Below are 72,089 nucleotides of genomic sequence, written 5' to 3'. Positions count from 1 at the left end.
AAGCTCTACAGTATTTCTTCACTAATAGGTGCAAAGTACATGATGCAAGAGCTTAAACATGATCTATATGAGCACAACAATTGCCAAGTATCAAATTATTCAAGACATTATACCATTTACCACATGTAGCATTTTCTGTTTCCAACCATATAACAATTAACGAAGCAGTTTCAACCTTCGCCATGAACATTAAGAATAAAGCTAAGAACATATGTGTTCATATGCAACAGCGGAGCGTGTCTCTCTCCCACACAATTAATGCTAGGATCCAATTTTATTCAAACAAAACAAAAACAAAAACATAAAGATGCTCCAAGTAAAGCACATAAGATGTGACGGAATAAAAATATAGTTTCACTAGAGGTGACCTGATAATGTTGTCGATAAAGAAGGGGATGCCTTGGGCATCCCCAAGCTTAGATGCTTGAGTCTTCTTGAAATATGCAGGGATGAACCACTTGGGCATCCCCAAGCTTAGAGCTTTCACTCTCCTTGATCCTATTGTATCATCCTCCTCTCTTGATCCTTGAAAACTTCCTCCACACCAAACTCAAAACAAACTCATTAGAGGGTTAGTGCATAATCAAAAATTCACATGGTCAGAGGTGACATAATCATTCTTAACACTTCTGGACATTTGTTAGACAAAACTAGGGTTTGGGGAACAGTGCTCGATACCCAATAGGGTTCGGCTGTTATGCTTTTATATATCATACAGGTATAGGTACAGGAGTTTGTATACAATACGTATAGCCTACAATACATAGTCTAACACCCTCCCTCAATCTTAACTATGTCCTGAAACACTCAAGAGGTTAAGATTGCGCCGACATCCCTCAAAAGAAGGTAAGGGCAAGGGCTTAGTAAAAATTTCAGCCAGCTGATCCTTGGAAGAGATGAACTTAATCTGAAGAAGCTTCTTTGCAACACGTTCCCTCACAAAGTGATAATCCACTTCAATATGTTTTGTCCGAGCATGAAACATTGGGTTTGCTAAAAGATATGTAGCACCAATGTTATCACACCAAAGGACCGGCGGCTGGGCTTGAGAGATCTTCAACTCTCTAAGTAGGGACTGGATCCAGATGATCTCAGCTGTAGCATTGGCAATTGCTTTGTACTCAACTTCAGTACTACTCCGAGACACTGTAGCTTGTTTACGAGCTTGCCATGCTATCAAGTTAGGACCAAAGAACACTGCATGTCCCCCCGTGGATCGGCGATCATCAGGACAACCAGCCCAATCTGCATCAGAAAAGGCAGAGAGCAAACCAGAAGTCGCTGGTTGTAGATGCAGACCATAAGAAGCAGTGTGACAGACATAGCGCAGAATTCTCTTAACAGCTGACCAATGTGGACCGCGTGGCGCATGGAGATACTGGCACACTCGATTGACAGCAAAAGAGAAGTCTGGTCGAGTAATAAGCAAATACTGGAGACCACCAACAACACTGCGGTACTCAGTGGCATCATCAGAAGAAAGAAGCTCTCCATCAAAAGCTGACAGTTTGTCTGTAGCAGACACAGGAGTAGGAGTAGACTTGCACTGTAGCATACCCGCACGGCGCAAGAGATCATGGGAATACTTCTGTTGAGTGAGAGTTAAACCACTGTCAGAATGAGCAACCTCAAGGCCAAGGAAATAATGCAGTTTTCCCAGATCCTTGACAGCAAAGTCAGCTCCCAAACTAATAACCAGCCTGTCAGCCGCAACAACTGAAGAACTAACAAGAATGATATCATCGACATAGACCAGAATATACATGGTCACCTGAGGTCGCTGAAGGATAAACAGAGATGTGTCGGTAGTAGAGGACACAAAACCATGCGCACGAAGAGCAGCACCAAGTCTAGCATGCCATGCACGAGGAGTCTGCTTCAGACCATAGAGTGCTTTGACAAGACGACAAAGATGATGTGGCTGAGCAGGATCAACGAAACCTGGTGGCTGACGCATATATACCTCCTCTTCCAGAACGCCATGAAGGAAAGCATTCAGAACATCCAACTGACGAAGCGACCAACCTCTAGTAACAGCCAATGACAAGAGAAGACGAATAGTAGTGGGCTTCACAACCGGACTGAACGTATCTTCATAGTCAAGACCATAACGTTGTTTGAAGCCTTTAGCAACCAAGCGCGCCTTGTACCTCTCAATCGAACCATCAGCATGCTTTTTGACCTTGAACACCCATTTGGAGTCAATGATATTGACACCAGCTGGTGGTGTCACCAAACGCCATGTATTATTTTTCTTGAGTGCCTGGATCTCCTGTTCCATGGCTGCACGCCAGTGAGGGATATCCAAAGCAGCCTGGAAGTGTCGCGGTTCAGCAGTCGGATCAGCCTGGAGATGAGCAGCACACGCCGCAAGCCAGGCCACAGTACCATCGGTGAGTTCTTTGGGACGAAAGATTCCACTCTTACTGCGAGTATGAGGACGCAACAGAGCTGGTACAGGTGTCGGAGGAGCCTGCGACACAGGAGAAGCTGTGCCAGGTGGTGTGGCGGACGGTGACACAGCCATGGGCGAAGCAGCCACGGGCGAAGCAGGTACAGGCAGCGGCGTAGCTTTAGGTGGAGCGACGGGCGCTGGGCCTGGAGTGGACGAGTCAGGCGAAGACGGCCCATGCGAGGCAGTGCAGGGAGCGGGCGACACGCTGGGCGCCAGGGGCACGCGCGCGTCCATGCCAGGCGAGGCCGGCACCTCAGATCGTCGTGCATGGGGCATGCACGGCCGATCGACGTCGACGACGAGCGGATCAGCAGCAGTAGGCGAGGTGAGCGGAGCCATATCCGGAACTCCTGGCTCCGGCAAGTCATCAAGAAGCTCAAGGCGAGCACCTCGTCCAGTCCCTGCACCATGGTTAGGCAACAATGCAGGAGAATATGCAGCATCCACAAATTGAGCAGGCAAAACAGGAAAGGAGTGTAAGGAAGTAGTAGTGGTGTCAAGAGGCAGTGGTAGTGAGGAGAATGGGAAAACAGTCTCATCAAAGACGACATCACGTGATATGTAAACACGATTAGACGGAATGTGGAGACACTTATACCCCTTGTGGAGCGGACTATACCCAAGAAACACACACTTTTTGGATCGATATTCAAGTTTATGGTGATTGTACGGACGAAGGTGAGGCCAACAAGCACAACCAAAAACCTTGAAGAAAGAGTAGTCAGGAGTTTCATGGAGTAGGATTTCTAGTGGAGTCTTCATATGAAGGAGTCATGTTGGAAGCCTGTTTATAAGAAAGCACGCGGTGACAAAGGCATCACTCCAGAACCGAAAGGGTACAGAGGCATGAGCAAGCAATGTAAGCCCAGTTTCAACAATGTGACGATGCTTGCGTTCAGCAGCACCGTTTTGCTGATGTGTGTGAGGACAAGACACATGATGTGATATTCCAAGTTTCTGAAAGAAGGTACTAAGATTCCGATACTCACCACCCCAATCAGATTGAACATGAATAATTTTGTGATTCAGCAAACGCTCAACATGTGCTTGAAATTGCATGAAGACATGAAACACATCAGATTTGTGCTTAATCAAGTAAATCCAGGTAAAGCGACTAAAAGCATCAATGAAACTGACATAATAGTTGTGACCACTAACAGAAGTTTGGGCAGGCCCCCAGACATCTGAATACACAAGTTCAAGAGGAGCTTTGACAACACGACTCGAAACAGGAAAAGGTAACTGATGACTCTTGCCTTGCTGACAGTCATCACACACTAAGAACTCCTTATTACTCGATTCTACGGGCAGCTCATAGCGATGGAGCACATGGCGCACAAATGGCGTTGCCGGGTGACCCAAACGAGAGTGCCATTGAGATGACGAAACTCGGACACCACTGAAGGCTTGAGAGGTGGATGGCACATCAAGAGCATATAGACCATGACGAACTCGCCCCCTAAGAAGAACGTCCCGCGTTGCCCGATCCTTAACAAAAAAAATGAAAAGGGTGAAACTCACAAAACACATTATTGTCGCGAGTAAATTTAGGAACGGAGAGCAAACTACGGGTGACAGATGGAACACGTAGAATATCAAGGAGATGGAGCTTTTTAGAGGTGTGTGAAAGAAGAGATGCCTGTCCAACATGCGAGATGTGCATACCTGACCCATTGGCGGTGCGAACCTGATCCGGACCAGAATATGGCTGATGTGAGGCAAGCTTATCAAGTTGACTTGTCAGATGGTCGGTGGCGCCTGTGTCCATATACCAGGCGGGATCAACTGAATAAGAGGGAGTATACCCCAAGTCCTGCGACGCTAGAGCAGCCTGTTTCTCGTTGCCTTTCCCATTGTTGCCGATGCCGATAAAATCACGCTTGAAGCGGCGGTGGCAGCGAGACGCCAAATGACCTTCGAGACCACAAAGCTGACACTCAACCCCACCACCACAGGCTTGACAAGAGAGCCGCTTGCGCCCAGTGATAGGAGGAGCAGGGGCGGACAGGCGGGCTTGTTGGTTGGACGGTGGTGGTGGTGCAGGTTTAGAACCACGAGGACCACCACGATGAGCCGCATTGGCCGAGGATCCATCAGAGTAAGATCCCACGGATCGACGAGTAGAGAGACGCTGCTCCGTGTTCAAAAGACGAGCATAGAGATCACGGGCAGGAAGTGGTGTTTCTCGCCCGCTGATATTTTCCACCAGAGAGTCATAGTCCTCATCAAGGCCATTGACAATGAATGTCTGAAACTCCTCAGGGCGGAGCGGCTGTCCAATGGAAGAGAGCGTGTTAGCCAATGCTTTAACCTTGTTGAAGAAGGCCGTGACAGAGAGGTCATGCTTCTTTATCTCGCCAAGCTGAGTACGGATAGCCGAAGAACGCGCCAGGGACTGCGAGGAGAAGCTAGACTCGATGGTGGCCCAAGCATCCCGCGATGTAGCGGCAAAGATGACCATGCCGGCCACAGAGGGGGTGAGCGAAGACTGAATAGCACCCAAAATTGCTTGGTCTTGAGCAACCCATCGTCGATGAGCCGGATTAGGCACCATAGTTTCACCACCGGAGGCCGAAAGCATCGGAACCATGGCCGGCAGACACAGCGGCGTACCATCAACATATCCTTCCAAATAGTGACTACGCATCAAAGGTAACACCTGAGCACGCCACAGCAAGTAATTGTCCGCAGATAGTTTCACCGTCACCAGATGGGCAAAGTGGAACGGTCCTTGATCAGCAGGTGGTGCGGCCGGCACTACTTCATAAGGTGGAGGAGCACCGTATGGCATCGGCACCTCGCTAGGAGGCGGGCCACGGTACTGTTGCAGTTGATGATAGCCATAGTTTGCCGGCGAGATCACACCATGGGACGCTGTAGGACGAGAAGTCGTCGCACCATAGGCCTCGTAGGAAGCGCCAGGATACGCACCATATGACGCTGCCGAAGCTGCAGTGTAGGGCGCTGCATGAGGCGCGACGTAGGGCACTGCCGTGGGCGCGACGTAGGGCGCGGAGCGGGGCGCGACGTAGGGCGCCGGATACGGCCCACCGCGATAGGGCTCCTGAGCAGGAGAGCTGTCGTAGGGCGGAGGCCGGCCAGTGGCCGCAGTCGAGGAAGATGGCACCTCCCCTGGGTTGGACCTGCAGATGGCGCAGGTGCAGGGTTGGTGGCCGCGGGAGCAGCAGGGGATCGGGCGGCAGGGTAGGCCCAAGCCAGAGGCGCGGACGCCATGAAGGGCGATGCCGTCGCGAGGGATGAGGACGGCGGCACAGCAGGAGAGGCCGACGCGGCGGCAGCAAAGGAGGCGGAAGCAGGGCGGCGCGGATCGAACGCGTCGTCTGATACCATGTTAGACAAAACTAGGGTTTGGGGAACAGTGCTCGATACCCAATAGGGTTCGGCTGTTATGCTTTTATATATCATACAGGTATAGGTACAGGAGTTTGCATACAATACGTATAGCCTACAATACATAGTCTAACAACATTGCTCAAAGCTACTGAAAGTTAATGGAACAAACAAATCCATCAAACATAGCAAAACAGGCAATGCGAAATAAAAGGCAGAATCTGTCAAAACAGAACAGTCTGTAAAGACGAATTTTTTTGGGGCACTAAACTTGCTCAGATGAAAATGCTCAAATTGAATGAAAGTTGCGTACATATCTGAGGATCACTCACATAAATTGGCAGATTTTTCTGAGTTACCTACAGAGAATACTACTCAAATTCGTGACAGCAAGAAATCTGTTTCTGTGCAGTAATCCAAATCTAGTATGAACCTTACTATCAAAGACTTTACTTGGCACAAAAATGCAATAAAATGAAGATAAGGAGAGGTTGCTACAGTAGTAACAACTTCCAAGACTCAAATATAAAATAAAAGTGCAGAAGTAAAATAATGGGTTGTCTCCCATAAGCGCTTTTCTTTAACGCCTTTCAGCTAGGCGCAAAAAGTGTGAATCAAGTATTATCAAAAGATGAAGCATTAATATCATTACCAGGGGCGTTGGGAGTTTCCTCAACAATGCATTGTATCTGGTCTATGTAAGTTTCTCCTCTTTGTATGCTTTTAGGCTTACTATTCTCATCAAACAAATTTTCAGGAACAAGCCAAGCATAGTTATTTTCTAGAGCTTCATGCATTCCTAGGAGCTTACTAGGTATCGGTACTTTAATCTCCCCACCATCATTAACATTATTAGTGTACCTTATTCTATCCATGTCCATCTTTTCAAGTGTTCTTTTAAAATCAGTGAACAAACCAAGCCTCTTATGCTTAATAAAAACTTTTCTAGCTTCTTTAGCTATATCTTCAAATTCTCTAACAAGGATTTTTAAAATAAAATCTCTCTTTTCTCCCATCTCCATATCAGAAAGTGTAAGAAACATATGTTGTATTATGGGATTGAGATTAACAAATCTAGTTTCCAACATGTGTACTAAACAGGCAGAAGCACTTTCATAAGTAGGAGCAACTTTTAATAATGGTATATCTTCAAAATCTTCATCCATGCTAACATGGGTGAAAAATTCTTCTATATTATCTCTTCCAATGATAGACCCTTGTCCTACCGGTACATCTTTAAGAGTGAACTTAGGAGGAAACATGATGAAATAAGTAAAGTAATGCAAGTAACTAATTTTTGTGTGTTTTTAATATGGAGAACGCAAACAAGATAGTAAATAAAGTAAAGCAAGTAACTATTTTTTTTGTATTTTTGATATAATGAAGCAAACAAAGCAGTAAATAAAAATAAAGTAAAGCAAGACAAAAACAAAGTAAAGAGATTGGAAGTGGGAGACTCCCCTTGCAGCGTGTCTTGATCTCCCCGGCAACGGCGCCAGAAAAAACGTTGCTTGTGACGGTACAACACGCGTCCGTTGGGAACCCCAAGAGGAAGGTGTGATGCGTACAGCGGCGAGTTTTCCCTCAGTAAGAAACCAAGGTTATCGAACCAGTAGGAGTCAAGAAGCACGTTGAAGGTTGTTGGTGGCGGAGTGTAGTGCGGCGCAACACCAGGGATTCCGGCGCCAACGTGGAACCTGCACAACACAACCAAAGTACTTTGCCCCAACTTAACAGTGAGGTTGTCAATCTCACCGGCTTGCTGTAACAAAGGATTAGATGTATAGTGTGGAAGATGATGTTTGCGAAGAACAGTAAGAACAAGTATTGTAGTAGATTATATTCGATGTAAAAGAATGGACCAGGGTCCACAGTTCACTAGTGGTGTCTCTCCGATAAGAAATAGCATGTTGGGTGAACAAATTACAGTTGGGCAATTGAAAAATAAAGAGGGCATGACAATGCACATACATATCATGATGAGTAGTGTGAAATTCAATTGGGCATTACGACAAGGTACATAGACCGCCATCCAGCATGCATCTATGCCTAAAAAGTCCACCTTCGGGTTAGCATCCGCACTGTCATCGTGGCGAACGAGCAGATGCCATGGGATGGCTTAAGTTGGGGCCGAATGGGCGCAAGAGGATTCGGGGGAGGGTTTGTGATTAGATGGGATGAACTTCCGGATGCTTTCCTCAAGAACTCAGCCAAAGGCAAGGGTACAAGAAGAAACACACAAGGAAGAACTCTGCTCTAGATCACGATCTTCATTGATCTCAACATGAGTACAGGTTTCTGGATACAAGGTTCACCTAGAGACTGATCATCTCCTAACGTGCCCGCAAAGGGCTATGCCCCCTCTCCTTATATAGGGGAGAGGGTGGCTTACAGGGCAAGAAACCCTAATGGCATCTTTGACTGGACAAACTACTTTACAAATCTACTTTAATCATAGATGACGCCGGGGTCTTCTTTAATCAGGGGCGCTGACGTCCTCCGGCTTCTTTCAGCGTCCTCCCTCTCTTTGGCGCTAGGGCTTCGATTAAAGCCACTTTGCTTAGCTCATCCTTGTCCTCTAGCTCTGAAGAGAATCTTTGACCAGTCCTGCCGACACGCTCTTCTTTCCGGTAGCCCGGTGTCTTCTTTACCCGGTTCCAGTATACCCTGATACGTATCCAACGTATCTATAATTTCTGATGTTCAATGCTTGTTTTATGATAATACCTACATGTTTTGCTCACACTTTATAATGTTTTTATGCGTTTTCCGGAACTAACCTATTAACAAGATGCCGAAGTACCAGTTCCTGTTTTCTGCTGTTTTTGGTTCCAGAAAGGCTGTTCGGGCAATATTCTCGGAATTCGACGAAACGAAGACCAAACATCATAATTCACCGAGACGGACCAGGACACCGAAGGGGAGTCAGAGGGGAGGCCTGGGGCCCCCACACCATAGGGCCGCGCGGGTAGGCCCCTGGCCGCGCCAGCCTATGGGGAGGGCGCCCTGGTGCCCCTCCTGCGCCGCCTCTTCGCCTATATACGCTCTTTCGACCTAAAAACGCGATACGAATTGACGAAACTCCAGAAAGACTCCAGGGGCGCCGCCGCCATCGCGAAACTCCAATTCGGGGGCCAGAAGTCTCTGTTCCGGCACCCTGCCGGGACGGGGAAGTGCCCCCGGAAGCCATCTCCATCGACACCACCGCCTCCATCATGCTCCGTGAGTAGTTCCCCCATGGACTACGGGTTCTAGCAGTAGCTAGTTGGTACTCTCTATCTCATGTACTTCAATACAATGATCTCATGAGCTGCCTTACATGATTGAGATCCATCTGATGTAATCGGTGTTGTGTTTGTTGGGATCCGATGGATGATACATTATGATTAGTCTATCTATAAAGTTTGTGAAGTTATTGTTGCTGCAATCTTGTTATGCTTAATGCTTGTCACTAGGGCCCGAGTGGCATGATCTTAGATTTAAGCTCTATAATTATTGCTTAGATTGTATCTACAAGTTGTATGCACATGTCTATATCCGGAACCAAAGACCCCAAAGTGACAGAAATTGGGACAACTGGAGGGGAAGGCGTAGGTATGAGGATCACATGTTTTCACAAAGTGTTAATGCTTTGCTCCGGTGCTCTATTAAAAGGAGTACCTTAATAGCCAGTAGATTCCCTTGAGGCCCGGCTGCCACCGGCTGGTAGGACAAAAGATGTTGTACAAGTTTCTCATTGCGAGCACGTATGACTATATATGGAAAACATGCCTACATGATTAATGAATTGATGTTCTTTCTTAATGCTTTATCAATCCTATCAATTGCCCAACTGTAATTTGTTCACCCAACATTTGTCACTTATTGGAGAGTTACCACTAGTGTAGATCGCTGGGAACCCCGGTCCATCTCTCATCATTATATACTCGTTCTATATGTCATTGGAAGTAGTATCAACTATTTTCTGGTGCCATTGCCTACGTATTCTTTATTCTTATTTCTTTGTATTCTTGTTACTATTGCTCTCATATTACTGCTACTTTCACATCACCCCTGTTACTAATGCTTTTCCAGGTGCAGCTGAATTGACAACTCAGTTGTTAAGGCTTATAAGTATTCTTTACCTCCCCTTGTGTCGAATCAATAAATTTGGGTTTTACTTCCCTCGAAGACTGCTGCGATCCCCTATACTTGTGGGTCATCAAGACTGTTTTCTGGCGCCGTTGTCGGGGAGGCATAGCTCTACTCATAAGTTCACCTGGGGAGTACACTCTACCTCTCTCTGTGTTTTTATTTTATTTTATTTTGTTTTGCTTAGTTTACTTTTGTCTATTTTATTTGTTCTTAGTTTATTTCTGTCTAGTATTATTTTTCTTAGTTTACTTTTGCTTAGTTTCTTTTTGTCTTGTTTTATTTTATACCCAAAAATCCATAAAAATTTGAAAAACCTAAAAATTAAAAACTGCTGTTATGGAAGAACGCATAACCATGTTGGAGCTTATAGAATTATATAATAATTATAGAAAATCAAGAGCGGGTGAAGTGATGAGTGCTATGATAGAAAAATTGAATACAATTGCTAAAATCTTGCTTAAACGCCATGATATAAACTGTTGCTCTCAACAGGATACTAAACATCTTAAATTTCAATGTGGCTTTAGTGAAGAAGTTTTAATTAAGAACTATAATTGGAATAACTATATTCATCTTGGGTTCGAAGAAGTAGAACAATTTGTCTTATTTATGGGAGCTTCTGAGATAGAATCCTTCATGGTTAAAAATTATGAAACTTGTGTTGTTTGTAAGGACCTTAAAGATTATGTCTCTTCTATCCTTAATTTTTGCGTAGAAAGTTACAGCGATAATCCTTATATCATTGATTATAAAGAGAGACTCATTAATGCACAAGAATGCACTCACAATTTGCAGGAACCTGTGGAAGAAGAAATTGATGAACCTGAAAGCTCATTGGATGAAAAAGAGGAGGAAATTGATGAACCTGAAAGCTCATTGGATGAAAAAGAAGAGGAGAGTGATGAACAAAAGGAGGAAGAATGGATTAGCTACCCATGCCAACCTTCTAATGAGAGTAACTCTTTATCTCTTACACTATTTGATTGTCCTCCATGCTTACCGAAAGAGGTTGAATGTTATGTTCCTATGGATTCTCTTGAAATATTACCTATAAGTAAAACTTGTGAGAATAATTATGCTACTGTTATTTATGATAATCCATGCTACTTTGATAAATCTTATGATAATGCTTTGTTTGTGCCTGATGTCGAAATGCATGGTACTAAAATTTTTTGCTTAGCAAATGTTTATGATAAAGCTCTAGATGATGGTCCTATGTTACTTGATAATATTAATTGTACTACTAATGAAAATGGGATTGGAGAGTTCTTGACTTTATGTATGAGTCCCATATCTCTTGAGATTGATCGATCACCTTGTTATATTATTGATAAAAGTGGGTTTGAAAGTTTTAATCCCACTATTTTTGAGCTTGATAAAAATTATGTGTCTACGGATCATGAAAAGAATGCTTTATGTGATAGTTATATTGTTGAGTTTTTTCATGAAGCTACTGAAAATTATTATGAGAGAGGAAAATATGGTTGTAGAAATTTGCATGGTACTAAAACACCTCTCTACACGCTGAAAATTTTGAAGTTACTCTTGTTTTATCTTCCTATGCTTGTCAATTTGTTCTTCATGAATTTATTTGTGCACAAGATTCCTATGCATAGGAAGTGGGTTAGACTTAAATGTGTTTTGAATTTGCTTCTTGATGTCCTCTTTTGCTTCAACTCTTATTTCTTGCGAGTGCATCATTAAAACTGCTGAGCCCATCTTAATGGCTATAAAGAAAGCACTTCTTGGGAGATAACCCATGTGTTTATTTTGATACTGTTTTGTTGTGTTTTGGAAGTTGTTACTACTGTAGCAACCTCTCCTTATCTTTATTTTATTGCAATGTTGTGCCAAGTGAAGCCTCTAATCGAAGGTTGATACTAGATTTGGATTTCTGCGCAGAAACAGATTTCTATCTGTCACGAATCTGGGCTGTTTTCTCTGTAGGTAACTCAGAAAAATCTGCCAATTTACGTGCGTGTTCCACAGATATGTACGCAACTTTCATTAGTTTTGAGTTTTCTGATTTGAGCAACGGAAGTACCTCTTTAAAATTCGTCTTTACTGGCTGTTCTGTTTTGGCAGATTCTGTCTCTGTTTTTTGCATTGTCTCTTGTGGACTTTAAGCAAGGCTTTCTAGATGTGGAGAGCTGTAGCTAATGTTTTATTGAGTTCTTGCAATGTGTCACTACAGGACCAAGGTGGATTCAAATTTTTTGAGTACTAACCCCTCTAATGAAGTTTATGAGAAGTTTGGTGTGAAGGAAGTTTTCAAGGGTCAAGAGAGGAGGATGATATATGATCGAGAAGAGTGAAAAGTCTAAGCTTGGGGATGCCCCCGTGGTTCATACCTGCATATTTCAAGGAGACTCAAGCGTCTAAGCTTGGGGATGCCCAAGGCATCCCCTTCTTCATCAACTTATCAGGTTTCTTCTATTGAAACTATATTTTTATTCGGTCACATCTTATGTGCTTTACTTGGAGCGTCTGTGTGCTTTTATTTTTATTTTTGTTTGAATAAGATCGGATCCTAGCAATCCTTGTTTGGGAGAGAGACACGCTCCGCTTTTTCATATGAACACTTGTTCTTCGTTTTACTTTTAATGTTCAATGATAAAAGTTGGAAGCTACAATACTTATGGTTATATCATTGGAAATAGAAAATGCCTCATAATGTCTTGAATAATTTGACACTTGGCAATTGTTTTGAGCTCTCAAGTAGACCATGTAGTTTGAACCTATTAGTGGAGAACTACCGTAGAGCTTGTTGAAATTGGTTTGCATGATTGGTCTCTCTTAAGGTCTAGATATTTTCTGGTAAAAGTGTTTGAGCAACAAGGAAGACAGTGTAGAGTATTATAATGCTTGCAATATGTTTTTATGTAAGTTTTGCTGTACCGGTTCATACTTGTGTTTGCTTCAAACAACCTTGCTAGCCTAAGCCTTGTACTGAGAGGAAATGCTTCTCGTGCATCCAAAACCTTGAGCCAAAACCTATGCCATTTGTATCCACCATACCTACCTACTACATGGTATTTCTCCGCCATTCCAAAGTAAATTGCTTGAGTGCTACCTTTAAACAATTCAAAATGCTTCTCAATTTGTGTCAATGTTTTATAGCTCATGAGGAAGTATGTGGTGTTTATCTTTCAATCTTGTTGGGCAACTTTCACCAATGGACTAGTGGCTTCATCCGCTTATCCAATAATCTTGCAAAAAGAGCTGGCAACGGGGTTCCCAGCCCCAATTAATCAAACTTCATTAATAATTCTCTTCACATGATTTGCTCTGATTCATCAGTAGCAACTTAATTTTGCAAATAGACACTCCTCCATGGTATGTGAATGTTGGAAGGCACCCGAGGATACGGTTAGCCATGGCTTGAGAAAGCAAAGGTGGGGAGGAGTGTCATCTCTAAATAAAACTAAAATAGACACTCCTTCATGGTATGTGATTGTTGGAAGGCACCCGAGGATTCGGTTAGCCATGGTTTGTGAAAGCAAAGGTTGGAAGGAGTGTCATCCAAAAATAAAAATAAACTAAAACTAAAGTACATGTGAGAGATAAACATGGGAGCCGCTCTTCGAAAGTCTGTCTGGCAAGGGGGTTAGAGTGCCCACTACCATTCGTTGACAACAACAAACACCTCTCAAAACTTTACTTTTATGCTCTCTATATGATTTCAAAACTTGAAAAGCTCTAGCACATGATTTAATCCCTGCTTCCCTCTGCGAAGGGCCTTTCTTTTACTTTATGTTGAGTCAGTTTACCTACTTCCTTCCATCTTAAGAAGCACACTTGTGTTAACTGTGCATTGATTCTTACATATTTGCTTATTTGCATTCATCATATCACTTTATGTTGACAATTATCCATGAGATATGCATGTTGAAAGTTGAAAGCAACTGCTGAAACTTATATCTTCCTTTGTGTTGCTTCGATGCCTTTACTTTGAATTTATTGCTTTATGAGTTAACTCTTATGCAAGACTTTTGATGCTTGTCTTGAAAGTACTATTCATGAAAAGTTTTGCTATATGTTATCTATTTGTTAGCAACTATAGATCATTGCCTTGAGTCACTTCATTCATCTCATATGCTTTACAATAGTATGATCAAGGTTATGTAAGTAGCATGTCACTACAGAAATTATTCTTTTTATCGTTTACCTACTCGAGGACGAGTAGGAAGTAAGCTTGGGGGTGCTGATACGTCTCCAACGTATCTATAATTTCTGATGTTCCATGCTTGTTTTATGATAATACCTACATGTTTTGCTCACACTTTATAATGTTTTATGCGTTTTCCGGAACTAACCTATTAACAAGATGCCGAAGTACCAGTTCCTGTTTTCTGCTGTTTTTGGTTCCAGAAAGGCTGTTCGGGCAATATTCTCGGAATTCGACGAAACGAAGACCAAACATCATAATTCACCGAGACGGACCAGGACACCGAAGGGGAGTCAGAGGGGAGGCCTGGGGACCCCACACCATAGGGCCGTGCGGGCAGGCCCCTGGCCGCGCCGGCCTATGGGGAGGGCGCCCTGGTGCCCCTCCTGCGCCGCCTCTTCGTCTATATAAGCCCTTTCGACCTAAAAACGCGATACGAATTGACAAAACTCCAGAAAGACTCCAGGGGCGCCGCCGCCATCGCGAAACTCCAATTCGGGGGACAGAAGTCTCTGTTCCGGCACCCTGCCGGGACGGGGAAGTGCCCCCAGAAGCCATCTCCATCGACACCACCGCCTCCATCATGCTCCGTGAGTAGTTCCCCCATGGACTACGGGTTCTAGCAGTAGCTAGTTGGTACTCTCTATCTCATGTACTTCAATACAATGATCTCATGAGCTGCCTTACATGATTGAGATCCATCTGATGTAATCGGTGTTGTGTTTGTTGGGATCCGATGGATGATACATTATGATTAGTCTATCTATAAAGTTTGTGAAGTTATTGTTGCTGCAATCTTGTTATGCTTAATGCTTGTCACTAGGGCCCGAGTGGCATGATCTTAGATTTAAGCTCTATAATTATTGCTTAGATTGTATCTACAAGTTGTATGCACATGTCTATATCCGGAACCAAAGACCCCAAAGTGACAGAAATTGGGACAACTGGAGGGGAAGGCGTAGGTATGAGGATCACATGTTTTCACCAAGTGTTAATGTTTTGCTCCGGTGCTCTATTAAAAGGAGTACCTTAATAGCCAGTAGATTCCCTTGAGGCCCGGCTGAGGATCACATGTTTTCACCAAGTGTTAATGTTTTGCTCCGGTGCTCTATTAAAAGGAGTACCTTAATAGCCAGTAGATTCCCTTGAGGCCCGGCTGCCACCGGCTGGTAGGACAAAACATGTTGTACAAGTTTCTCATTGCGAGCACGTATGACTATATATGGAAAACATGCCTACATGATTAATGAATTGATGTTCTTTCTTAATGCTTTATCAATCCTATCAATTGCCCAACTGTAATTTGTTCACCCAACATTTGTCACTTATTGGAGAGTTACCACTAGTGTAGATCGCTGGGAACCCCGGTCCATCTCTCATCATTATATACTTGTTCTATATGTCATTGGAAGTAGTATCAACTATTTTCTGGTGCCATTGCCTACGTATTCTGTTATTCTTTATTTCTTTGTATTCTTGTTACTATTGCTCTCATATTACTGCTACTTTCACATCACCCCTGTTACTAGTGCTTTTCCAGGTGCAGCTGAATTGACAACTCAGTTGTTAAGGCTTATAAGTATTCTTTACCTCCCCTTGTGTCGAATCAATAAATTTGGGTTTTACTTCCCTCGAAGACTGCTGCGATCCCCTATACTTGTGGGTCATCATACCCCTCTTGGGGATACCGGCTTAGCTTTACTTAGCCAAACTCTTATCTTTGTGCTCCGGTATAAACATTAAACCGGTATCTTGATGGCTCAAACCATCCGGTTTGGCATGCCTTTGGCATACCGGGGGTCATCCCCCCAACATTAGTCCCCGAAGCTGGTATAGTCTGGCGGATTCTATCCAATAGACCATGCCAGGTTCTCATATCTTAGGATACCGGTTTAATCTTTCCGGCGCTCAGCTTGGATCCGGCATCTTTGCCCGGACTTACTCTTTCTTTCTCTGCAAAGTATTCTCCGGTATCTTGTCCTCCGGCATCTTAGTCATTAAATACCTCATCGGCGAAGTCGAGAATTTCTCGGGCCCCGCGCCTGTCTGTGACATGCGCACTGTGACTGACGCGTCAGTGTCAGGGGTCACTTCCCTTCGGCTTCCGCGCGCGTATTAATTGCTTCACAGCGGATCCTAGCCACCGTTCTGGATCTGTGTGCACCTCCCTGTGGCTTTCTGTTTTTACGCGTGTATCGCTGCGCCACGCGGCAGCCCGTGGAGCGAACCGTCGCGGCCCGCGGAGCGAACCACCGCGGCCCGGCGGTTTTCGGCCCACCTCTCTCTCTTCCTTTATAAGGCGAAACCGCCCCTTCTTCTTCCTCTTCTCGCATTCACCACTTCCTCGCGCACAGTGCCCTTCGCTCTCTGCGCCTCCGCCGCTTCGTTCGCCGCTCGAACCTCTTTGCTTGGCGAACCCTTGCTGCTGCTTCGCCGGACTTCGCCGAACTTAGTCGCGCGAAGAATCTCTGCGGTGCTCCTCTCGCGGCCGCGGCATTGGTGCTTCCTGAAGCTCTTCTCCACCTCGCCGTCGACGGACCTCCTCGTCAACCGCAAGCTCGCTACTCCACCGGTGAACAACTTCCTCTGCGACTCCGCCGCCTCAGGTTAGGCTCAATCTGCCTTTACCCCTCTTTTGCTTGCTTTCTAGATCTTGGGTTGGTAGTGTATTTACTTCTCCTTTTCTTTTGCTTTTTCTCTTACTCGTAGATCTTCGCGCGGGGGTAAATCGTGGGATTCGTGTTTTTCCGCGGCTAATCTCATGTCTAGTGAGGAGTCTTCCTCTGCCTCTTCCTCTGCCTCTTCTTCCAGTAGCCAACATACCCAGTCTTCTGACGGTTTAACCGCCGATCTCGTCCAGATGGACGTCGATGCCGGTAGCGACCAAGAAGCCGGTAGCTCTAGCCAAGCTTCCGGCGTAGATCCCGCCGGTGTCACACGCGGGGCCTGGATGGGCTCCAATGTTAGCCAGTATGAGATTGACTGGCTTTACCGGTCCAGGAGGATTCCGGAGGGAGTATCCTGCCGGCTCCCTGGCGAGGAGATTCAACCGGTGCTTGAACCCGGTGAACGCGTTGTTTTTCTCGCTCACTTTGAGCGCGGCTTCGGCCTTCCTGCCTCTCCTTTCTTCCGGAGTTTCCTTGATTTTTACCAGCTTCAACCTCATCATCTTCCCGGCAATTCCATTCTTTACCTTTCTTGCTATGCCACCTTTATGGAGGCTTACATCGGCGTTCGTCCCACTCGCGAGACGTTCGCCCGTTTCTTTGCTCTTCGGATCAATTCCGTTCAGGGCAAGGAAATTCCTAAACCCAAACCCCCCATGCAGTGCGGGTCTTGTATCATCGGCTCCCGCCAAGGGAGCCCTTTCTTCAAGTTTTCCGGTCTCGAGTCATGCCGGTTATGGCAAGGGACCTTCTTCTATGTGAAGAACACCGGCGCCGCAGATCTCATCGATCTGCCTCCTTTTAATCCGGCGCCGCCCAGAAAGATCAACTGGAGCTACAACCCGAAGACAGATCATATCGAAACCAACCGGGTGGTACGCTTCATGGAGCAGCTGATGAAGGGGACTAACATATGCTCCGACGATATTATCCGCGCCTTCATCTCGCGCCGGGTGCTTCCTCTTAAGCGCCAGCAGCACAAGATGAGCGAGATGTATGGTCCCGGTGATCCCACCAAGATCACCGGCCTTCCTCTCAGCAAGAAGGACATCGTCCGCAAGGCTAGGCAGATCTACCAGACTGCCATGCCGGATGATTGGGAATGGGGCCTCCGGCCTCTTAGTTCCACTAACCCCCCGACCCAAGAAGTAAGAAATTACGCCACTCGGGTCGGTTTACCGATAACTTTTATACTGCTGTTAACCTTCTTTTCTTTTGTTTTCAGGCCAAGGACCGCTTCCCCCGCATTGACTCAGATCGGCGAGGTCCTTGCCGGAAGCGTGGTCTGGACAAGTTCAACCCAGACCCCTACATCCATTGGCAAGATCTGAAGATGGGCCGGACGCCAGCCTCGCACCTCGGCAAATCTCCACCGGAACCATCCGGTTCATCTGACGACCTGACCTTGCTTGAGGTAGCTCTTCTTTTTGTTTTCTCATATTCTCCTGATATTCTTCCCCTGTAAATGTTACCTCAGCTAGCTCCAACCCGCAGATCCACGAGCACGCGCCGCCTCTGCAGGCCGAGGCCGGCCATGAGTTTGTGGAGAAGCTCATGGCCCAGGGCCAGAAGAACAAGGCTCCGGCCTCAGACGCCGGCTCGAGTCAGGCCCCTGCATCCAAGCGCTTCTGGACTGAACCCCTTGCGGGGAAGGTCGCAGGTGTGAGGCGCTACAAGCGCAAGGAGATGCCGACCTCCTCTGGGTAAGCTCTTGTTTCCCTGCTTGTTTCGTTTTTACCAAGTTCTTTTGCCGGTCGCTTTTTTCCAACCTTTTCTTTTTATTTTGTTCAGCCCTGCGCTCAAGCTTGGCCCAAGGCCTGAGGGCTCTGCTGGATACGCAAGTACCTCAACCCCTCCTCCTCACTCAAGCCCGGCACCATCTGGTGCCGGCAACATTTCTGCCTCCCCTCTGGGAGGCACTACAAGTGCGGGGCGCGCGGCCCCTACACCGCCAGATCACCGCGCGGAGGAGGACCTTGTCTCCCCTCCCGAGAACCAAGACACCGGCGCCAGCAACATCGGCGCCGCAGAAGAAGCTGCCGGGCGGGCGGAACCTCTGGTTCCTCCCGTCCTAGAAAAGAAGAAGAGGAAGAAGACCAAGACGTCTTCCGCCTCCAGAGCCGCGCCGGAAACTTCCGTGCCGGCAAGCTCCAACCCGGGTGACGCGCCTGACGCTCCCCCTTCTCCGAAGACCGCTCCAGCGCCACCGCCGGAAGCTCCTCGCACCGAGCCAGCCGGTGCCACTCCAACGCCGCCGCCGCCCAAGACCTTGACGCTCGTCAAGGGGAAGGCAACGGCGTCCAGCGCCCCCTCCGGCGGCCAGCAGCCCTTGGTGCTGCACGTCGCCCGCGCCGCTAGCGCTGCCGGCGAGAAGGCCACCGGCCTGCTTGGCCGGATCACCGAGTTCCAGCGCGAAGGCTGGGAGCTGGGGCACTTGCTGCCCTACGCGGAGAAGTGGAACGCCGCGGACATGTCCAAGGCGACCCGCGGCCTGGGCAAGGACCGGCTACCGGCGCCTGACCCTGTTGGTGAGCGGTGCTCAGAAGAGCACTTTATGCGGCTGCGTCGGGCTGTCAAGGAGCTGGACAGCGCGTGGTTCGATGCCACGAAAAACATGATGGTCAGTTTCACCAACTTCTCTCTTTTTCAACTCTTGCCGGTTTCTCTTCTTCCGGACCTTTTCTATCTTCTCTTTAACTTTTAATCCTATGCCGATTTCTCTTCTTGCTGAATCTTGTCTATCTTCCCAGTCCCCGAGTTTCGTGTTGAGAGCGTAGCTTTCAGCGCGAAACTTAGGTAAAAACGCGCGAAACCGGCATAGCCAGTCCCCGAGTTTCGGGTTAAGATCTTTGCTCTTAGCGCGAAACTTAACTAGAAACGCGTGAAACCGGCATAGCCAGTCCCCGAGTTTCGGGTTAAGATCTTTGCTCTTAGCGCGAAACTTAACTAGAAACGCGCGAAACCGGCATAGCCAGTCCCCGAGTTTCGGGTTAAGAACTTTGCTCTTAGCGCGAAACTTAGCTAGAAATGCGCGAAACCGGCATAGCCAGTCCCCGAGTTTCGGGTTAAGAACTTTGCTCTTAGCGCGAAACTTAGCTAACACCTTTTTTCTTGAACAGACCACGGCTGACGCTCGGAAGATCCTCTTTGAGGAGCTTCTTTGGGAGCACCGGGACCTCACTGAGGCACATAGCAAGTGCCAAGGTAACTTACTGCTCCTCCGGCATCTCCTTACCGAAAGGTTTTCTTCCTCTTAGTACTTATGATTTTCTGTTTCAACAGCCATCCCGGAAGCTTCTATTGAGGCCCTCAGAACGCAGCTTGCCGCCACCCAAGGTACAGCTTCCTGTTTTCCGGTTGGCTTGCTCCTTCTTCACTTTACCAGTTCAACTTTTGCTAACATTTTCTTTCCGGGTTCCAGAGGAGAAGGACCAGCTCATCTGGCAGCATCAGGAGGATCTGAGCGCCCAGAGAGCCAGCTACAAGGAGCTCAAGGATCAGCTTATCTAGCTTGGTCTTGATCATGCCAAGGCGCTGAAGGCCGCTGAATCCGCTGCGGAGGCCAAGCTGCATGAGGCGCTGGAGGATGCTGGCAATGCCAATGTGGTGTTGCAGGCTGAGCTGGAGGAGGCCGCTAAGGCGCGGAAAGCTGCTGAGGACAAGGCCGCGCGGCTGGAGGCGGAGCAGAAGGAGTACGACCTTCTGGTCACGCAGACTGATGCGCTTGCGCTTCGTAAGTTTCTTCCTTTTTCTTTTCCGGTTTCTGCTTATAAGCTTATCTCTTCCGGTAGCATTTGCTTAACTTCTTTCCTTCACCTTATAGGGCTCTTCCCGGACTCCCAGGCGTTTGCCGTGAAGAGGGTTGGAGAGCACCGGGTTGCCCAGGCATATGAGAATCTGGGTGCGCCTTGGGACCCCTATGACCATTTGGTTGCGCTGAACGCGCGGGTTTCCCATATGCGCGCCATAGACCGGAACCTCTCCGACATCCCTGATGTGGCCACCCAGCTCTTCCGGACTCTCTGGCCTGGAGAAGTGGTGCCAGACACCTTCTCCCTCATCAGCGACCGCCTGAAGGGTGCCGGTAGAAGGATCCGGGAGTGGCAGTGCTCTGCCGCCCGTGCCGGAGCAGACTCCGCGCTTCGCGTTGCCTGCTCCTGGTACCCGGAGCTGGACCTGGACGCCCTCATCGGAGTGCGCGAAGGAGCTGAAACCGATCTGGACTCGGTCCTCACCGCTAAGCGGCAGGATCGGGCGTACCACATCGCGGAGTACGCTGATATGCGCACCTTCATCCCCCCTCCTCCAGACGTCAAGGACTATCTGAGCGACGAGGAGGAAGGTGAAGCTGATGAGGAGGCCGGAGCTGATGATGAGCCTCTGGACGGGCCCGGCGCCGACGACGCTCCTCCCGAAGCCCCTGCTGCTTAAGCATTTGCTGCTATCTGTTTGCCTGTGACATGCTTGTTCGCCCTGTTTGACTTAAAACATTGCTGGTTAAATTCTACCCCGGTATGCCGGGGTTCGTGATGTAAAACTTAATCTCCCTTTTGGTTGTGGTACAACAGTTTATGCCGGTATGTTATACCGGTAGTTAATTAACTTATGTTTGCCTTAGCATATTTGCTTGTTGATTTGCTTTTTCTTGCACTGCAAAGATTCCGAAATTGCTTCCGCATTCAATTCAATGCACATTTGGCTCTTTTGCTTTGGCTCTGCCTGCCTTCTCTGGGCGTTCTTTGGCGTATGAGCACAAAGTTCTTTTACCAAACAAGCACTTTCTTGAACTTAGAAATAACTCGAGATTTTTGCAAAAAACCGGTTTAACCGGGGTTAGTTAAACTTTCCCGGATTGTTCGTTCCCACTCTCTCTTTTCGCAGTTTGCGTGCTTAATTGCTACCGGTTTATCTTGCTTGCCATGAAGCCGGGTTGCGGACAGCAGCAGAGTCGAAGACTCCGGTAGGTTTAGCACGCTACTAAACCGGAAACAAAAAATGTTCGCTAAGCAACCGGTCGAACTGAAAAAATAAACATACTGCATGCAACTTTTAGGGTAGTCCCCGAGATTCATTTGAGGTTCCGATATCTTTTATTCATAGCATATAAGGTACAAAAAGGAACTTCTTACACCACAACTTCAAGAGTAGAAGGGACGCAACAGAGCTACGTTCCATGGATGCTTGCTCTCCTCTCCGGACCTGTCCACCTTTCCTTTTTTCCATTCCTGTGCATCGATTAAGTAATAGGCATCATTGTGGAGAGCCTTGCTCACCACGAAGGGACCTTCCCATGGAGGTGAAAGCTTATGCCGGCCTTCAGTGCGGTGCACTAGGCGTAGCACCAGATCTCCTTCCCGGAATACTCTCGGGTTAACCTTCCGACTATGATAGCGTCTGAGGTTTTGCTGGTAAATGGCTGTTCTTGCCAATGCCAATTCTCTTGCTTCTTCTAGCAAGTCCACATCGTTTTCTCTGGCCTCTTTGACCTCTTGCTCGGTATAGAGCTGCACTCTTGGTGAGTCATGGATCATGTCGGTTGGTATGACCGCTTCTGCTCCGTAAACCATGAAGAATGGAGTGTATCCGGTGGACCGGTTTGGAGTTGTTCTTATACTCCACAGCACTGATGGTAGCTCATCGAGCCAACACCCCGGTGACTTTTCCACCGCTTCAATGAGTCTTGGCTTGATACCGGAAAGTACCAACGCGTTCATTCTTTCCACCTGGCCATTGCCTTGTGGGTGTGCTACCGAGCACAGATCCAACCGGATGTTGTTATCCTCACAAAATCTTTTGAACTCACCTTGAGCAAAATTGGTTCCATTGTCTGTGATGATGCTATGCGGGTAGCCATACCGCAAAATGACATCTTTTAAGAACTTCACCGCTGTGCGCCCATCACACTTTGCGATAGGTTTCACTTCTAGCCACTTGGTGAATTTATCCACCATGACCAAGATGTGAGTCATGCTGCTTCTTGCAGTTTTGAATGGGCCAACCATATCCAGGCACCAAACAGCAAATGGCCATGTTAGCGGTATAGTTTTTAAACCGGACGATGGGGTATGATTTTGCTTGGCGTACCTCTGGCACCCATTGCATTTTCTTACCAAATCCTCAGCATTTTCCAAAGCAGTAGGCCAGTAGAACCCATGCCGGAATACTTTTGCTACCAGTGCCCTTGATGAAGCGTGGTGCCCACATTCTCCCTGGTGAATCTCCTCAAGCATTTCTTTTCCTTCTTCCGGTTCCACACACCTTTGAAGGACACCGGTAACACTTCTCTTGTACACCTCGCCATTGATGATAGTGTATGCTTTGAACCTCCTCTGGATCCTTCTGGATTCATTTTCATCATCCGGCAAGGTGCCGTTGATCAGGAATTCCTTAATAGGTTTAGGGGGTGTTTGGTGTGGCTTTTTTTGGCTTTTGGCTTTGGTAAAAGCCACCAAAAGCACCTAAATAGGTGCTTTTTTTGGCTTTTGGATTTTGGAAGCCAAAAACAAAGATCCTATTCTTTTGGCTTCCAAAATCCAAAAGCCAAAAAAAGCACCTATTTAGGTGCTTTTGGTGGCTTTTGCCAAAGCCAAAAGCCAAAAAAAGCCACACCAAACACCCCCTTAACCCATGATAGTGCCTCTCGAACCAGAGACACCGGTGCATCTATCTCCATGTCATCCACCAGCATTGTCTCTTCCGGTATAGCTGCAACAGTCCCCGAGCTTGCCGGAGCAGTCCCCGAGCTTGCCGGCGCAGTCCCCGAGTTTACCGGAGCAGTCCCCGGGTTTCCTTCGTCGATATCCATGGGTACTATGTGCGATTCCGGTACGAAAATAGATTCCGATTCCGGGCTTGGTTTGATCGATGGTACTCTTAAGTGTGCCAAGGCTATTCCGGGAGGAATTTCTTGCCTAGATGAGCCCAGCTTGGACAAAGCATCCGCGGCCTCGTTTTCCGCTCGTGGCACATGGTGAAACTCATAGCCTTCAAAGAAGCCGGCAATCTTTTGCACGTGAAACCGGTACGAAGCCATGTTTGCATCTTTTGCGTCCCAATATCCGGAACATTGTTGCACCACGAGATCTGAATCCCCATAGCAAATGATCCGGTGCACACCGATTTCTTTTGCGATTTTAAGCCCATGTAACAGAGCTTCGTACTCAGCGACATTGTTTGATGCCCTGAAATGCACTTGCAGAACATACCGGAGATGATCTCCCTTAGGTGAGGTAAGCACCACACCGGCACCTAGACCCTCTTTGAGTTTGGATCCATCAAAGTGCATCTTCCAGTACTCTATTCTTTGATCCGGCGGCTTGTATTGCATCTCCACCCAATCAACAAGGAAATCCGCCAAAGCTTGCGATTTTATGGCATCTCTCCTTTCGTACACCGGTACATATGGTGATATCTGGATTGCCCACTTTGCAATCCTTCAGCTAGCATCTTTGTTGCACATGATATCGGAAATGGGTGCCTCGCTCACCACTTTCATGGGGTGCTCTTCAAAGTAATGCTTAAGCTTTGTGGCGGCCATGTATATGCCATAAGTCATTTTCTGGAAGTGAGGGTAGTTTTGTTTTGAGAGGGAGAGCACCTCGCTCAGGTAGTACACCGGCCTCTGGACGGTTTTTCCTTCCTCTTCTCTTTCAACCACAACCACTACACTCACAACCCGGTTTGTTGCTGCTATGTATAATAGCATAGGCTCTCTTTCTAGAGGTGAAGCCAGTATTGGCGCTGTGGCCAACATTGTTTTCAGGTCTTTAAACGCCGCGTCTGCCTGTGGGGTCCAGACGAACGTATCGGATTTCTTCATGAGAGCATATAGTGGCAGAGCTTTTTCTCCCAACCTGCTTATGAACCGGCTTAGTGATGCCAAGCTACCGGTGAACTTTTGCACGTCCTTGAGATCGCGTGGTATAGTCATTCTTTCAATTGCCCGGATTTTTACCGGATTGACCTCGATGCCCCGGCTTGATACGAGAAAGCCAAGCAGCTTGCCGGCAGGGACACCGAAGGTGCATTTTGCCGGATTGAGTTTCATCCGGAATCTTCTCAAGTTATCAAATGTTTGCCAGAGGTCATCGATTAGGGTTTCTTTTACTTTGGTTTTTACCACAACATCGTCCACATAGACTTGCACGTTTTTTCCGATCTGATCAAACAAGCATTTTTGCATACAGCGCTGGTACGTTGCACCAGCGTTGCGCAAACCAAAAGGCATAGTCTCATAGCAATAAGCCCCGTGCGGGGTAATGAACGCAGTTTTTATTTGATCTTCCTTTTTCAAGGGGATTTGGTGGAAACCGGAATAAGCATCCAAGAAAGACAACAGCTCGCACCCTGCAGTGGAATCAATCACTTGATCGATCCGAGGTAAAGGGAAAGGGTCTTTCGGGCAAGCTTTGTTCAAGTTGGTGTAGTCGATGCACATGCGCCACACCTTTGGAGCTTTTGCTTCCATGTTCTCTTCTTTCTTCTTCTCGACCAGCACCAGATTGGCTAGCCACTCAGTGTGCAGTACTTCCACGATGAAACCGGCAACCAGTAACTTTGTCACTTCTTCTCCAATGATCTTTCTCCTGTCTTCAGCAAACCGGCGCAGCGGCTGCCTTACCGGCTTTGCATCTTTCCGGACATTTAATGAGTGCTCAGCCAGCTCCCTCGGAACACCTACCAAGTCATCAGTAGACCAGGCAAAGATATTCCGATTCTCACGGAGGAAGCTGACGAGCGCGCTTTCCTATGCCTCATTCATGCCGGCACCGATACGAACGGTGCGCTCAGGGTGAGCTGGGTCCAGCACAATGTCCTTTGTTTCTTTTGTCGGCTTGAATGCCGGTGTGCCCAGGTTTGCACTCATTGCCGCTAAGCTCAGCTGTGAAGATTGAGCCAGCGCAACCGCAGTTTGCATCCTCCTCTTTTCCTCTGCGATCACCAGCGATTCTGCCAGGTTTGATCCGGCGGAAGCTGTTTCCAGTGAGACTTTGTAGTTTCCCACCACAGTTAAGGGTCCACGAGGTGCCGGCATCTTCATCTTGAGATACGCCGTGTGAGTTGAGGCCATGAAAGCAGCCAACGCCGGTCTTCCCAGCAATGCATGGTAAGGACTTTCTAAGTCCACCACCTCAAACTCAAGGTTTTCAACCCGGCAGTTGTCACGTCCTCCGAACGACACATCCACCCGGACTTTTCCAACCGGTGCGCAGGACAAGCCCGGAACGATTCCGTGGAAAGTCGTACGCGTTGGCTGAAGCATGTTTTCTGTTATCCCCAGCATGTTCATGGTGTGCCGGTACATGATGTTTATGCTGCTCCCATTGTCTATCAGCACCTTGCTGAACTTGACTCGAGCGTTTGGCCCTTGCATGATTGTGTCCAAGACAAGAGCATATCCACCCGGGTTAGGCATGATCTTGGGGTGATCCTTGAACGACCACGAGATCTCTTGATCAGACCACAGCATGTATTTTGGCACTGCCGGCATCACCGCGTTTACTTCCATAGAACGGCGATGCAGGCTCTGTCTGTCGGTTGGCTCAGTTACGAACACAACGTAGCACATATCTGGGTCATGGTAAACATTCCGACCCAAAGGTGCCGGTGGAGGCGGTTGGCCATTGCCCTCTCCCACCTGGTTAACTTGCTGATACTGCTGCCGGTTCGGCTGTACCGGTAAGGCGTTTGCCCCGGTAAGCGGTGGTGGTGGTGGTAGCTGCTGTTGCCGTAGCATATCTTGTGGTGGTGGTTGCACGGTAGAGCACCCTTGTGCCTGTGCATCCTTCGCTGCTCCCTTGAGCATCAGGTACTTGGTCCAGGTACAAACCTTCATCAAATGATTTGACGGGTGAGCCGGATTCGGTGTGTGCCACCGGCAAGGTTGATCCATGGCAGCTTCCATGGTGTACTTCGCGGGTTCTTGCCAGTTCTTTTTCTGGCCCCAGGGTTTCTTTTCGACCCACTATTTCTTTGGACCCGCCCACGGCTGCGATCCGGTTCTTTGCCTCTGACTGCTGCTGGCCTCAGAGTTTTCTTGTACAGCAGCAACTTGCTGCGGACCGTACCTTCGATCCGGGAAATCTTCCCTTCTTTTGTTGTTCCGGTTATCCCCGTGCTGCTCTTGAAGCTGCTGTGGCGGGTTTGATTGCTCCGGTTCAGCTTGCACTGCTGGCTGCATTGGGTCTCCCAACGCATAGTTATCCGCCACGCGTATCATTTCCGCCAACGTTGTCGGCATGTTCCGCTGCAGCTTTTGCCACAACGGCGAACCTCTTCTGCACCCACTGCTAAACCAAGCAATGGCTTGCGCCTCTATTACCCCTTCACAGGAGTTCCTTGTGGTGTTCCACCGGGCCAGGTAGTCCCGGTCTGTTTCATTTGGGCGCTGTATGCACAGAGCGATCTGCTGTGGCCTGTTTGGCCTTTGGTAAGTGCTGCTGAAGTTGCTCACGAAAGCTTCCTCAAAGTCCAACCAACCATTTATGCTTCCTGCCGGCAAGTTGTTCAGCCAAATTCTTGTCGGTCCTGCCAAGAATGATGGTATGATTCTCACGGCCCAACGGCGGTTTCCTCCTCCGGCTACGGTTCCTCCGCCGCCCGCGACGTATACCGCGGTCACGTAATCCGCGAGCCAGTCTTCCGGCTTCGTGGTGCCATCGTACGTTTTTGTGTCACGGGGCAACTGGAAGTTGCGAACCGGTGGCCCTTCTTTCATGATTCTTGGACCAAAACACTTTGGGCCCGGAGGACCCTCTGCCTCGATCATTTCCGACAAATATACTCTGTCCAGACGGTGCCTCGCATCCCGTTCTGGCAGGTATCTTTCTCCCAAGCGTTCTCCCAAAGGGTTCCGGTATGCTGCCGGTCTTGTGGAATCAGCCTCATCATAACATTCCGGTGCCGCGGCCCTTGCCTGCCGGTACCTCGGGTGATCCATTTCCTCCTCATCATACGCTGCCCTTGCAGCTCGATAATTTTGCCCGGTTTCGTGTCTACCGGCATGATTGTTTCCGGCATAGCCTTCTTTGGCGTAGCCTCTGTTTGCCCCTTGGCTTTTTCTACCGGCATCGTGTTGCCCGGCTTGTTGTTTTCCGGCAAGAACCGGATCGTACACAGTCATTTGCTGCGCGTTCATCTCTTTTTCTCTCCTTCTGTCCGGATGGGGGACGAGGCCTGCCCATGGGACTTGCTACCGGCATTCCGCGTTGAACGCGCGGATTTTGAAGCCACAGCCTTGTTCAGCTTATCAAGCTGCTCAGCGTTCTGCTGCTCGATAGTTTCAAGAAGCTCCCGGACACGCTCTTGTTGTTTTGCCAGAGCGTCCCCGGAAAGCGATTCACACAGCTGTACGGCAGCTTTAACAGCTTTTATAGTTTTATCCGGGCTACTGTACTTAGGTTTTTCTACAATGCTCACAGATGCAGAGGTGCTTTTGCCGGCATGAATTTCTTTACGCAGATCCTGATCTAGGTTGCGAGCCTTAAGCCGGTTCTCCGGTATCCTAGCAGCATGAGCGCTAACAGAAGCAAAGCCATGGGCAGCGTTATACTCACGTATGGTTAGGTTCAGCTCGCGCTGCGCCCTGACGACGTCCTTGCCGCTCTCGAGCATCTTCTGGCGCTGCGCCTCCAGCTCCGCCTGAGCCGCTGCCGGGTCAATGTTCTGCGCGATGGGCATGGTGAGGACGCTCATCGCCGCTTGGAGCGGTGTCTCCGGTAGCGCGGACGATGCTCCCGCAGCGCCTGCGTCACGCTCGAGTGGTGGCTTGGCCGCACGGGTTGAAACCGCACGCCCAGCACCTTCTTCCACAGCTTCTTTGCCGGCGCCGACCACGCCTGCCATCATCACCTCCACGCTGCCGGGTGCGCGGCCCGCATGTAGCCACCTTGGCGGATCCGGCGCCACCAGCACCGGCGAGGGGCGCTGGCGCACAGGAACGGTGCCGAAGTAGATGCGGTGGCTGCCGAACTCGATGATGCGGCCGTTCTTGGGGAAGATGCCGCCGTTGATGAAGCATCCCGCGTTGTTGTTGATGAAGTCCATGTCATAGAAGCGCTGCACCAGCGCGGACACTGTACGCTGGCCGGCGACATCGAGGATGCCCGCCCGAATGTGAACTCCAGCAAGCGCCACTTCATGCCCCACGGTGGGCGCCAACTGTCGTCGTGGCGAACGAGCAGATGCCATGGGATGGCTTAAGTTGGGGCCGAATGGGCGCAAGAGGATTCGGGGGAGGGTTTGTGATTAGATGGGATGAACTTCCGGATGCTTTCCTCAAGAACTCAGCCAAAGGCAAGGGTACAAGAAGAAACACACAAGGACGAACTCTGCTCTAGATCACGATCTTCATTGATCTCAACATAAGTACAGGTTTCTGGATACAAGGTTCACCTAGAGACTGATCATCTCCTAACGTGCCCGCAAAGGGCTATGCCCCCTCTCCTTATATAGGGGAGAGGGTGGCTTACAGTGCAAGAAACCCTAATGGCATCTTTGACTGGACAAACTACTTTACAAAGCTACTTTAATCATAGATGACGCCGCGGTCTTCTTTAATCAGGGGCGCTGACGTCCTCCGGCTTCTTTCAGCGTCCTCCCTCTCTTTGGCGCCAGGGCTTCGATTAAAGCCACTTTGCTTAGCTCATCCTTGTCCTCTAGCTCTGAAGAGAATCTTTGACCAGTCCTGCCGACACGCTCTTCTTTCCGGTAGCCCGGTGTCTTCTTTACCCGGTTCCGGTATACCCCTCTTGGGGATACCGGCTTAGCTTTACTTAGCCAAACTCTTATCTTTGTGCTCCGGTATAAACATTAAACCGGTATCTTGATGGCTCAAACCATCCGGTTTGGCATGCCTTTGGCATACCGGGGGTCATCCCCCCAACACGCACCCCTTCCAGTATTAAGTTGCAAACAACATACAATTGCATTAAGTATGGTGCGTAATGTAATCAACACAAATATCCTTAGACATAGCATTGATGTTTTATCCCTAGTGGCAACAACACATCCACAACCTTAGGGGTTGCTGTCACTCCCCCAGATTTAATGGAGACATGAACCCACCATCGAGCATAAATACTCCCTCTTGGAGTTACAAGTATCAACTTGGCCAGAGCCTCTACTAGCAACGGAGAGCATGCAAGATCATAAACAACACATATATGATAGATTGATAATCAACATAACATAGTATTCCATATTCATCGGATCCCTACAAACGCAACATGTAACATTACAAATAGATGATCTTGATCATGTTAGGCAGCTCACAAGATCGAACAATGATAGCACAATGAGGAGAAGACAACCATCTAGCTACTGCTATGGACCCATAGTCCAGGGGTGAACTACTCACACATCACTCCGGAGGCGATCATGGCGATGAAGAGTCCTCCGGGAGATGATTCCCCTCTCCGGCAGGGTGCCGGAGGTGATCTCCTGAATCCCCCGAGATGGGATTGGCGGCGGCGGCGCCTCTGGAAGGTTTTCTGTATCGTGGCTCTCGGTACTGGGGTATTCGCGACGAAGGCTTCTTATAGGCGGAAGGGTAGGTCAGGGGGCGTCACGAGGGGGCCACACACTAGGGCAGCGCAGGCCCCCCTAGGCCGCGCGGCCCTAGTGTGGCGGCGCCTCGTCGCCCCACTTCGTATCTCCCTCGGTCTTCTGGAAGCTTCGTGGAAAAATAAGACTCTGGGCGTTGATTTCGTCCAATTCCGAGAATATTTCCTTTGTAGGATTTCCGAAACCAAAAACAGCAGAAAACAGCAACTAGCTCTTCGGCATCTTGTCAATAGGTTAGTGCCGGAAAATGCATAAATATGACATAAAGTATGTATAAAACATGTGAGTATCATCATAAAAGTAGCATGGAACATAAGAAATTATAGATACGTTTGAGACATATCAATGGCGTCCCCAGAAACATGGTTACCGCTCAACAAGCAACTTATAAGAAATAAGATACATAAGCGACATATTCTTTACCACAATAGTTTTTAAGCTACTTTCCCATGAGCTATATATTGCAAAGACAAGGAATGAAATTTTAAAGGTAGCACGCAAGCAATTTACTTTGGAATGGCAGAGAAATACCACATAGTAGGTAGATATGGTGGACACAAATGGCATAGATTTTGGCTCAAGGTTTTGGATGCACGAGAAGCATTCCCTCTCAGTACAAGGATTTGACTAGCAAGGTTGTTTGAAGCAAACACAAGTATGAACCGGTACAGCAAAACTTACATAAGAACATATTGCAAGCATTATAAGACTCTACACTGTCTTCCTTGTTGTGCAAACGCTTTTACCAGAAAATATCTAGACTTTAGAGAGACCAATCATGCAAGCCAAATTTCAACAAGCTCTACAGTAATTCTCCACTAATAGGTTCAAACTACATGATGCAAGAGCTTAAACATGATCTATTTGAGAGCTCAAAATAATTGCCAAGTATCAAATTATTCAAGACCATATACCAATTACCACATGAAGCATTTTCTATTTCCAACCAAATAGCAATGAACGAAACGGTTTTCAACCTTCGCCATGAACATTAAAAGTAAAGCTAAGAACACTAGTGTTCATATGAACAAGCGGAGCGTGTCTCTCTCCCACACAAGGAATGCTAGGATCCGATTTTATTCAAACACAAACAAAAATAAAAACATACAGACGCTCCAAGTAAAGCACATAAGATGTGACAGAATAAAAATATAGTTTCACTAGAGGTGACCTGATAAGTTGTCGATGAAGAAGGGGATGCCTTGGGCATCCCCAAGCTTAGATGCTTGAATCTTCTTGAAATATGCAGGGATGAACCACGGGGGCATCCCCAAGCTTAGACTTTTCACTCTTCTTGATCATATTATATCATCCTCCTCTCTTGACCCTTGAAAACTTCCTCCACACCAAACTCAAAACAATCTCATTAGAGGGTTAGTGCATAATCAAAATTTCACTTTTTCAGAGAGGACACAATCGTTACTAACACTTCTGGACATTACCCAAAGCTACTGAAAGTTAATGGAGCAAAGAAATCCATTCAAACACAGTAAAAGAGGAAATGTGAAATAAAAGGCAGAATCTGTCAAAACAGAACAGTTCATAAAGACGAATTTTTTCGAGGCACTTAACATGCTCAGATGAAGAAGCTCAAATTGAATGAAAGTTGCGTACATATCTGAGGATTACTCATGATTTTTCGAAGATTTTTCTGAGTTTCCTACAGAGAGATCTACTCAAATTCGTGACAACTAGAAATCTGTTTCTGCGCAGTAATCCAAATCTAGTATCAACCTTACTATCAAAGACTTTATTTGGCACAACAATGCAATAAAATAAAGATAAGGAGAGGTTGCTACATTAGTAACAACTTACAAGACACAAATATAAAACAAAAATTGCAGAAGTAAAATAATGGGTTGTTTCCCATAAGCGCTTTTCTTTAACGCCTTTCAGCTAGGCGCAGAAAGTGTGAATCAGGTATTATCAAGAGATGAAGCATCAACATCATAATTTGTTCTAATAATAGAATCAAAAGGCAACTTCATTCTCTTTCTAGGGAAGTGTTCCATACCTTTCTTAAGAGGGAATTGATATTTAATATTTCCTTCCTTCATATCAATAATAGCACCAACAGTTCGAAGAAAGGGTCTTCCCAAAATAATAGGACAAGATGCATTGCATTTAATATCCAAGACAACAAAATCAACGGGACAAGGTTATTGTTAACCGTAATGTGAACATTATCAATCCTCCCAAAGGTTTCTTTATAGAATTATCAGCAATATTAACATCCAAATAACAATATTTCAACGGTGGCAAGTCAAGCATATCATAGAGTTTCTTAGGCATAACAGAAATACTTGCACCAAGATCACATAAAGCATTACAATCAAAATCATTGACCTTCATTTTAATGATGGGCTCCTAACCATCTTCCAACTTCCTAGGAATAGAAGTTTCAAGTTTTAATTTCTCTTCTCTAGCTTTTATGAGAGCATTTGTAATATGTTTTGTAAAGGCCAAATTTGTAGCACTAGCATTAGGACTTCTAGCAAGTTTTTGCAAGAACTTAATAACTTCAGAGATATGACAATTATCAAAATCTAAATCGTTATGATCTAAAGCAATGGGATCATTGTCCCCAATATTCTGAAAAATTTCAGCACTTTTATCACAAACACTTTTAGCAGTTTCAGGCAATTTTGCACGCTTTGTATTAGGAGTAGAAACATTGCCAACACCAATTATTTTACCATTGATAGTAGGAGGTTTAGCAACATGTGAAGCATCAACATTACTAGTGGTGGTAATAGTCCAAATTTTAACTACATTATACTCTTTAGCAAGTTTTTCTTCTCTTTCCCACCTAGCATGCAATTCAGCCATCAATCTAATATTTTCATTAATTCGAACTTGTATAGCGTTTGTTGTATCAAATGACTTAATATCTTTATCTTCATTGGGCATAACTTTCAATTTTAAAAGATCAACATCAGCAGCAAGACTATCAACCTTAGAAGCAAGAACATCAATTTTACCAAGCTTTTCTTCAACAGATTTGTTAAAAGCAGTTTGTGTACTAATAAATTCTTTAAGCATGGCTTCAAGACCAGAGGGTACACTCCTACTATTGTTGTAAGAATTACCATAACCATTACTATTATTAGAAGGATATGGCCTATAGTTATTACCAAAATTATTTCTATAAGCATTGTTGTTGAAATTACTATTTTTAATGAAGTTCACATCAACATGCTCTTCTGGAGCAACCAATGAAGCTAAAGGAACATTATTAGGATCAACATTAGATCTACCATTAACAAGCATAGACATAATAACATCAATCTTATCACTCAAGGAGTAGGTTTCTTCAACAGAATTTACCTTCTTACCTTGTGGAGTCCTTTCAGTGTGCCATTCAGAGTAGTTGATCATCATATTATCAAGAAACTTTGTTGCGGCACCCAAGGTGATGGACATAAAAGTACCTCCAGCAGCTGAATCCAATAGGTTCCTCGAAGAAAAATTTAATCCTGCATAAAAGGTTTGGATGATCATCCAAGTAGTCAGTCCATGGGTAGGGAAATTCTTTACCAAAGATTTCATCATTTCCCATGCTTGGGCAACATGTTTATTATCCAATTGCTTAAAATTCATTATGCTACTTCTCAAAGATATAATTTTAGCAGGAGGATAATATCTTCCAATGAAAGCATCCTTACATTTAGTCCATGAATCAATACTATTCTTAGGCAAAGATAGCAGCCAATCTTTAGCTCTTCCTCTTAAGGAGAAAGGAAACAATTTCAGTTTTATAATGTCCCCATCTACATCCTTATACTTTTGCATTTCACAAAGTTCAACAAAATTATTAAGATGGGCAGCAGCATCATCAGTACTAACACCAGAAAATTGCTCTCTCATAACAAGATTTAGTAAAGCAGGTTTAATTTCATAAAATTCTGCTGTAGTAACAGGTGGAGCAATAGGTGTGCATATGAAATCATTATTATTTGTGCTAGTGAAATCACACAACTTAGTGTTCTCAGGAGTATTCATTTTAACAATAATAAAAATAAGTAAAGCAAACTAAATTAAGTAAAGTAAAACAATAACTATTTTTTTGTGTGTTTTTGATATAAATAAAGCAAACAAGACAGAAAATAAAATAAAGTAAAGCAAGACAATAAACAAAGTAAAGAGATTGGATGTGGGAGACTCCCCTTGCAGCGTGTCTTGATCTCCCCGGCAACGTCGCCAGAAAAAGAGCTTGATAACGCGTGAAGCACACGTACGTTGGGAACCCCAAGAACAAGGTGTGATGCGTACAGCAGCAAGTTTTTCCTCAGTAAGAAACCAAGGTTATCGAACCAGTAGGAGATGAAGGCCACACGAAGGTTGTTGGTGAAGGAGTGTAGTGCGGCGCAACACCAGGGATTCCGGCGCCAACGTGGAACCTGCACAACACAATCAAAATACTTTGCCCCAACTTAACAGTGAGGTTGTCAATCTCACCGGCTTGCTGTAAACAAAGGATTAAATGTATGGTGTGGAGAATGATGTTTGTTTGCAAAGAACAACAGAGAACAATGATTGTAGTAGGTTGTATTTCAGATGTAAAAGAATGGACCGGGGTCCACAGTTCACTAGTGGTGTCTCTCCAATAAGATAAATAGCATGTTGGGTGAACAAATTACAGTTGGGCAATTGACAAATAGAGAGGGCATAACAATGCACATACATATCATGATGACTAATATGAGATTTACTTAGGGCATTGCGACAAAGAACATAGACCGCTATCCAGCATGCATCTATGCCTAAAAAGTCCACCTTCGGATTAGCATCCGCACCCCTTCCAGTATTAAGTTGCAAACAACAGACAATTGCATTAAGTACTGTGCGTAATGTAAACAATACAAATATCCTTAGACAAAGCATTGTTGTTTTATCCCTAGTGGCAACAGCACATCCATAACCTTAGAACTTTCTGTCACTTTCCCAGATTCAATGGAGGCATGAACCCACTATCGAGCATAAATACTCCCTCTTGGAGTCGCAAGTATCAACTTGGCCAGAGCCTCTACTAGCAACGGAGAGCATGCAAGATCATAAACAACACATATATGATAGATCAATAATCAACTTGACATAGTATTCCATATTCATCGGATCCCAACAAACACAACATGTAGCATTACAAATAGATGATCTTGATCATGATAGGCAGCTCACAAGATCTAAACATGATAGCACAAGAGGAGAAGACAACCATCTAGCTACCGCTATGGACCCATAGTCCAAGGATGAACTACTCACGCATCAGTCCGGAGGCGAGCATGGTGATGTAGAGTCATCCGGGTGATGATTCCCTCTCCGGCAGGGTGCCGGAGGCGATCTCCTGAATCCCCCGAGATGGGATTGGCGGCGGCGTCTCTGGAACTTTTCTCGTATCATGGCTCTCGGTAATATGGTTTTCGCGACGGAGAGAATATATAGGCGAAGGGGCAGAGTCGGGGGACGCTCGAGGGCCCACCCCATAGGGCGGCGTGCCCCCCTCTTGGCCGCGCCACCAGGTGGTGCGGGGCCTCCTCGGCTCCTCTCCGTCTCTCCTTCGGTGTTCTGGAAGGCTCCGTGGAAAATAAGACCGTGGGCTTTTGTTTCGTCCAATTCCGAGAATATTTCCTGTGTAGGATTTCTGAAACCAAAAACAGCAAAAAACAGGAACTGACGCTTCGGCATCTTGTTAATAGGTTAGTGCCGTAAAATGCATAGAAATGATATAAAGTGTATATAAAACATGTGAGTATTGTCATAAAACTAGCATGGAACATAAGAAATTATAGATACGTTTGAGACGTATCAGTAACCAACCTCTCATTGTTGTGGAGGACTCCATCTTCCCTTCCTTGTTCTCCATTCCTATCCATGATATCATGGAAAGAGCTATGTGGTGGATGTTAGTGGAAGAAACTACCTTCAAGTCTCACCTTGAAATGATAGAATTGGGTCAACTAACGAAACCAAGAGAAAAACCAATTTGTATTGGGTTACACACGCAACAACACACACAAAATCTAGCAAATATGGTGGTAGGTAAGGATGGTGGAAAGCCAATCGATGAAATCCGAAATCAAGTTTGTTGTTAAGAGTTGGTGAAATCCAAAAATCAAATGTCAAAACGATGATCACTACAAACACGGAAAAGATGTGGAACTCACACACGAGATGAACGGGGTTAGTGCGACCAAGGAATGAGCGAAACAAACACAAGAACCAACTAGCAATGTGGTGCTCGTTGTCACACTAACTCAAGGAGAGGCAAAGCTTTGGTTGCAAAATGAGAGACAACAAGATTCACACGCAACCTATCTTCTCTTCTCTCTACATTGCTTAAAACCTTTTGACTCTTTTTCTATGGTGGCACTTGCACTCTTTTTCTCTTTTTGTGTTTTTCCGGATTTTTCTCGCACTATGTTAGCGTTAGCCTTGATTTTGCTATTTTGCCACACGAGTTTTTGCTTATAAGCTTTACTCCACACTACACACACATCACAATCGGGGCCATGTGCAATCTCTCACAACATTTGACAAGAAATGCTCGATATGATAGATCGCAAAAGAAAGAGGGGCTACAAGGCAATGCAAGTTATACCTAGATGGTGCGTAGGCGGTGATGATCACACAACGCGCGAAGATGGTGGTGAAGTCAAGAGTACGGTTGTAAGTTCGGGGTGCCGAGGTTGTTGTTGCTTTGCTTCGGAGCTGCGTGTTAGTATCACAAACAAGGCACTCAAATCGGAACAACAAACACAAGTTAGAGAAAATTTTGGGTCAAAACAGCCGTGAGGGTGATTTTCCTGTGAGGGCCGGTCTGACCGGGCTGGAGGGCCGGTTGTACCGGGTCGACCGGTTATACCGGGTGTGCCGGCCGGTCATACCGTACGGGCACGAATTCGAGCCGTTCTTGAGGGAAATCGACCCAAACTCGAAGGAAACAAAAAAATTGAGGCTAAAAAGTGGGGGAAATAGTAGATCAACATTAGGGACACAAAATCAATGGATCAAAACCACTCAAAAATCAACCAAACCGCAGATCCATCAAGAGGCAAATTAGGGCTATTTTTTGGGGATTTTCAAATTTTTTCTATAGATGAAATTGGGGATGGTGGGGGTCAAATTTGTGGCAACCAAGAGCTGCTGATACCATATGATGAGACCTTGGGTCTAGATGTGGCCCAAATCCCACGAAATTGACCAAGCATGTGGAGGGGAAATGATGGGAGATGAATAAGAACACAAAAACCAAACCACGAACACACTCATACACCCAATACAAACCGATTTACTCCCTTAGTTGGTTAGACTAAGCCAATAGAATCACTTCTTGGAGAGACCCTTAGAAGAATCCAAGAAGGGAAAGATTGGTGAAGGAGATCCACTCTAGAACTTGGGTGAAAGAGGGGTTGCCCTTGAATCATCCATGAAGAGAGTGAAATCCTCAAGAGTGCCTTGATACATAGAACTAGGGTTCTAACTAGATGAGACAAAGCTCCAAGTAATACTCAAATCTTGTCTAACCCTAATTTAGGTGGGGAATGAGATACATATAGCCCAAATTCGTGGCAGGGGTAAAAGAGGCATTACACATAAAGGTAACTTAACCATAGATGAGAGAAATGGACGACTGAGATTGACTAAAGATGCTTCAGGTTGGGGTCTGGCCAGTCATACCGGCCGGGCGGGCCGGTTAGACCGGCTCGATCTCCTGGTGCGTCTTGCTGCGACTGGAGCAAGGCCCGGTCATACCGGGTGGCTGGCCGGTCGTACCGGCTGGCGGGCCGGTGCCACCGGCTCGATTTCCTGTTTTCCTATTACATAGGTCCTGCACTGTCTTGGGGTGGTGACCGGTCTGACCGGCCGTGGGGGCCGGTATGACCTGGTCTTTCTCCTCTTCTTTCCTTCTTTCTCCTTCTTCTTCTTTTTCTTCTTTCTTCTCTTCTTCTTCCTTGAACAATGGGGCTTCCTTCTCTTCGGCTCCTTGATGAGACTTGTACCTAATGACACATAGAACTTCGACATGAGGTAGTATTCCATCCAAGGTTGTGTCGAGGTCAAGTGTAGAGAGGATTGAGTTCACCTTGTTGTGTATAGCTTTCACTCGGGCTCGAGTCATCGGTCCACTTGGGAGACTAGTTGGCATTGGTGTAGTGTTGTCCTTTGCCGGGTCTACATCATAGATTTTAGAACCTGCGCCACAAAGGGAATCTGATGGTTGTATCAACCTCCATGCTTGACGAGCCAACAAAGCTTGGTTAAATAGTCGTATATCCCTGAAGCCAACGCCACCGCGATCTTTGCTTCGCATCAGATTTTCCCAGGCCATCCGATGAGTTTTCCTTTTTCCGTTTTCTTCCCCCCACCAATAATTTCTTACCATCTTTGTTAATTCATCACATAGACCAAAGGGCAGCTTAAACACACCCATGATGTAAATATTTAAAAGTACCATTTTTGGACTTCCCATCAATAGTTTCTTACCATCTTCCCTATTCTATCCTTCAAATATTTAAAAGCACCATTTTGGACTTCCCAACATCAGATGGTAAACCCAGATACTTATCATTAAGAGACTCATTTGTAACTTGAAGAATTCCTTTCATCTCCTCGCTTAGGCCTCGTTCGGTTTGCAACAAACTGAGGGGGATTGGTGCGGATTGAGGTGGTTTAAATCTGTAACAAGTCAAAATACCCCCAAATCCACTCCAACACACTTCAATCCACATGAGTAGGGGATTAATCGAACATGGCCTCAATTCAGCTCGGCACCCCTTAGAGCATCTCTAGCAGAACCCCCAAACCGCAAACCCAACAGTGTATCCGGGCCATCCCAAACGCGTTTTGGGGGTCGAAAAACACAGGCGCAGTCCAGACACTGCAAAATAAGCCCCTAAAACAGCATATTCCGTCATGGCCCCACTGTCAGCTTTTTTTCTCCTTCTTCCTCAGCCTTCCTTCTCCTTCTTCCTCACTGTCCCGCTTGCGGGTCGCCCATGCCGGCCGCCCCTACCCCGCCCCGCACGCCACCGGCCAACCCCCGCTCACGCCGGCCGCCCACCCGCCCCTGCTCACCCCTGCTGGCCGGCCGCTCGCCCCGCGCTCGCACGTGCTTGCATCAGCCCCTCCGCCCATCCCCGCCGACATCCCTCTCCAGATTCCAGCGAATTTTGTCCTGCTTCTTCCGGCGACTTCGACGAATTTGGTAGAGCACGAAGCTAGTACGGACTGAAGTTTCCTTCGCGCCAACGCGGATGTCGGGATGGGGTTCGCTCTCGGAAGGCCTCGCGAGACTGGGTATTTGAGGTTTCCGCGAGGCGAAACTGGATAGTATTGAAAAAAAAAATCTCGGATGGGGGCCCGATGCGGTATCTGAACCGGCCCTTTTTTTCCTCTAATAAAACCGTAAAATAGCAGTTATTATGCGGACGAGGGTTCGGATGGGGGTCTGCTAGAGATGCTCTTACTAGAAAAAATAGAGGAGGCCGCTAGAGATGCTAAGTGTAAAAAAGAACTCGGCACCATTTGTTTTTTACACTTAGTCAGGCCGCGCTAGAGATGGTAAGTGTAAAAAAAAGAAAGGAAAAAGTCTATTTTAAACCTTGAATTCGTAGTGGTTTGGTGAAATGAACCCCAAACTCCGAATCCTTGTCGTTTGTACCCTAAAGTATGCAATCCCGGTCTAAATTAAACCCTGTGCCTATTTTTCGAAAACAAAAAATAAAATTGCAAATAGCTACCTCACTGACCAAATTGGCCCACGTGTCACATTCATCATCTTCCTCAACCTTTTCTTATTTTTTTGAGGGGAGTCTTCTTCATCAATGTGTAAGGGGAGGTCACCAGTTTCATTTCTAACAGGGAATGCGAGCAGCAGTGGCTGTCTGCGAGCAATACCGGCGGAGCGGCGCCCTCGTTCCCACGCGCCAGAAGCGGCGCCTTCGTTCCGCGCTCAACGCGCCGCGACGGCGTTCGCTGAGCATCACCGGAGGAGCGACGCCCTGTTCCCCGCATGCGAGCAGCGGCGGCGGTCCACGAGCAACGTCGTCGATGCGGTGCCCTCGGTCCCCACATGCGAGCAGAGGCGGCGGTCCACGAGCAGCGCCGCCAATGCGGTGCCCTCGAGCAGTGGCAGCGGCACGCCGCCCTCATTCCCCGCTTGCGAGCGGCGGCCGTGCGACGCCCACCTCGATCTGTGAGCAGTAGCCAGCCAAAACCTAAAGATGCAATAGCAGCGAACTACGAGTTCCAGCGGCCTTCGGCGACGGGGGTCAACGCCCTAGCTCCGGCAGATGGTGGCCCCTTGCTCCTGCCGTTGCCGGTCCTGGCACACCATTTTGTTTCTAAATTGGGGGAGTGCAGATGGGTTGGGATAGAGATGAATATGACACACGGGCCCAATTAGTCAGTGAGCCAGGATTGATACTTTCCCAGTCTGCCAAACACGTCCAAGGTCTGATTTAGACCGGGATTACGTAGTTCAGGGTACAAACAACAGGGATTCAAAGTTAGAGGTCCATTTCGCCGAACCACTACAAGTTTAAGGTTTGGAATAGACTTTTTCCAAAAAGAAAATTCTTTCTATTCCCACCTTGTGGCCGGGCCATAACGGCCCCGTCTGTGAGATAGAGACAGATCTGGTGCCGAATTGGATTTCCAGGGGAGAAGGGGAAAAACGTCGGGCGACAGGGAACGAACTCGAAAAGGCCCTCGTCTCAATCGCCGCTACAGGGTAGTAGTGCAGCTGGGTGTAGCAGGGCTAGGGCGAGATACCACCGCGCCGCTGCACGCCTGCACCTCCCTGCGCCGCCTCCTCCCGGCGACTTGCCGTAGCGCCGTAGTTTCCTTATCTCGTCGGAGGGATTCGATTGCCATTCTCACCACTTGTGGTGGCCGCTGGGGTTTGCAGATCTAGGCCGGCCGCGACATTGCGGGTGGGGTTAGCCGAGATGGAGTTTTCACCCCTCACCTGAACTCACCGCCTCCTTCTGCCCGTCCCGCGACAGCAAGCTCTAGCCAGTCGCCTCCCCTGGTGAACTCGACTCATCACCGCGTGCGCTCCACCAGGGTCCCTCGATAAAGGTACCGCGAATATCGCTAACCCACTTGTCCCGTGATGGGTTCGTAATTCGTTGGAATATGAGTGACATTAATTATGTTTATTACTTTTCTGTCAGTGGCGCAAAATTTATCAGTAGACGAGTGCTATGTGATGAGCTGACGCAATACTCTGATGCACAACTTTTGCAAACCTGTTCCTGTTCATTTTTATTTATCATGCAACGTGATTTTGTATGTATATCTGTTCATACTTGTTCACTATGGAGATTGGCAAGTAGTTGAGTTCTGTCCATGTCCTAACTATATCTACCTGATCCTATTCGTGGATCATTTGCGATCTTTTAGTACAGCAAAGGTTCTACATTGTCCACTTCTTGAATGGTTTAATTGCATCTGGTGATACTATTGATGACATGTATAGTGTAGTTCAGTGATCCTCTTCATTGCTTAATTCTGTGATCTACCATGTCCTTCTCTTAAATGCTTTAGCTATTCCCTGCGATCTGATTTGTTAACATGTACTATATGTTGCAGTTCAACAGTCTGACTTTTTTTTTCGTTTGATGTGTTTGGTTAGCATATTTGTCTGTGCATAGATATGCAAGCTTGAATGCCGTTTATAAGATTTCCACTGATGCCTTTATGGAATTGAGACTTGAATGTCCTCTTACATGTTCGTGTTTCATTGCAGTGGGGAATTGACTTCAGTGCGAAGGTTTCTGGAAGTACTTGTTTAAAATGGCTCAAAAAGAGGATGGCATCTATGATTTGCCAGCCGAGCCTCCTTTGATGACTATCAACTTGAAGCTGAGCCACGACAATGACTTTGCAAAATTACACCGCTCTTATGCAAGCCAGGTGGAGCGCCTACGGAGAAGTCTCAAGAAGAAATTTAAGACCCTCGTGAAGGGCAAGGGAAGTAAGCAGAAGGAGTTTCATCTCACTCCAGATGGGATCTGTGTTTTCACGGTTGCATTCACTGATGGTAAGAGGACTGTCACCGCTATCATTGAAGGAAGACATATGTGGGTGAGAGGGTTCCAAACTACAGATGGAACCATTTATGAGTTCCTTAAAAATAAGGAGGAAGAGAGTGATGAGAGCGATAAGAAAAAGAAGAAGAAGCAGCAGGACGACGAGAGACATGAACCAAGGAAGTATATCAAAGGGTCCATCTTACTTTCCCATGGGGGAGGATACCCTAGACTACTTCCTGGAGGTCCTGATGAACTAGAAAACTTTGAAGTGGGATATCCTGCCCTGAAAGATATGCTTAACGAGCTATCCGAGTTCGATCCAACAAGGTCTTCTGTCAAGTCTCTGCGTGCAATGGCAGCACTGATAATACACACTGCCGAGAGCATAAAGAATAACTTCATCCACTTGATTGTTTTGAAATCACTCGATCCACTGCTGGGTGCGCGGATGCAGCGTTTGGCAGAACTGGGGAAGGCCTACATCAACAACTGGGGAAAGATATCAAGACTAATCCTGAGATATCTTCATATTTCAACCAAAGTTTGGGATGTAAATGAGCAGAAAAAGGTGAAAAATGAAGAGTTCTATAAAGTCCCATGTTGGACAAAAGATCCAAAGGACGTGCTCAATCATATCATATTCATAAAAGGTGATGAATTCCCAGATACGGTTCTGCACGTAGAAGATGGCAAGACACGCAACCTGCCAGATGTACTTCAAGCTTCTCTCGGTGTGGTTGTTGTGGGGGGAGTGAACCTCGCCCTAGAGTATACAACAGATATTCCTTGTGTCGCTCAAGTGTTACTGCGAGCAACTTCATTGTCGTCAAATGTCCAGCTCGTTGAAGGAGAGTTTCCCATCTACACAAGTGATCACTTAAACTTGTGTACTCTGCATCTGAATTTGAGGAAAAAAGAAGGACATCACAAGGAAGTGGTTAAGTTAACCCTAACAGTGAGTGCTTTGCTCGAGGCGACTGCACATGTGAGCCAAGTTGATGAAGCTATCTACTGTCAAAGGACTGAAACATGTCAAACGAACAGTGAGGTACTACTCTCTCCCTTCTCCTCTCTTTAAGAGTTGTGCATACTTATTACCACAATATCCCCATTAAAATTTTCTTTCTATTTAATTGTGCAACTACTTTGTTTCTAAAAGCACCCATGAACAGTCAAAAGAGTTGACTAGCATCTACGTACTAAATAAACATTTGCGATGAATTTTCAGTTAATATTTCTTTTAAAACAGATGAGCAGGAACCAACTGGAGATATATTCAAGAAACATAGAATTATTCGAGAAACTAGCAGATAAAAGAGCTACACAATCAGGAGAAGAGTACCCAATGATTGATCCAATGCTTTTGCTGTCTAATAAGAAAGAGACACCACTAGTGTTAAAAGGTGAGACTGGAAAACAATGTTTATTTTATAGTGATGACAGATCTTATTAACTGTGCGGATTTCATTTTTCCAGAGATTGATGTTGAACTGGTGTGCTGATACTACCATGAAATGTACTAAGTTCCAGGCCATCGGTAATTCTTGGAGCCCTTGCTTTATTAGGTTTGTTGCCAATGCATGCATGTGCACCTGCCTGAGTGTTGCCCAATTCTTGGTGGCTCTGTGTGTGCTTAATTTATGGTTGTATGTGTTGCTTCACATGAATATTGGGAAATTATGAGGTGACCTTTCTTATTGCTGTTCTTTAAGTTTTGTTTTCTCATCCCTTGCGGGTTTGCCTAGCAGTCTGTATGAGCAAAAGTGAGTTTGAAAATTGCAGCGCAGATCTCCAGTTTTATGTTCTGCCCATTTCCGCTTGAGTATACTATTTCTATTTGTGTCTCCTTTGAGCTTTCTAGAACACATATGCCTGGTGTTAATACTGTGTCTGTTGTATGTTGCAGCCTTGCAGGGACATTGTCTTACTATGCATGTTATCATTGCATCATTTCTACTCATGTTATAAATTCCATCATTTCTACTCATGTTATAAATTTTAATCCTCTACCAATTCTACCCCTGGTGTTATCTTTATTTTCACAGATTTGTGTCGAGTTCAATTTTCTATCAAACTACTAAATTTCAGTTTCCATTCAGGCCTGCTGCCCCTTTTCCCTTCTAGTTGGTCAATGAATCGCTTCGGAATTCTCCTGTCTTGTGTTCATAACGCAGTCTACATATGAATGTGTGATAGAAGAAGTAATGGTAGAAAATAATTGAATTCACGTTGTGGTGTTAGTACGAATGTTGTTGCTTGCAGTTGTTTCTCACTGTTGGTATAGTATTTTTTCTGGTCAATATTGTCGTGTGGGGCAACAAATGCACAAAAATATGGCAGTTATTTCTGTTTCATGTTTCGTGGTATGTAGTCATCCATATACACATGTCAAGGAAGGCTCTGTAACAATCAAGATTTTACATAAATGCACTTGGTCTCTCAGCCACCTTGCTATGTTCTTTTTCCATCTAATATACAACAACATCAAAGCCTTTTTCATCTAATATGTATTATATATTTCTATTAGTTGCTAGTATCAGCAGGGTCGAGCCGTCAAAATCAAACTCTAAAATGGGATCCTATCTCACTAGAAAATTTAACTAATAATGTATATATGCCTTAGATGGACGTTTAACTACTCTCAGCCACCTATATATAGGTTCTAAACCTGTGGTGAAATCCTCTTAAAAACTGTTTTATGAGGAAACATATAGTTTAAATACCGACCAGACCGGCAGTACGACAGAAGAAAATCTAAATCTAATGGTTTTGATACATTTGAACTGTTTGGGTTTTTAAAACTATGAAAATACTGTCAGAATTTCAAAGGCTTATAGCATTTAAAGGTATCCCAACAAGTACTTGTATATAGATAATAAGCCCATTATAAGAACTATTCCCATGAGAGGAATACAAAACACTATATCAAACTTACCTCTCTATTTATAAATTAAAATTGCAGTGATCAATTATTTAATTTGAATTTGAAAAGTCATGATATTATTGTGCAGTTTTCTGACATGTATAAGACTTGGAACTAGAAATTTGCTTCAAGAGTAGGTATAGTGTGTTTTATACATGCATAACAGCTTCGTGATATCTTGTCTGAGTTTTATTCGATGCCAATCAAATGCATAATCAAGTATTTGAATCATATCCATCAGTCGGAATAGCAAACAATCGAAGAAAATTCAGAAAATGAGCTGCTGTGTGCAGCTATTGATCTTGCAACCTCCACCTTATCCAAACCACCACGATTGAGGACCAGTACCAATTGGGCTGAAATGGTTTTGTGATTACGACTGAAGTATACCCCCCACAAAATTTGAGGCCATGTGTGCCCTCACAGGCCGCACTCCCGTGGGACTGGGTCTGCGTATCAGTACTGCCCTCCCTTAAGAATAGTATCATCATATCTGGTACTATAGTAGAAGAAAATGGAGACAGCAAGTACCTCTTTGCTGTGTGTCGTTGGTTGGTCATGATGTTCATCGAATATCGCACTCCTACACCAAGCCGTTGTGTTTTTCAATCCTTGCTGAAGTACTGAAGATGGAAATGTCATGGTGGTGGTTTATTGTCTGTTGCATATGCTCACTCTAGCGGATATTGCATGGTCCATTAAGCATGGCCAGTTGGCCATTATGAAATTTCTTATATACTGCATAGGCATGCGTTTTGTGATGACAACTGTTCCTGTATTTATAAAACTTTCTTTTCTGGTCACCAGCTGCTCAAGAGTCAAGATCCTTTTGAAGCCTTTGCTTTGAACTTAACCATGTACAAGTAGGTACTTATGGCCATCAATTTATTAATCTTTAGTGCATGAGATGACGCATATTCTGATATCAAATGCCTCCTAGTTAGATGTTTGAGATGATTAGCAGGTTGCATTTGTCGAAACCTGCAACTCTGCACTGAGTAGTACTAGTACGAAAGATATCAACCAAATGCATTCGCAATGATATGTCACCAACTGTTAGTTAGCTGATGATGATCCGAAACTAAGAATGGTGTGAATTTGAAGTGGTTTATTAAGGGTTCATTTCTAACTGACTTCCTGCTTGATCATATAAACACCCTTGACGTTTATTAATTTAGTCTGATTAATTCAGTCCTAGTTGATCAGGCTGATTATGTGCATGTGATCAATTTATTGGAGTAAACTTTTCCAGAGACAATGGGCTGTCTAGGATTAAAGATATTTTTTGTTTGTTTGTAGAACATCTTGTACACAGGCGCACAAATAAGAGTAATCTTCATATTGAAAGGGAAAAATGGAAGTTATAGTGAAGTTTTTTCTTTCTGCTGCTCTTCATGGCTTCCCGCTATCTTTCTTCAGTTAAGCGGGACTTCATTTCCAGTAATTTATGTCCCTGCTTCAGTGAACTGCTAACATGTATGTAGTGTGAACATTTACTTATTTATGTGTTAGCCTTACGGGTACGGCTTTAATGATTTAGGTACCACAGCATAGACCAGTCCATGGTATTTCAGCAAGTTCAGTATGACAGATATGTATTATATCTGTTTTGAGCTTGAAACGATTGTAATTGCAGCCAGCAGGCAAACTGCACTACGGAGTACTTTTTATAGTACGAGTTTGTGATAGTAAGTTTTAATGTAGGAAATCTCTTTTTTTCCCGTTTGTGCTCTTGATTTAGATGGTTTTAGGCATATCATGGCTGTTTACTATCTTTGATGCACATTTGAATTCATCCCCATAGCCGCAGATTTATGGAACAGGACTGAATTCTTGATTGGATTCATCATTCATGCAATATCATAATACAACCCACTGAGAATCATATGGCCACATCCTTATCAACACATTTAATGCACATTTCTTCCGTCCATGCATCTCTGCAGTTGGTTGGTAGTGGGTTGGTACGTGGATTAGTAGAACTAGGTTTGCATTCATGAAAATTTACTATTGTGTTCTCCAGCTGCTCAAGATCCTTTGCATGCCTTTGCTTGGACTCAGTTGTTGTCAAGTCGTGTCATACTGATGTGCATATAATTTTTATTTCTTTGTGCAGGCAAATGTAAGCTGGAAGAATTATGGAGTATTCTTGAAAGATGAAGAGTGCCGAAGTGGCCCACATGATTGAAAGAGACACTGGTCAAATCCGCGCTTCAGGCTACACCTACCTCCCCCATTAGTTGCTTCAAGTTTAATAAAAGACAGTGCAAGAGATTAAGCTCCATTTCTTCCAACTTCTGGTGGAGTGCAGCAGACGGATCTAGGAAGGTGCACTGATCGCTTGGTACAAAATGTGTTGCCCAAAAAGGGAAGGAGGGATGGGATTTCGGAACTTTGAGGTTTTCAATCAAGCTCTTCTTGCCAAGCAGGCCTGGAGAATTCTCACGGTTCCAGACTCTCTTTGTCGTCGAGTTCTTAAGGCAAGATACTTCCCGAGCTTTAGCTTTCTTTCTGCCACATGCCCTTCACGTGGTTGATTCACATGGAGAAGCATACTGTATGGTCGGGATCTGCTTAACCGGGGTCTCATTTGGAGGCTCGGCGATGGTACACAAGTGGACATATGGGGAAGCAATTGGATTCCTCGAGCTGGTGCGCAACGACCACTGGGTCGGAAGTGCGAGACCGACATCATAAAGGTGGCTGAGCTTTTCAATCAGCAGGGTACAGGATGGAACGGAGATAAACTACAGCAGCTGTTCCATGATTTTTATGTCAATGATATCAAGAAGATCCCGATCAGTGGAGTTGGAACACAGGATTATTATGCTTGGAATTTTACTAAAAATGGAGTTTTCACGGTAAGATCAGCTTATCACCTCTGTATGGAGTTAATAAAGATGGATGGAGGTCTGTTGGAAACATCGACATCGATGGAGGCTCACAAAGGATGCTCTCTGGGGTGCTCTCCTGTTCCTAGTAAGGTGAAGATTGATGTGTGGCGGTTGCTGAAAAACGTCTTGCTGTGGGAGCTGAGCTTCAACATAGGAAAATAAATCATGGAGTCGTTTGCGTGTTGCGTGTGGACGGGAAGAAACTGCTATTCACAGATTTTGGCTTTGCCCGCACCCTCGGCACATTTGGGAGGTAATTCGTAGTCTTGGCACTGGCCTGACTATAGAGCGCCCTGCGAAGATTCGTTCCCCTCGGGAGTTGCTTCAATGGATGCTGGAATGGCTTGGAAGGGTGCACGACTCGGAGCTAGACACCACGATGATGGCTCTGTACCATATGTGGTTATCCAGGAATGAAGCCAGGGACAAGCAGATAGAAAACCCAGATGCGCTGGCTAAGCGTATTGTTCACCTCACAGAAGAATGGAGAATTATTCGGGCCCCAAAACCACCCAAGGCTGCTTTAAGTAGAGAGCACTGCCTCCTTCCAAGGGTGGGATGGATGAAAGTCAATGCTGATGGTGCGGTAGCGAAATCTTCGGAGAAAGGAGGAGGAGGTATGGTCGTGCGTGACCACCATGGAAGCTTCCTTGTGGCGGCTTGCCACTTTTTCTCTCCACTTTTGGATCCGGAGGATGCAGAACTCCATGCATGCCATGCTGCTCTAGGCCTGGTGAAAAGCTGAGATTGCCGAGAGTGATTCTGGAGATGGATAGTTTGGGTGTTGTGTGAAAGCTGTTGTTAGCACCTTGGCACTGAAGCACTCGATTCAGTCATCAATCCGGCTACAGCCATGGATTTAGAGGTGAGAGGAAGGAATCAGAGGAACAGGAGAAGAAAGACGAAGCCAAGTCTAGTTCAGGCCGAAGCCATCCGTTCTGTAGTGGCGGCTCAGTTTCCAGCCCAAGCTGAGAGTAGAAGGGTCTCTTACAGGAAGTGTCGCTGACAGTTCAGGATGCAGGTGGACGCAGGCTTCCACAGGCCCACTTAGCCGCGCCGTGAAAAAAATCGATTGGTGGCGTCGTGGACTACCTGCTGCGGGCCTTGTAGACAATTTCCACGCAGCCTTCTTGGCCCGCTGGCCTGCACCGCTATCTCTCTACGAAACACATTCGTCTTCGCTGGTCTATCCCCACGCGTTCATCCCCACCTGCGCTGCCGCTCGTCGTCTCCGCGTTCCCTCCGTGGACTGCACCTCCCCATCGTCAGAAAACGGCGGGGATGGAGGAGGAGAATATGTCGAACAGAGGGGGAAAAGAATCCGGCCGGCTCTCAGGTCTCCTCTTTCTTGCTGTTCTCGATTTGGTATGTTTACCCACTTTTTCTTTCAATCCATGTGTTTCAATCGTAGCATAGTCAGCTACAATTGCAGCTCTGAATTTCACCCATACGTTATTATCTGTACATGCTAGGTAGCTTGTATGTGCATTGGGTTCAATCAAATTTTCCGTTTGACAATTCAGTGTGTCCAGATCTGGTGCATACCGAGATGATCTAATGACCAGAAACAATTAATATACAACAAACAAAACTAAGCTTGTCTAATTGTTTGTTTGCAAAGTATTTTGTGTCTGTTGCATTCTAAAAATGAATACAGTAAGAACTAATAGGCCTACTCGCTGGTAGTGGGAAACAAAAATATAGACGGTACAATTTCTGCTATTCTAGCCTACACATGCGCACATCATAAATATAAAGAACCTTTTATCGATCCACTGAACTACAGTTTTCATTTACATAATAGACAAGTAACTTATTTGAGAAAATGCTCCCGCTAAAGAGTAAGGGAAAAAGAGCCTCCCAATATGGTTTAATAGCTCACCAGCTCTTGGTTGCATCTGCAAAATTATGAATAGGAAGATTTCTGAATTACACTTGCAGCTTAGTACATCATATTCGGAGGAAGATTTATGAATCCCCTTCATAAATTCCTAATGTTAATGGCAATCTGCAACTGTGATGGTTTATGCATGCCAACTTTGTCAGCGAAGTGACTAATGTTGCAAGGATTAAACCATACTAACAGCATCCTACTGTGCCACTGCAATAATTTTCAGTGTGTGCTTTTCTTACTGTGTTGATCCGGTACTTCAGATATGACTTTGCATATGATTGTAACATGGCACACTGGGAATTATGCTTTATCTATTTCTTGCATGTTTTTCTGTGTAATTGCTCATATTTCAGGCAATAGGCTTTGCATGTTAACAGTATATGCTCTCTCTTCTACTGAAATCTGGACCGTGTGCTTGAGAGTAGTTCTGGAGTCACTAATTTTCAGTTTTGTGATTTGCAGGCTGAGACTTTGCTTGGTTACCTGCTTGTAACAGCAGAAGTGGTGAATTTTACTCTTATTCGGGATAATGACAGGCTTATGGATAAGATACTCCATAGCAGGAGTAGAAGAATTTTGAAACAGGACAGGTCTGTTTTATACAACGGTCCCTTTATATGCACAACATGCATCTGCATCAAATTCTCTTTTGTTATCACACTGTTGTGAACTGTCTTTACACAATTATCATGCTGCTGTGACTAGTGTGCATAATACATGGAAATTAACCACATCGGGAAGCAGCAAAAAAGAACATAGATAAGCAGCCTAAACTTTAAGCTCTATTGCAACTTGAGTAGATGGGAAACTACTATACAACAAATAGATTTTAGACCTCACAACCTGACTAGAAAAATGGGCCACTGCCTCACTCGTGCTCTAGGCGTTGTGCCATTAGCTTGACATAACGTGCTCACAACCATTAGCTTGACATCCATTAGCTGATTTTGATGTAATGAGAAATGCCTGTGCCATTTGCAGGGTGTGGCTATCTACTTTGTCATCATGATGATCTCTCTCAGCGAACCAAGAGCTGACTGACAAGGTAAGGTCTATATACTGATAATGGTCTCTCTCTGACATAATAAAATGCATATCTCGGCTTAATTTGAAACTTGCAGTCTGAATTTCTGAAGGAATTTTACAGTCTGAGTTTCTCAAGCAGATTTATAGTCAAAGACCATTGCTGCACTGCAGTCTGACATTATTGTTCTGCTAAAAACAATGTTTCTTGTGCTAAATTCATATGCAGATGGTTGACATTCAGCAAGAACTGGCCGAGACGGAGGCCTGGGCGGAGGAAAAGAGTGGGAGCTCACCACAGAAGAGCTTCGGAGCTCCGGCGTTGACGTCGATGAGGAAGAGGCCGCCAAGGGCCGGTGCTAGCCTCCATCGCCTTGCTTGAGACCTCCTTCGGCGTCAGCGCGCAGGAGCTTCGGCAGGAGGCCGGCGGCGAGAGGCGCGAGAGATTGTCCAACGGCTAGAGGCGTGGGAGGGAAGCACGAGGCCGGCGACGCAATGCTTGAGACCTCCCTCGCCCTGAACAGGGTGAGCTCGCCTAGCGGAGGAGCTCACCGAACAGGATCTTCCGCGGGATGCCAGAGGCACGGGCGAGCGAGCGCACGAGTAAGTTCGACGTCCGGACGGAGGGAGTAGTATGAATGGAAACCATGGAAGGAGCCAAAACCCAGACTCTGGGCTCAGTTTCTGCTCCGTAACGTTGCAAACAACTAGAAAATCAATCGCGTGGACGCAGGAATCTGCTATTCCTGCTTAGCCTGCATCACACCGGACGCAGGAACCTGCTAATCCTGCTTAGCACGCATGCGGATGATGCAGGCATGAGCGGACACGCTGTGGGACTTGTCCACTTGCATCCGGACTGACAGCTGTCTCAGATGGACAAGGATAGATCGATTGCTGAATTGACTATGAGGTAACGCTAAAAAAAAAGGACTAGAGGTTTGATGGGCGAGATGTTCGGCTAAAGGGGTCGCTCATGTTTTAGCGAAAGGAAGGCTCTGAATTAAATAAGACTTGGTTTATTGTACCACCTAGTTGTATTATGAATCTTTTGGCTTCGGATATGTCCGGGCAAGTAATAAAGTGCACAGCTGATTCCTCTCAAAAAGAAAAAAACTTTGTTAGTTTGTTGTTCAATAATTTCTTCTGGTTTTCTTCTAGAGAGTTTCTCCTGAAACAATTACAGAAAATAGATCTAAGATTAACTATATACTAATGTGGTATATTACTCCCCGGATGGGTATGACTACCTTTCGATCACCTTTACGATCGAATGTTGGTTGAAGTCTGTGGACGAGAATTAGAATTCCTTTTGTATTTGATCAATGCACCATTCTTTTTTTTTTATTTTTTTATTTTTTTTGCACAACAGGGCCGGTCCCCAAGGACCGAGATGCTTCATTCATTCAAAGCGGTGGATACAAAGTTTACATAGAGGGCCTTAGAGCATCTCCAGTCGCGTCCCCCAAACGCGCCGGATTGAGCGTTTGGGGGACGTGTTTTGTTCATGCCGCCTTTGGGGGACGTCGCTCCCTAGCCGCGTCCCCCAAACGCCTCCCCCAAACATTTAAAATACTTTTTTTTGGCTTTTTTATTTCAATTTCCACAAACTAATACATAATTTGGAACGTGGATTACACGAAAACACAGTTTGAAACGTGGTTTTCCACAAACTAATACATAGTTTGAACCGTGGTGGACACAAATATAAAATTTTGCAAAGAAACTAAACCTAACTAGGCCGTGCATCGAAGGTTTCCTGTGTTCCCTCCTAAGAAAGAACACTCGAGGGCACACCCAGTCACCTAAACTGGAAAATCCAGCGGGAGGATGGTGCCCTTGTTGGTTCTACCGATGAGGCGAACAGGCAGAAACCTCTGTGCACGTGTTCGCTGCGAAGAAAGAACACTCAGTCGTTCTCCTCGTCGGTGCTGTCGCCGTGGTAGTCCCGGCGGCACCGCGTCTCGTCGAAGACCTTGACGCTCATGTCCCTGTCGCCGAAGTAGGAGAACAGGAGGATGAAGCCGGCTTGGAGGCTGTGGTGCCACGCGAACTTCTCCCAGCCGATGTTGAGGTACATCTTGCCGCGCGCGTCGTAGATCACGTCGACGATCCACCGGTAGTAGCTGCACGCAGCCTCCCGCAGATGCATCGTGCGCGGGCGATCGTCGCCGGCGACGTAGTCGGCGAAGGAGTCCGGCAGCCTCTGGATGCCGCGCGGGTCGCCCTTGAGGACGAGGACGAACTCGAACCGCACGTCCGGCTCCACGTCCATCTCCGACGATGATGAAGCCGGCGGCGTGGAAGGCGACGGCGAGCGTTCAGCTCTGCCGCGGCCACGACCACGACCACGGCCGCGAGGTCAGCCTCCGCCTCTACCGGACATAGCGTCGAGTCTTGTTGAGATGGTGGCGGCTAGGGTTTGGGAGAGAGGCGCTAGGGTTTGTGTGTGAGAGGGACGATGAGAGGCGGCCCTATTATAGGCCGGAGGGAGGCGGGGAGCGGTGGCGCGCATTAACGCCGGCACGCAGAGCTAGGCGCGAAGGGACGCGTCGCTGCGTCGCTGCGGGAACTGCACCGTCGCTGCGTCGCTGCGGGAACTGCACCGCCAATAACTTTCGTCGCGAGGTAGGCGACGGTTAGGTTAAAAATTTATTGTGCCGCTGACGAGTCGGCCCCGCCACTCCCCGTCTCGCTTTTCGTTGTGTCCGGCGTCCCCGGTGCGTCCCCTGTGGGACGGGGACGGGCTCGGGGCGCCGGACACCGTATGGGGGCGCGCCGGACAAAAATGAGCTTTGGGGGACGCGGCTGGAACGGTTTTTTTGTCCGGCGCGCCCCAAATCCCTTTAGGGGACGCTTTGGGGGACGCGGCTGGAGATGCTCTTAAGAAAGCTGGAAAATACAAACTGACCCTTACATTTTGCACTAAGGACCATAGAAGTAAAGGAGAAAAAGCGATCAGGTCCGACTCCTCTTCCACCGCAACGATGCCCGACGCAGTCAATCTCATCGTCGCCGGGGACATGACCACTTGGGACAATGAGATGGGAGCTAACTGCGCCGTCACCTGAGGGCCTCCTGAAAGATCGAGATGTCGCCTAGAGGGGGGGGGGGGGGTGAATAGGCAATTACAAACTCTTGCGGATTTGTCTTGTAAGAATGCGGAATTAAACTAACGTTTAGTTTACAAGCACAAACCCTAGATATGCTAAGCTCAACTAAGTGTAACAATAGCAACTAGAGCTAAGCAAGATAGGCACAAGATATATGTAGCACAAGTGATAGCAAGATATATGTACTTCAAGCACGATGGCTATCACAAGGAAAGAGAGCTCGGGTATAGAAATAACCGAGGCACGCGGAGACGAGGATGTATTCCCGTGTTCCCTTCCTTTGCAAGAAGGTACGTCACGTTTGGAGGAGTGGAGGTCCCACGAAGGATTCCCCGCGCCACGAAGGCTCACCCTATTCTCCGAACCACACCCACGAAGGATAATGGCCCTTTCCTTATGGTTAGCTTTTCCTCCGCTCCGGAGATGGCAAGCTCCACAACCACTTCACAAGCTCCACGAAGGAGAAGCCCGGGCCTCTTCACAATCTTCTTGAAGAGATCACCGGAGCACCAATCAACAAGCCAACTAGAAGGTATACCTCCAAGAGTAACAAGCTCACGGTCTCTCACTCGAACTAATCGTGGTAGAGAGCTCAACACTATGCAATGATGCAAAGCAAGAACACTAGAGGTGTTCAAGTCCTTCACACTCAAATCTCACCAAAGCAACGAATGCTAGGATGAGATTGGAGAGGAAGAACAAAGGGGAAAGTCAACCAAAGACTCCAAGATCTAGATCCCAAGAGATTCCCTCACTTAGAGAAGAAATGGTTTGGTGGAAGTGTAGATCTAGATCTCCTCTCTCAAATCCTCAAGAATGAGCAAGAATGGTTGGAGGAATCAAAGGGGAGAGCAAGTTCTTCAAAATGGAACAATGGAGGTGAGAGAATGGGAAGAACTACTTGCTCAAGGTGGAAGAAGGGTTATTTATAGCATGGGAACAAATAAAACCGTTGGGGGAAAAGACAAGTGAAAAAGGCAATAAAAACGGGCCAGAAATTCGCCCAGCCGGCGGCCCAGCCGGCCGACCGGGGCTGGAGCCGGACAGGCCGGTCAGCAGCCCGGACGGACCGGACTGGAGGCCGGAAACGGCGGGTGGGCCGCGCGGAGGGAAGGAAGGCCCAGCCGGCCGACTGGGGGCAACGGCCGCGGTGTGGGCCGAGCGCGGTGAAGCGGCCCGGTCGGGATTCCGGCGGGCCGGGGGATCCGGCGGGCCGGTCGTGGATCGGGCCCAAGGCCGGTCACAAAGCGGAGATCCGGTCCGGTTGGCGCCGGTGCGGACCGGGTGGGCCGGCGTGCGGACCGGGTGGGCCGGCGTGCGGCCCGGCTGACCGGTCGCCCAGCCGGCTGCCCCTCCCCTTTTTTTCTTTTTTTCTCCTTTTTTCCTTTTCCTTTAATAACTAGTGCTCCCAAACTCCGATTCGAATGAAACCAATTTTGTTTGGAAGATAACAACAAATGCTATCCTATGGAAAGTGAAAACACAAGAATCTGTAGGAGGGGATTTTATCATAAATATAAAAGTTAGAACCTTATATCATGAATAACCGATAAAACCACCCAACCTTGAAAACGCAATAGAAGATGCATGCGAACTCCGTTTTCGATGAACTTGGGCTTGTTGTAAAGCTAGCAACAAGCTCAAGAACCTTACACATAGAAACACCAAGAAGCAATAAGAATATGCAAAGAATGCAAAGGATTGAGCTCCCTAAGACGATGTGATCAAGTTACTCAACCGAAAGCCCCTCTTGATAGTGCGACTATTTATCCTACAATCTGGTCTCCCAACAACCACCTTGAGACCGGTAAAAGGAAAACCTAGCAAGGCCATACCTTTGCCTTGCGCATCCCGCTTGATCTTGATAATAACTCTTCAAGCTCTACACAAGCCGGAATGCCTCACTTGATCATTGTTGCTTTGTGAAGACTCACAAATGCTCCCCCATACACTATGATGGGAAAGCTTCATTGATGCATATCTTCACAAGTCCATTATCACCAAATGGATGGCAAGCTTCAAGCATGTGATTCACTTGAGATGCTCATCTTGAACTTGCCCAACTCAACCTTGTATCTTCACATACTCACTTAAGATAGAGCATGGCTAATATTGAGTCCCACATGAGAACTCCATCTTCATTTCTTCTTTATCTTCATGGCATCCATACTTGAATCCAACACATGGAGTACAAGTAGCACCTATGGAATATTCCTTCATATAAACTCAATGAAAACATTAGTCCATAGGGGTTGTCATTAATTACCAAAACCACACATAGGGGCAATATACCCTTACAATCTCCCCCATTTTGGTAATTGATGACAACCACAATAAGAGGGTTTATATAATGAATATTAGAAAAAAGTACGCAACTTATCCGAGAATAAGTTGTACACAAGAGGTTGTATTTGATATGGTCAAGTAACACAAAGCTACTAGCCCATATCAAAAACCGGCTCTACTCACACAACTACCACAAATGCACGGAATGTGAGTAGAACCAATATATATAGAGAAAAACTCCCCCACAATGTATGCACGTGTGATGAACATGAATTCATTGCATACATTGTCAAGATTAACCTTTGGGACAATTTCCACTATATATATACAACCATGCAAGACATATAAATATGGAATGCATGAGAGGCAAAACACTTAAGCACAAACCAAACTTAAGTATAAAACCGTTCCCTTAAACCCTCTAAACTTCTCCCCCATTGGCATCGATTGTCAAAATGGGTGAAAAAAAATTTAGAAGGCCAATATAATGTGAGTTCCTCCCCAAGGTGTGCACTTCTCATAATTTGAGTGGAATCAAGTGCACATATCCAATGATGAATACTTGAAGGAAATCAAACTATATTGAGGATCAAAGATTGCACAAAGATAACATGGTGAAGTGAGCTTCAACAAATAAAGCAAGCAATCAAAGATCCAATTGGACAAACAAAGATATCATGATAAGAGAGATATAGTGCTCTAAATAAAATAAGAAAGCTCCCCAAGGTTCGTGCACAATTTATAATGTTTGCATTTGAATACAATATGCACAAACATGGAATCCTCACTCCCTATATATCATTTAGACCACAACTAAGATAAAGAGAATATGCTTATCAAGAACAACTTTAGTCCAACAATTACGAGATATGAGTGCATGAAGAAAATAAATAAATCAAGCACTCATAAATCTTCTTTACCAACCCACTAAAAACAAAAGGGGTAAAAGATGGTCGGCAAAGAACAAGGATATCAAGATGATGGATTAACGTTCTTATGTATATGAGTTTCTAAAGTGGACAAAGTGATCCATAAAGAAACATGCACACACAAGAGGTTAACAAAATAGATAAGACAAGATATCCAAGATGAAGTCATAAAATATACCAAAGGATGTTTGCATAAGAAGCATATATAGACTATGGCTCCAATTTTCACTTATGGTATATGAATGAACTTCAACCAAGTTAAATCTCAAAAACATCACAACTAACAATAAGGAAAGTAGAGATAGTTGGAGTGTTTTGAGAAAGGCAACAAGTATCACAAATACGGATTTATTTCACAAATTCATCAATATTGCACACAAGAGCTCTTTGAGGAATTGATATGTAATAAATTGCTAGAGGGCATATTTGTGATAGGTGAATCATAAAATATGATATATATATATATAACCTATCATATGCATCTTCTCAAATTACTCAAATGTTCCTTAAGAAGTTTTACTTTAAAAGGGGTTTTCAAGAACCGCAATATTTTCGAAATAAATAATTTCATGCCAAGATACAACCTACAAGAGGTTGGATGCTATATGAGAGTGCATGAATAAGATACTTGTTACCGAGATGGCAATGGCTTGATGTAGTAGATAAGAGTTCATCGATCATCCTAGCTTGACTCCAATCCTCATATGGTGACAACACCTTCCTTATAGATGAGACAAGCCTCCATTGCATCTCCAATGTACCTAAAACATCATTCAAGTACATCTTGGTCCCCAAACTTATTGGGTCCACATGGTTAGACTAACCACAATATATAGGACACACTCCATATAAACATGTGCATATTTAGATGAAATTTGAATTTCATGCACATCTTAGCCATTTAGGATTTGATGGAGTATATCCTACATAATAGATCAAAAGGAAGCAAGCATGCTACAAGTATAAACAAATTACATATAAGCATGCACCAAAACTTTTAAAGATCCAAGAAGACACACTTTGGACAAAACACCAAATGAATTCAAGAAGGCATAAAGGTGTGACCGAACAAATTTGTTGTCCAAATTATATCAAAGAAGCAACTCACAAAAGATTTGTTCAACAAATGAACTAAGAAGAGACCATTGAGCATAAAGGATGAAATAAAGCAAACATGCTCAAAGATTTATCTCATTCAACAAATAAAGCATAGAAGAAGGAATGAGATAGCAAAACTCCCAAAGGAGCAAGGTTCGAACAAATAAACCAAACCCACTACACTTTTCACAATGGCACAATGTACCGTAAGGAAAAGGTATATATTCCAAAACAAACACTTGATATGAATCAAGGGGATTTATCAAAAGATTTTTCAAAGGGGCAAGGAAGGCATATGGGAGCTACAAAGATTTCTTGGAAATAAAATAAGGAAGTAAGAAACAATCCAAGGTGAAGGTGATCCATAAATTCAACCACATATAAGGTTATCAATTGTCAAAGATAATGAGTATATTGGAAATAATTTCCGGTGGTGAATTGACAAAGATAGTAAGGATCAACTTCACAATAAAAGGCATTGGATAAGTATATAGAATTAAGCACTATGCATGGATGAAGATTCTTGATAGCTTCAACTTAGTCAAACAATCACGCACGGCAATGATTAGAATAACTTGAAGCAAGCGGTGTCCCAAATAAGATATAGAGATATGTATTTGAGGAAAAAACGTACCAAGAATTTCTTACTCAAACAAGAACCCACAAGATGAGTAATAAAAGATTTTTATTTGGGATGGAGCTTGTTTGAGCAAACATGCCACCTAGGAACAAGATAATTAAGAGCATCAACTCTAAGTGGCATAACCTCATATGTTCACATTTTCTAGACTTGTGATATGTACAAAACATATTACTCCCCCATAATGTGATAAAACATTTCTTCTAAACAAGAGGCAACTAAAATTCGACTAGAGATGATTAATGGATATTTAGAATTCGAATTTCTCATGAGTATGACACACCACATAGTGACTAGATAATCTTGCAATATCAATACTAAGTGGTGGTACCCATGTACACACATTTTAAAGAAAGAGAGATGCACAAAGCATATCACTCCCCCAAAATGGGATGTTCCATTAATCACTTCAAAGAGAGCCAAATAAGATATCATCAAGATGCATTAGGCTCAAAACAATACACAAGTATATGATGAGTCAAACAAACATACTTGAATACACAAGATAGGCAAGTAAGACACAACACATACATACACATATTTGGTACAAAACCAAACATGCAAAGGGGCAAGTAACTTACAATAAACATGAAGAGTTGAAGTATAAGTTACCACAAAGAGGAACATTGGATATAAGATATAGATGATAATCCATACGACTTGGCTTGGTAAAAATATAATATATGCAGATCCCTTAATTCTTCATGAAGTAGCCAAGTCTCCAATGACCTCCAACTTGTACCTATTGATCAAGTTTGAGATTGTTGGTCCCCAACCAAGTTGGGTCCTAAGAGGTTAGTCACAATAGGCTTGGCAACCCAAATGGTTCTTTTCTTGAAACCACTTTGAGTTCCAACAAACTTGGCAAACACATTGCCATCCTTATCCTTCCCTAGAGAATAATCATTATCAACAATTATAGGGTTAGATAAGGTACCACCTAAGCAAGAAGAAGCAAAGTGCCCCTTCTCACGACATAAGTAGCAAGTGTTCCCCTTTTTCTTCTTTATTGATTTCTTCTCTTGGGGAACAATATCTTGATTCTTCTTGGGAAGTGGCCTATCTTCAACTTGAGGTCGAGCATGAGCTTGACCTTGACCTTGTGGCCGTTTCCCTTGTTGTTTCTCACTCAAGTGCTTCTTCTTCTTCAATGGGCATGATCTAACATGATGCCCTTCAACCTTGCACTTGAAGCAAACCAACTTGGCCGGATCATCGACTTTATCTTGGCCCTTCTTCTTATTGCTCTTGCTCTTGGACTTGTTCTTGTTATTGGAGTTGAATCCAAGTCCACTCTTGTCATTGGGGGATTGTTGCACACTTAGCATCTTGTCAAGTGCGGATTTCCCTTCATGACGCTTTTCTAAGTCTTTCTTCAAAGAAAGGACTTGGGCCTCGAGCTCTTTTATTTTCTCTACATGGTTAGTAGAAATACAAGTACTAGAGGAAGTAGAAGCTTCATTGTTAGAGCAACAAGGCAAAGTGAGTAATCCAACACAAGGTGTATCACTAGTTTGAATAGATGGATTACAAGGACTAGCACATGGCAATATAGCATTTGTAGTAGAGATTGTGCTAACATCCATACGAGGCTCACAAGATGTTACCTTAGTGATACTTGCCTCATGAGCTAATTTTAGCGATCATAGGAAATTAGAAGATCATCATGAGAGCTTGAGAGCTTTTTATGACTTTCTTCCAATTCCCTATAATTGCTAGTTAGCAACTCAAGTTGAGCCCTTAGCTCAACATTCTCCTCTAAGGTAGATGCTTCACAAGAATTAGAGTTAGTAGCACAAGCATCAACAATAGTTTTCTCATTTTCATGCATATAGGATTCAATTTTTTGTGTAAGCATAAAATTAGTATGCTTCTCATCTTTTAGCTCATGCTTGAGGAGAGTGAGTCTCATTTCCTCATTTTCAACATGGGACTCCAACTCCACTATGGTTTCCCTATATTTATTCAAGGTATCCATAGAGTGTTCGAGATCAGCACGAGCTTCATTATTACCATGAAGAGAAGCATATACCATTGCCATATTATGCACCAAGGTATTATATTCTTCATCATTATCATCATCATCATTCTCATCATTAGAGGATGTGTTAGGAGTCAAAGTAGGAGATACCTTTGATCCTTTTGCCATAAGGCACATGTGCAAACCGGAGAATGAAGATGAAGATATTCTTGAATCCTCATTTGAAATCGTGTCTTGATCCATAGAGTGTTCGGTTTCCTCTACATTGTTAGTCAACAACCAACTAGAGGAAATAGAAGCATTTTGATTATGGGAACAAGACAAGGTAAGCATATCATCATGAGATCTATGTAAGCAATTTACACATGATATGCTAGGACTATCAACACAAGCATGTAGATTATTTTCAATGCTAGATGTGTTTAAGTCCAAAGAGGAAGCATTGCAATGGGATAGAGATGAAGAATCATCACTATTGAGCACAATATCAATATTGCAATTTTCCTCACCACTCACCATATCATTACCTCGTGTCTTGCTACACGTTGGTGAAGTGGAAGAAGATGATAACTCATCACGACCGGAGGTGGAAGCAACTTGGAGCTCTTCATGATGTGAAGGGGAAGAGAGCTCCTCGGAGTCACCACCGACCAATTTAGAAGTGGATCCACCAAACATTTCCTTAAGCTTGATCCACATCTCATGAGACGATTTTCGCTTTATATATATCAAGAACCTACGAAAATCGGGTCTCAAGGAAAATAAAAGCTCATTAGATACTTGAGCTTCAAGATGTAAGTTTTTCTCATCCTCTAAAGATAGATTTTGAGAATCCATCGGAGGAGAAAAACCGACATCTAGAAATTGCTCTATATGTGGACACAAGGTCCGAAGATGACAAAGCAAGCAATTTCTCCACAAAAGATAATTTGTGCCATTAAAGACAATTGTGTCATTGTGCACTATACTAGCCGACATCTTTACTCTCAAGGCGGTGAATCCTTAAACAAGGAGAGACCTTGCTCTGATACCAATTGAAAGATCGAGATGTCGCCTAGAGGGGGGGGGGGGGGGGTGAATAGGCAATTACAAACTCTTGCGGATTTGTCTTGTAAGAATGCGGAATTAAACTATCGTTTAGTTTACAAGAACAAACCCTAAATATGCTAAGCTCAACTAAGTGTAACAATAGCAACTAGAGCTAAGCAAGATAGGCACAAGATATATGTAGCACAAGTGATAGCAAGATAAATGTACTTCAAGCACGATGGCTATCACAAGGAAAGAGAGCTCGGGTATAGAAATAACCGAGGCACACGGAGACGAGGATGTATTCCCGTGTTCCCTTCCTTTGCAAGAAGGTACGTCACGTTTGGAGGAGTGGAGGTCCCATGAAGGATTCCCCGCGCCACGAAGGCTCACCCTATTCTCCGAACCACACCCACGAAGGATAATGGCCCTTTCCTTATGGTTAGCTTTTCCTCCGCTCCGGAGATGGCAAGCTCCACAACCACTTCACAAGCTCCACGAAGGAGAAGCCCGGGCCTCTTCACAATCTTCTTGAAGAGATCACCGGAGCACCAATCAACAAGCCAACTAGGAGGTCTCCCTCCAAGAGTAACAAGCTCACGGTATCTCACTCGAACTAATCGTGGTAGAGAGCTCAACACTATGCAATGATGCAAAGCAAGAACACTAGAGGTGTTCAAGTCCTTCACACTCAAATCTCACCAAAGCAACGAATGCTAGGATGAGATTGGAGAGGAAGAACAAAGGGGAAAGTCAACCAAAGACTTCAAGATCTAGATCCCAAGAGATTCCCTCACTTAGAGAAGAAATGGTTTGGTGGAAGTGTAGATCTAGATCTCCTCTCTCAAATCCTCAAGAATGAGCAAGAATGGTTGGAGGAATCAAAGGGGAGAGCAAGTTCTTCAAAATGGAACAATGGAGGTGAGAGAATGAGAAGAACTACTTGCTCAAGGTGGAAGAAGGGTTATTTATAGCATGGGAACAAATAAAACCGTTGGGGGAAAAGACAAGTGAAAAAGGCAATAAAAACGGGCCAGAAATTCGCCCAGCCGGCCGACCGGGGCTGGAGCCGGATGAAGGAGATATGCCCTAGAGGCAATAATAAAGTTGTTATTATTTATATCTTTATGTTTATGATAAATGTTTATATATCATACTATAATTTTATTAACCGAAACATTAGTACATGTGTGATATGTAGACAACAAGAAGTCCCTAGTATGCCTCTTAAACTAGCTTGTTGATTAATGGATGATTAGTTTCATAATCATGAACATTGGACGTTATTAATAACAAGGTTATATCATTGTATGAATGATGTAATGGACACACCCAATTAAGCGTAGCATAAGATCTCGTCATTAAGTTATTTGCTATAAGCTTTCGATACATAGTTACCTAGTCCTTATGACCATGAGATCATATAAATCACTTATACCGGAAAGGTACTTTGATTACACCAAACGCCACTGCGTAAATGGGTGGTTATAAAGGTGGGATTAAGTATCCGGAAAGTATGAGTTGAGGCATATGGATCAACAGTGGGATTTGTCCATCCCGATGACGGATAGATATACTCTGGGCCCTCTCGGTGGAATGTCATCTAATGTCTTGCAAGCATATGAATGAGTTCATAAGAGACCACATACCACGGTACGAGTAAAGAGTACTTGTCAGGAGACGAGGTTGAACAAGGTATAGAGTGATACCGAAGATCAAACCTTGGACAAGTAAAATATCGCGTGACAAAGGGAATTGGTATTGTATGTGAATGGTTCATTCGATCACTAAAGTCATCGTTGAATATGTGGGAGCCATTATGGATCTCCAGATCCCGCTATTGGTTATTGGTCGGAGTGAGTACTCAACCATGTCCGCATAGTTCACGAACCGTAGGGTGACACACTTAAAGTTGGATGTTGAAATGGTAGAACTTGAATATGGAATGGAGTTCGAATATTTGTTCGGAGTCCCGGATGAGATCCCGGACATCACGAGGAGTTCCGGAATGGTCCGGAGAATAAGATTCATATATAGGATGTCATTTTATGTGAAATAAAATGATTCGGAAGGTTCTATGGAAGGTTCTAGAAGGTTCTAGAAAAGTCCGGAAGAAACCACCAAGGAAGGTGGAGTTCACATGGGACTCCACCTCCATGGCCGGCCAACCCTAGTGGGGGAGGAGTCCCAAGTGGACTCCCCCTTAGGGGGCCGGCCACCCCCCCATATGGGAGGTGGAACTCCCACCTCTAGTGGGAGTCCTAGCTTGGGTAGGTTTCCCCACCATATGGAAGGTTTTGGGTTCGGGTCTTATTCGAAGACTTGGAGACCAACACTTGGGGTTCCACGTATATAATGAGAGGCCAAGGGGAGGGGGCCGGCCACCCAAGAACCACAAGGTGGCCGCACCCCTATAGTGGCCGGCGCCCCCTCTCCCCAAACCCTAGCGGCCTCTCTCCTCCACCACGTCCCGCACGCTTAGCGAAGCTCCGCCGGACTTCTCCACCACCACCGACACCACGCCGTCGTGCTGTCGGATTCAAGAGGAGCTACTACTTCCGCTGCCCGCTGGAACGGGGAGGTGGACGTCGTCTTCATCAACAACCGAACGTGTGACCGAGTACGGAGGTGCTGCCCGTTCGTGGCGCCGGAAGCGATCGTGATCAAGATCTTCTACGCGCTTTTGCAAGCGGCAAGTGAACGTCTACCGCAACAACAAGAGCCTCATCTTGTAGGCTTTGGAATCTCTTCAAGGGTGAGACTCGATACCCCCTCGTTGCTACCGTCTTCTAGATTGCATCTTGGCTTGGATTGCGTGTTCGCGGTAGGAAATTTTTTGTTTTCTATGCAACGTTATCCTACAGTGGTATCAGAGCCGTGTCTATGCATAGATGGTTGCACGAGTAGAACACAATGGTTTGTGGGCGTTGATGCTCTTGTTATCTTTAGTTTGAGTACTTTGCATCTTTGTGGCATAGTGGGATGAAGCGGCTCGGACTAACTTTACATGACCGCGTTCATGAGACTTGTTCCTCGTTCGACATGCAACTTGTATTGCATAAGAGGCTTTGCGGGTGTCTGTCTCTCCTACTATAGTGAAGATTCAATTTACTCTTCTATTGAAAACATTAGTATTAACGTTGTGGTTCATGTTCGTAGGTAGATTAGATCTCTCTCGAAAACCCTAAACCACGTAAAATATGCAAACCAAATTAGAGACGTCAAACTTGTTTTTGCAGGGTTTGGTGATGTGATATGGCCATAATGTGATGATGAATATGTATGAGATGATCATTATTGTATTGTGGCAACCGGCAGGAGCCTTATGGTTGTCTTTAAATTTCATGTTGAGTAGTATTTCAAAGTAGTTGTAATAGTTGCTACATGGAGGACAATCATGGAGACGGCGCAATTGACCTTGACGCTATGCCGACGATGATGGAGATCATACCCGAAGATGATGGAGATCATGTCCGTGCTTTGGAGATGAAGATCAAAGGCGCAAAGACAAAAGGGCCATATCATATCACATATGAACTGCATGTGATGTTAATCCTTTTATGCATCTTATTTTGCTTAGATCGCGACGGTAGCATTATAAGATGATCCCTCACTAAAATCTCAAGATAATAAAGTGTTCATCCTTAGTAGCACCGTTACCAAGTCTTGTCGTTTCGAAGCATCTCGTGATGATCGGGTGTGATAGAATCAATAAGTACATACAACGGGTGCAAGACAGTTTTGCACATGCGGATACTAAGGTGGCCTTGACGAGCCTAGCATGTACATACATGGTCTCGGAACACGTGATACCGAAAGGTAGAGCATGAATCATATGGTTGATATGATGAACACTTTGAGTGTTCGCCATTAAAATCACACCTTATCTCGTGATGATCGGGCTTAGGTGTGGTGGTTTTGGTTCATGTGATCACTAAGACAATGCGAGGGATATTGTTTTGAGTGGGAGTTCACCTAGTTTTTAATTATGTTGAATTAAAATTTGAACTCAATTTGTCATAAACTTAGTCTAAACTTTTGCAAATATATGTTGTAGAGATGGCGTCCCCAATCAATTTTAACCAGTTCCTAGAGAAAGAAAAACTTAAGAGCAACGGTAGCAACTTCACCGACTGGTTCCATCATGTGAGGATCTTCCTCTCTGGCGGAAATCTGCAATATGTGCTTGATGCACCGCTAGGTGACCCTCCTGCAGAAACTGAAACCGATGAAGTAAAAGCTGTTTACGAGAATCGGAAAACTCGGTACTCTCAAGTTCAGTGTGCCATCTGTGCGATGCGGAATCCGATCTTCAAAAACGTTTTGAGCACCACGATCCTCATGAGTTGATGAATGAGCTGAAAGCTATATTCGAGACTCATGCGGCCGTGGAATGCTATGAAGCATCGAAACATTTCTTCAGCTGTATGATGGAAGAAGGCAGCTCCGTTAGTGAGCACATGCTCGCCATGACCGGGCATGCGAAGAAACTCAGTAACTTGGGAATAGTGATTCCTAACAGACTGGGGATTAATCGTGTCCTTCAATCACTGCCACCAAGTTACAAGAACTTTGTGATGAACTACAATATGCAGAACATGAACAAGGAGTTACCTGAACTCTTTGGCATGCTAAAAGCTGCTGAGATTGAGATCAAGAAAGAGCACCAAGTGTTGATGGTCAACAAGACCACCAGTTTCAAGAAACAGGGCAAGTCTAAGGGAAAATTCAAGAAGGGTAGCAAGAAAGCTGCCACGCCTCCTATGAAACCTAAGAACGGCCCTAAGCCTGATGCTGAGTGCTATTACTACAAGGAGAAGGGACACTGGAAGCGTAATTGCTCCAAGTATCTGGCTGATCTGAAGAGCGGCCTTGTCAAGAAGAAGAAAGAAGGTATATCTGATATACATGTTATAGATGTTCATTTCACTGGTTCTCGTTCAAGTACCTGGGTATTTGATACTGGTTCGGTTGCTCATATTTGTAACTCGAAACATGAACTAAAGAATAAACGACAACTGCTGAAAGATGAAGTGACGATGCGCGTTGGAAATGGATCCAAGGTCAATGTGATCGCAGTCGGCACACTTCCTCTACATCTACCTTCGGGATTAGTTTTAAGCCTAAATAATTGTTATTATGTACCTGCGTTGAGCATGAACATTATATCTGGATCTTGTTTAATGCAAGACGGTTATTCATTCAAGTCTGAGAATAATGGTTGTTCTATTTTTATGAATAATATCTTTTATGGTCGAGCACCACAAAAGAATGGCTTATTTCTGTTAGATCTCGATAGTAGTGATACGCATATACATAACGTTGATGCTAAGCGAATTAAATTGAATGATAATTCTACTTATATGTGGCACTGTCGTCTTGGTCATATTGGAGTGAAACGCATGAAGAAACTCCATACTGATGGATTACTTGAATCACTTGACTTTGAGTCACTTGATAGATGTGAAGCATGTCTAATGGGAAAAATGACTAAGACTCCATTTTCTGGTATGATGGAGCGAGCTACTGACTTATTGGAAATCATACATACCGATGTATGCGGACCAATGAGCGTAGCATCGCGCGGTGGTTATCGTTATGTTCTAACCTTCACAGATGATCTGAGTAGATATTGGTATATCTATTTCATGAAACATAAATCCGAAACTTTCGAGAAGTTTAAGGAATTCCAAAGTGAAGTAGAAAATCAACGTAACAAGAAGATTAAATTTCTACGATCTGATCGTGGAGGTGAATATCTGAGTTATGAGTTTGGCATGCATTTAAAGAAATGCGGAATACTTTCACAATTGACACCGCCAGGAACACCACAACGAAACGGTGTGTCCGAACGTCGTAATCGAACTCTCTTAGATATGGTTCGTTCTATGATGTCTCTTACTGATTTGCTGTTATCATTTTGGAGTTATGCATTAGAGACAGTCGCATTCACTTTAAATAGAGCACCATCAAAATCCGTAGAAACGACACCGTATGAATTATGGTTTAATAAGAAACCTAAGCCGTCGTTCCTGAAAGTTTGGGGTTGCGAAGCCTATGTAAAAAAGTTACAACCGGACAAGCTAGAACCCAAAGCGGAGAAATGCGTCTTCATAGGATACCCTAAGGAAACTATAGGGTACACTTTCTATCACAGATCCGAAGGCAAAATCTTTGTTGCTAAGAACGGAACCTTTCTTGAGAAAGAATTTCTCACTAAAGAAGTATTTGGAAGAAAAGTAGAACTTCGATGAGATTGATGAATCTATACTCGTTGATCGAGTAGCGCGATCGGAAGTTGTACACATACCGCCTACACCGGCAACAGAGGAAGCTAATGATAATGATCATGAAACTTCGAACGAGGAAACTACTGAACCTCGCAGATCGACAAGGGAACGTACCACTCCTGATTGGTATGATCCTTGTCTAAATGTCATGATTGTGGATAACAATGATGAGGACCCTGTGACGTATGAAGAAGCAATGATGAGCCCAGATTCCAACAAATGGCAAGAAGCCATGAAATCCGAAATGGGATCCATGTATGATAACAAAGTATGGACTTTGGTAGACTTACACGATAGCGAAAGGCTGTCGAGAATAAATGGATCTTCAAGAGAAAAACAGATGCTGATGGTAATATTACTGTCTATAAAGCTCGACTTGTCGCAAAGGGTTTCCGACAAATTCAAGGAGTTGACTACGATGAGACTTTCTCACCTGTAGCGAAGCTAAAATCTGTGAGGATTTTGTTAGCAATAGATGCATTTTTCGATTATGAGATTTGACAGATGGATGTCAAAACGGCGTTCCTTAATGGAGACATTGAGGAAGAGTTGTATATGGTACAACCCAAAGGTTTTGTTGATCCTAAAAATGCTGACAAAGTATGCAAACTTCAGCGTTCAATCTATGGACTGAAGCAAGCTTCGAGAAGTTGGAACCGACGCTTTGATAAGGTGATCAAAGACTTCGGGTTTATACAGTGTCATGGAGAGGCCTGTATTTACAAGAAAGTGAGTGGGAGCTCTGTAGCATTCCTGATATTATATGTAGATGACATATTATTGATCGGGAATGATATAGAACTATTAAGCAGTGTTAAAGGTTATTTGAATAATAGTTTTTCAATGAAAGATCTTGGTGAAGCATCGTATATATTAGGCATCAAGATTTATAGAGATAGATCAAGACGCCTAATAGGGCTATCACAGAGTACATATCTGGACAAGATTCTAAAGAAGTTTAGAATGGACGAAAGTAAGAAAGGGTTCTTACCTATGTTACCAGGCAAGGTCTTGAGTAAGACTCAAGGACCGGCTACGGCAGAAGAAAGAGAAAGGATGAGTAATATCCCCTATGCCTCGGCAATAGGATCTATCATGTATGCCATGCTATGTACTAGACCGGATATATCACATGCTGTTAGTTTGACTAGCAGATATCAAAGTGATCCAGGAATGGAACACTGGACAGCGGTCAAGAATATCCTGAAGTACTTGAAAAGAACTAAGGATATGTTTCTTTGTTATGGAGGTGACCAAGAGCTCGTTGTAAACGGTTACACCGATGCAAGTTGGAACACTGATCCTGATGATTCTAAGTCACAGTCTGGGTACGTGTTTATATTGAATGGTGCTGCGATGGCTGGGCAAGCTCGAAGCAGTGCACGGTGGCGAAGTCTTCAACAGAATCAGAGTACATAGCGGCTTCAGAGGCTTCATCAGAAGCGGTATGGATGAAGAGGTTCATTGTAGAGCTCGGTGTGGTTCCTAGTGCATTGGACCCATTAATCATATACTGTGATAACATGGGTGCCATCGCCAATGCACAAGAGCCAAGGTCACACAAGAGGCTGAAGCATATCAAGCTGCGTTACCACTCGATTCGCGAGTACATCGAAGATGGAGAAGTAAAGATTTGCAAAGTACACACTGATCTGAATGTAGCAGATCCGTTGACTAAAGCTCTCCCTAGGGCAAAGCATGACCAACACCAGAATGCCATGGGTGTTAGGTATATTACAATGTAATCTAGATTATTGACTCTAGTGCAAGTGGGAGACTGAAGGAGATATGCCCTAGAGGCAATAATAAAGTTGTTATTATTTATATCTTTATGTTTATGATAAATGTTTATATATCATGCTATAATTGTATTAACCGAAACATTAGTACATGTGTGATATGTAGACAACAAGAAGTCCCTAGTATGCCTCTTAAACTAGCTTGTTGATTAATGGATGATTAGTTTCATAATCATGAACATTGGATGTTATTAATAACAAGGTTATATCATTGTATGAATGATGTAATGGACACACCCAATTAAGCGTAGCATAAGATCTCGTCATTAAGTTATTTGCTATAAGCTTTCGATACATAGTTACCTAGTCCTTATGACCATGAGATCATATAAATCACTTATACCGGAAAGGTACTTTGATTACACCAAATGCCACTGCGTAAATGGGTGGTTATAAAGGTGGGATTAAGTATCCGAAAAGTATGAGTTGAGGCATATGGATCAACAGTGGGATTTGTCCATCCCGATGACGGATAGATATACTCTGGGCCCTCTCGGTGGAATGTCGTCTAATGTCTTGCAAGAATATGAATGAGTTCATAAGAGACCACATACCACGGTACGAGTAAAGAGTACTTGTCAGGAGACGAGGTTGAACAAGGTATAGAGTGATACCGAAGATCAAACCTCGGACAAGTAAAATATCGCGTGACAAAGGGAATTGGTATTGTATGTGAATGGTTCATTCGATCACTAAAGTCATCGTTGAATATGTGGGAGCCATTGTACCTGTCTGCGATACACAGAAGAAAAGCGAGGTCGTCGTCTTCCCCGTCGTCGACAGCGCAGAGGAGGAGCTCGGCCACGTCCTCGACGAGGATAAGCACGCCGCCGGACGTCGTAGACCATCTCTGAACCTCGTACAAGTTTCTCGCGTCCGAGCCTATCCCAATTGCGCCAAGATTCACGCCCAATCCACCTCAGTTGTCATCGAGGCATCCCGGCCACTGCCGCCGGCGAGGTGACGAACTAGACCTCGTCGTGGCCTATAAATACGCCCAGAGCTCCGCACTGAAACCCTAATGTCTCGCCGTCCATCCATTCTCTCTCAGTCACCCTCTATCTCTCTCAATTGACCAAGCTCACCGGCAGTCCTTCTCCGGCTAGCCGTCGATAGAAGCCACCCCGGAGCCAACCGTTAGGTCGAGGGGGTGCGCCTTGGCGTATAGATCACCTGGGAGCAAGCAGGCATCAAGGGGAGCTCGGAGCAGGGCGAATTTGATCGTTCCTTTCTCAGTACATCGCCGGGAATGGCGAATTCATCGCCGTCTCCGTCGACAATCGCCGGAGCTGATCGCACCTTGAGCTTCAAGGTGAGCTTGCGCATCTCTGGACCCCTCTATTGCTTCCTGGCATCAACCGTAGCCGTAGTTCGTGTGCTCGCCGGGGTAAAACGCCGCGGGACATGGTCGCCGGCGTAGCTCCGGTGATCCCCTCGCCCAACTAACACCACCATCGTGCTCAGTAGCTCGAGGGGAGTCGGAAAATCCTATTCGCGCGTCCCGGGAGGTCATAAATCGGCGGCGCTATTTCTGTCTGGTCGCCGGCGTCAAGCCGCCGGCGAAGCTGACGTGGTCAGTTGGCCCCACGCGTGGTTGCTGACTAGTCTTCGCAAGCGTGGCGGTCGACGTGGCCTAGCCCCCACCTGTCTGTCTCTGGGTGTGTAATCGAAACGGTATGTTTAAACTATTTAGGTTTAATTTCAAATTCCAGTAAATAGTTGAAACTTTGTAAAATCATATAAAATTCATTTCAACTCAGAAAATTATGAATAAGATATCAAAATGTTCAAAAAAATAAACTCTATTCAAATAAA

General features: G+C 45.3%; 1 protein-coding gene across 3 annotated transcripts; it reads left to right on the top strand.

Moving 5' to 3' along the window:
• Positions 1-41,011: 41,011 nt before the first annotated feature.
• On the top strand, positions 41,012-52,313 carry LOC127335002 (uncharacterized). Of its 3 annotated transcripts, none has more exons than XR_007872562.2 (8): positions 41,012-41,419; positions 42,090-43,423; positions 43,625-43,778; positions 43,852-43,912; positions 47,415-49,528; positions 50,549-50,676; positions 51,068-51,131; positions 51,339-52,313. XR_007872562.2 is itself a non-coding variant. In XM_051361576.2 (4 exons), exons 2-4 carry the CDS (start codon positions 42,137-42,139, stop codon positions 43,875-43,877), a joined length of 1,467 nt encoding a protein of 488 aa, XP_051217536.1. In that variant the 5' UTR covers positions 41,012-41,419; positions 42,090-42,136; the 3' UTR covers positions 43,878-44,144. The 3 variants fall into 3 exon arrangements, 1 of the variants encoding a protein (XP_051217536.1); XR_007872561.2 differs by having other exon boundaries at positions 47,415-49,557; XM_051361576.2 differs by lacking the exons at positions 47,415-49,528; positions 50,549-50,676; positions 51,068-51,131; positions 51,339-52,313 and having other exon boundaries at positions 43,852-44,144.
• The last annotated feature ends 19,776 nt before the right edge of the window (positions 52,314-72,089 follow it).

The sequence above is a fragment of the Lolium perenne genome, chromosome 2 (assembly GCF_019359855.2).
Source record: "Lolium perenne isolate Kyuss_39 chromosome 2, Kyuss_2.0, whole genome shotgun sequence".
NCBI classification, from domain to species: Eukaryota; Viridiplantae; Streptophyta; class Magnoliopsida; order Poales; family Poaceae; genus Lolium; species Lolium perenne.
The sequence above is the reverse complement of the archived record's forward strand: the minus strand, read 5'-3'. Positions and strand labels throughout refer to the sequence as shown.

What these genes read in the sequence shown, in the direction of transcription:
- LOC127335002 (XM_051361576.2), top strand. Translation starts at nt 42,137, where the DNA reads ATGGCTCAAAAAGAGGATGGCATCTATGATTTGCCAGCCGAGCCTCCT. An exon ending in CATGTCAAACGAACAGTGAG is followed by an intron (nt 43,424 to 43,624) that starts GTACTACTCTCT and finishes CTTTTAAAACAG; the next exon opens with ATGAGCAGGAACCAACTGGA. An exon ending in GACACCACTAGTGTTAAAAG is followed by an intron (nt 43,779 to 43,851) that starts GTGAGACTGGAA and finishes TCATTTTTCCAG; the next exon opens with AGATTGATGTTGAACTGGTG.